Source organism: Lathyrus oleraceus, chromosome 2 (genome assembly GCF_024323335.1).
Source record: "Lathyrus oleraceus cultivar Zhongwan6 chromosome 2, CAAS_Psat_ZW6_1.0, whole genome shotgun sequence".
Taxonomy (NCBI): Eukaryota; Viridiplantae; Streptophyta; class Magnoliopsida; order Fabales; family Fabaceae; genus Lathyrus; species Lathyrus oleraceus.
Window position 1 is genome coordinate 557,454 of NC_066580.1, and position 72,089 is coordinate 629,542.

Consider the following 72,089-nt stretch of genomic DNA (forward strand, 5'->3'; position numbering starts at 1 on the left):
TAGGGGCAGCGCCCCGACGCAAAATTTTAATGAACAATTCATTTGAAATCGACGTCGTTTTTCGCATCAACACTTGATACTTTAAAGCACAACTCTTGCGCAGTCACAACCCTAATCGCATAACTCTTTGACAGCACAACCCTTGTGCCGTCATGAACCCTAATGCACCAATTTCAGACCGTCAAACACACCTCGATTGTTAATTCAGTATGATTGATCAACACGTCATTGCTTCACCATACTAATGTCGGATCAAGAAGCAAATGACCATTGATCGCTCAAAGGAAAACAACCATTAAATGTTTGAATGAACGAAATAGAAACAATATATCATATATACTGTATTTTGCATCAGGATTACTTATATCATATATATAACTTGATCGATCTCAATTGCGTAACCTATGGACGGTCGATGTATCGCTGCTTCACCATACTAATGTCGGATTCCGAAGCATAGTCAACATCAATCATCCAAATCGTACACACATGATGCCAAATTTAATTACTCGTTTATTCTTTGATTCATTATGTCTTTTAATCGTATTAATACAGAAAATACAGAAAGTAAATAGCTATCAGATGCATGGTTTTGTAAGTGACTCTGATATCACTGAAGGAGAAGAGCGATCCAAAACGCAGCGGAATTTAAAAAAATTATCCTTTAGTGATCCTTACGAATGTGCATGATCAGTGATAGAATTGTTACCTCTTGTGGCGATTGAAACCTTTGATGCAGATCTACGAAGCGATCACGAACGTTGAATGGTGACAATGCCTCTATTCAGTCCATGCGAACGAATTTCTTCAATCTCAGTGCTAGCTGCTATGAATGAAGGCTTTGTGTGTGTGTGTGTGTGTGTGTGTGTGAGAGAGAGAGAGAGAGAGAGAGAGAGAGAAACGAAATTGCAATTACACAAATGATTCTGCACAAGGGTTCTATTTATAAAACCACTTGTGTGGGCTGCAAGCTAAAAAACCCACTTAAGTGTATGTGGCCCATATCTTATGATATGCCAAAATCACTTAAGCGTGTGGTACCTTACCATATTTCGTATTCTACTTAAGTACATTGTACCTTACAGTGTTCTACAATTCACTTAAGTGCACCGTACCTTACGGTGTTCCTTAGTTACTCTATCTCTCATCAATCCGTCCTTTTGTGTGTGACCCTGTAGGTTTTCGCGACATTAACAATTATATTAAATCACTTATTTAACATAATAAACAGTGAGCGATATCTAGCAACATGTCACCGCTACCCAAGACACGAAAATGTCATGTGATCTGACAAATCCTTTTGTGATAATACTTATGTGTATAATTACCCTTTTGCCCTTATGTCTATATTGAACACAAGGCATAGACTGTGTCATCCTTGTCCAGTTCAATATTGGGCCCGTAGACATTTATCCTGCTACGCAGGATGGGCAAATTCCATCTAGGTCACTCATTTCCCTCAGCATGCTTCGTGGAGTACCCATCAACTGTCTTTATGGTCATCCAGTTACGGACAACGTTTGATCAGCAATAAGGCACTCGACTCTACATCTAGGATACATAGTGGTTTCAGGTCAAAGGGTGGTATACACCATTATCACCATGAGAATAACTTATGACAATTAGCATAACATTCTTTATAGTATTCTCATAGCGGGTCAATCCAATATAAATATTACTCTCAATATTCATACTTATGTTTAAGACTTGATAACTCCTTATCCATGATCCATGAGATGTGATCATCAGTCTATATACATAATAGTCTTAACGCTTTAATGTTATCCCACTTCACAACAAAGTTCGACTACGGATACTTTAAGAATATTGTCCTTATGTTTAATGAGATCTCATGATTAAGTCACACTTGATACATTAAACGGACTAGCTATTCTAGGAACTTTATTAAACAAACATAATAAAGAAAAAGCATTTTATTATTAATAAATAATTCGATACAAGTACCAAAAGTATTGGCCTCTAAGGCTTACACCAACACTTATAACTTGGCAAATAAAGTTGTGAGATCAACTGTTTTAAAATCATTCGCTTCTTTGATTGTGTTGACCTTGGATTATCATTCCCTATTAAGACACCACAAAATTTTATTAGTAGTAATAATATTGGAAATAGACTTACCTAGAGCATTCAACCAATTTATAAGATGTATGAACCTCTTTTGCATGTCGACAATGGTTTCACCATGCTTCATGTGAAATAGTTCAAATTGATTCAAGGTATTGATCCTAACTTGTTTGACTTCATAGTTCCCTCATGGACAACTTCTAATGTGTCTCACATAACTTTGGCGGTTTCACAATGGGAAACACGAAAATATTCATTAACACCAAGTGCAGATATGAGAATACTTTGTGTCTTCCAATCATGTGACCACAATTTCTTATCATTATCATTCCATTATGCTTCCGATTTTGGTACGACGACACATTCATCATTGGTAATTGTAATTTGATTAGGACCATTGGTGATAATGTCCTAAACACCCTTATCGACCGAGTTGATAAGCTTTCCAATAGCCATAATTTTCACCGGTAAAAATGGGCGCTCTATTGTACACCCTTTTAGGTTCGTTAGTCATTTTCTAATAAGTGAATATTGAAGCACAAAACTAACCGGGGCTCATGATACAACTTGTTAGACGATAGACAACGATATAGAGGGGGTGAATAGATCCCAAGTTAAAAACAAGAACAAAATTTGTTTTGAAAATTTTTGTGGTGCAACAAAAGTGATCTGGATCGAATCATCTAACCAAACCGCTATCAAAAAACTTGAATATGCGTAATTACAATTAAAGTATGATAGCGAACACAAATTTGATCAAACTACTTTCAACAACAACCAATTGAATTCTATGCTAAAAGTAGAGTCTATTCTCAATGATAAAATGCATAAAAATGTAATAGAGACAAATTATCGAACACCTTATGTGCAATCGATTTCGTTTAGAATTTTGTATGATTTTGTTGATCTTCAAATCCAACCACAATGTTATAGATTGTAATCAACTCAACAAAACCTTTTTCAAATGGTTTTCAAAAAGATTAACCAAATGTATTGATCGCACAATTGATGAATTCAATAATTTGTAAATGAAACGTTAAAGAGATAGATAGAGAGAGAACACGAGAATTTGTTTAGGAAGTTCCCCAATCGACCTCGCTATGGGTACACTTGCCCTCAATTCGCACTCGAATTGAGATAATGAAATTAATCTTACTTTGTAAAAGTAGAATACAAGAGAAATGTAGCAATTCAACCCTACAACCTAAATTTGATGTTGATTCTAACACTTTCTCTTTCCTTGATCTCAACTTAAGTCACCCAACAATGCCAATTTGATTCGCTGTCTCACGTTACTCCTTTGCAAAAACCTTCCGTTCTTCAAAGCCTTCACTTGATCGAATCCAAATTGCAAATTATTGTAACCCAATATTTACCAATATGATCCACCGTCTCACACTACTCCTTTGCAAGAAATCCTCATTCTTCAAAGTCTTCACTCGATCGAATCCAAATTGCGTAATCTTGTCCAAAACCTTTAAATCACTAATCGGTATTAAAGGAAAACCCCAACTTGATTTTCTTATCCCTCAAGATCTCAACCCAATTTACAACTCAACAATCTAAATTAGACGTTATCAACCGATTCTAAATGACACCCAAACAAAGAATGATTATGTTTAGTTTGTTTGTGTGTATGCATAGAATGAGGTTGAAGATGACGAGAACTCTTTAAAATCCTGATTTCATGTAGATTTACTCTAGAACCTTACTAAAAATGGTGCTTATATATATATATATATATATATATATATATATATATATATATATATATATATATATATATATATATATATATATATATATATATATATATATATATATATATATATATATATATATATATATATATATATATATATATATATATATATATATATATATATATATATCTTTTCATTTATAATACTGATAGTTACTCATCTTTTAAGAACAAAATTGGCAGAGCATTGTGATTTTTAGAGAATAAGTTATATCTTGATTTCAATGATTGAGCAAAAGATCAATTATCACTCCAAATCATGACCATATTTCAAAACCCTGACTTCACACATTACTAAAAAGATCAATCATCATTCCAAATCATGACATTTTACCAAGTTAATTGAAAAGCTATTGAACTAAAGAAAAAGGTGGAAAGTCTATTTGAGAAAATACAACTCCATGAAGGAAATTTACAAAAAGAATATATATATTAAAATTTACAATTTCATAGACTGTTAATCAATGTGAAATAATTGTGGCAAATGAAGTATGTTTTAAACTTTTTTCTACGCACAACCACAGAACTAAATGCATGGTTTCACTTGACGTGTTAAAGGCAGATAATCAAAATTTATCAAAAGAAAGAGTCTTCTTCCTCCTAACAATGTGGAATATCAGGTGAGGGACTGTCGTGTGGCCAAAACACTGCATTTAACAACAAAAAGCAATTAGGTAGAGACCCTCCATTCGTTCCCACATATATCTCCTTGACCGCTATGAAGTTAATCCTTTCAAAATAAGAAATAAATGCCAACTTAAATAAATATGTTTGGGGAAACATATATTTCCTAGATTACTAAACAAATTTTATCAATATGTGCAGCATATTCTCCACACCATGAAAAAGATGTAACAATACCTGTATGTTAGACTGATACTATCGGGGTCTAACAGGCCAACTGGATAAGTTCTTTCATTGATATTCCTCACAACTAGAATTTGATTGACTCCGTGTTCTTTCATAATCATTTGAGCGTCAAGAAGTTTCATATCTGGAGTAGCTGTACATGGTGCACTACATATTCCTCCATTTAAAACACATAGTTCAGAAACTAAAATCTCCTGTTAGAGGAAGAACCAAATAGTCAGATTTGTAAAGCCACTCAGCTATATATTGTTTTAGAAGTATATACTGATATAGAAATGGCCCCACTAAGCTATACCATGAGCCATTCTGTCTTAATTTTGAACTGAATCGAGCAAGCCAAACTATCATTTCATATAGAGACCATATAGGTACCCGTTTTCCCCTTGAAACTTACATATACATTTGGGTAATTGTAATGAGTGCTGGTTTCCAATCAATGTCAGGTTAAATATGCAGCGTCATCAGAACTTAGTTCCCCTATTATTCAATGTATCATCAAAATTGTTTATCAACCGCATTTGATGGTATAAATTTAGCTTACGGTTGTAAATAATCTAGGTTGCCACAAAGGTTGCAAAACTAAAATAATTTCTCATCAAATTGAGATTAAACTTTCTTGTACCTTTGAATTTTTGCTTCCAGCTTTTGCAGATTTTCCGTACTCTTGAATGTCTCTAAGTGTCAATAAACCAATCAAAGTATCATCAGTATCAACAATTACTGCACAAGACTGTTTCTCTGCGAGCATGAGATCTATTACTTTAGCAAGTGGTGTGCACATGGAAACTGTAACATATCTTGTCTTCATGGCTTCCGAAACTAATGTTCTCGTTTCATAATTCACTGTTTCATCATTATTATCCTCTACCCTACTTGAACTTTCCACTTGACATGAATTACTCAAATATGACACACCTTCAGCAGAGTTATTCCCAGTAGACGACTTAATTGAACTACGAGAAGATATTTCTGGAAGAGAAGAATTTGAGTTTTGTAACTTCAGTTTTTCTCTATCCCTTTCATCACCTTTCTTTGTCTGTACAGATGAAATCCATGAAGATAAGCCTACTGCTCCAAGTAGGGGTAGAACGATCCGATAGTCCTGTGTCAGTTCAAACAGAAGCAGAACTGCAGTAAGTGGCACTTGGCAAACTCCTGCAAGAGTGGCAGCCATTCCAACCTGCAAAAGGAACTTCGATATGATCATCCGTGCCACGCCAGCTTCTTTTCCTGAACATTTGCAAAAGACACAGGAAATAAAATACAGGAGTTTTCAGTCACTAACCCTTTCTGCGTCTTTTTCAAGCTGAAATCTATTCTTACAAGACTTATTTGACCCAACCAATCAAAGTGTAGCAGCATTCCAGCATTGACAACCATATACTATAACCTTAAAGACCAAAGGAATTTCCAAAATTTGTTTTGTACTCTAAACTGGACTGGGGAGGTACTTGGACCAAACAAAATCTAGTCTCACATTGATATGATTAAATTCTCTTCTTTTCCTGGTTAATGTTTAAATATATAAAATTTCCTAAAATATCTTGATATTATTTTATATATGACTTGAATGCATTTCCTATTTTGGATAGGATAAGCTTCTAGTATTAGGATATCTTAGATTAACTTCTATATTTCCTAACTATACTTATGATCTCTTTCCCTAAGGAGTCTTGTGTTAGTGCTTGTAAATCATATGATACCATAAAATTTTACAATTTTTTTTCTCTTCTCCATCTAACTCCAATGATTTCAACATGGTATTAGAGTAGTATTATTCTCTGTGATTTGTCCTACACTATCATGTTGCATGTTTCCAAAAGTTTGGGACTGCTAAGATAATTGTATTTAGAATCCTTTTGTCACAGAAATTATGTTGGAAAGATCAAATTGATCTCCCATCCCAAAGAGAAGAAGATAGGATGATTCCAATCCAAACAGAAAATACCTAAAAATTATAGAGCCAATTAGGAAAGAATAGTACATACCAGGCCATAAGCTTGTGGTGAGGCCACTTCCAAAACAGAGAGGTCAATCACAGAATTAGACTGAGCAACGGCCAAGGCAATTAATTTCCCGTAAGCCATCCCAGTTGCACCGCCAATAAAGAGAGACGGGGCATAATAGCCTCCCACTAATCCGGAAGCCCGACAGAGAGAAGTCGCAACTATCTTGACAGCGACTAGCTGAAGCAATAGGTCGATGGAGAGACCTTTGACAAATGGGCGAGATTCTAACAAAATATCAACATTCTCAAAACCCCAGTAGAGTATTTCAGGATATAACAATGCTATGAAGCCAACCGATAATCCTCCCAATATAGGGAAGGAAGCTTTTGGCATGCCAGTGGCCTTGTGAAGATTGTCAAATATAGTAAACATATAGGATGTAGAGCAAGATAGGGTCAATGATACCAAACCACATAAAACACCGAGCAATAAATACAGCGGGAGCTCTGAAATGAAGTTGAATAATGATATCAAGTATTGTTTTCTTGAAATTAAAAATAATATATCAACAACCAGTTTTCCTTGAAATTTAAAATAGTTAGTTACCAGCAGGAGAACGGAAGTCGTAATCTGGGACTTGAAAGGCTGGTTGAGAGCCAAGGCCAATCTGAGAAATGACAGAAGCTATGACAGCACTGAGAATGACAGTGGAAGTAGAATTGGTAAGCGATAAAGATGAATTAGAATCAGAGGGCCACAAGACAGACTCAACAGCAAAGAAACAACCAGCAACAGCAGCGTTGAAACCAGCAGCGAGGCCGGCGGCAGATCCGGCGGCGAGAAGGGGAAGGATTCTGGCGGAAGTGAAGAAAGGAGTAGAAGCAATCCATTTAGCAATGGAGTTGCCAATATCAACGCTGGGACCCTCAGGACCTAAGGAATTACCGGTGCCTAGAGTAACGGAAGCTGCAATAGCTTTGAAGAAAGGGCGGGAAATGAAATTGGAATTGGAATTGGAAAGGAGGTTGAGGAGAGAGACAAAAAGTCCTCCAAAAGCTGGAACAAGTATAACCCTTTTCCATGTATCCTGAATAGGGGCTTCTCTTAACCATGAAGCTCCTCGATCGGGAATCCCATCCCACGAAAAATCACGAATTTCATGAACCTGAAATTATGTCGTCATCGTCATCATCATCATCATCATAAGGTAAGGCAATAATAGGAATGAATGAATGAACTTACAGTGTTGTTGAAGAGAACAACTGCGACGCCGGTTAAGAGACCAACCAAGCATGAAGATATAATTCCTGAATTCCGAATCCATTCAAGTTGTTCTGAGGAAGAAGAAGAAGAAGAAGAAGGTGGTTCATCTTCGTGGACGTGTCTATTTTGGTTATTACTGTGAGCTAGTACATAAAACCTAGGGCTTGTTGGGGGATTTGAAAGAGTGAAGATGGAGGAGGAAGAGTGAGCGAAGCGTGTGAGTGGTTGGTGAGGAAGAAAGAGGGAATGTTGAAGTCTTACTCTCACTCCTAAACCAACCATTTCTCACAGATATTCCAACTTCCCCGCCATTCCCACTTTAGTATTTCACTTTTATTTTCCTTCATTCATTCATTATTCACTTCTCCATTTATTTTTTATATTTAAATATTTTAGGCCAGAACTCAATCATAATGTCAACATGTTTAACTGGATTCTTTACTTAACAACTTTGTCCAAAAGAAATTTCACATTTATAATAAATTGTTTCTCATTTTATTTTTATTTTTCAATTATATTCTTAATTAATATTTATAATACAATATCTTTTTATATTAATGATAATTATAATACACAAATAATTAATAAAAATAATTTAATTTTTTTAAAGAATAAATTAAGTCAAACTCTAATATATTATTAGAGTCCGTCGATCCAACTATCCACCATTTAAATTTCACGCGTTAAATCTAAGAAAAATATTTCACTCTAAATCATAAATAATAAATAATTAATTAATTGTTTAATATGAGTGGGGGATATGTCAAATATTTTGAAATTGAAGAATCATATTAAAAAAAATAGAGATTTCATTTAAATAGTTTTTCAAAAAAATATTACTTTAGATTTCATTATTTTATTTTACTAAATAATTTTCAGAAAATTTATTTTTAGATGTATTTTTAAAAATATTATGTAATTTAAATTATATTTTAATATTCAATAATTTATATTTATGTTAAAATTAGTCTGTTGATGAATAAAAAATAAGTTTACTTTTTTATTATTTTAAAAAAGTTTCATAAAAACCATTTTTAAAAAATAAAAAATAAAATATTTTTTTTAAAATTAAAACAAACGAGTTAACCTCATTGACATACTCTCGAATGACTATATTCCACAAGCATTTTATCAACACGAATGTGTATAAAGATCTTTTTTATAGAAACTATTAGAAAGTAAAGTGAGAAACTTTTCTATTGTATTTTCTTGAAATAAAAGGTTACATTAGAGTAGCAACTAAAAGATTTAAAATACCAACAAACTAACAAACTATAAGAAAAAAACAAAAATGGAAAAGTTCTAACAAACTTTCAACCTATCTTAGGTTATGATTAACCTTAATCAAACCTACTATCTAATCTCCTTTAAGTTGGAGAATTGGGATTGTGAACACTTAATTTGGACAAGAAATCATGAAATGTCTTAGCCCTTAATGATTTGGTGAACATGTCAATTTATTGTTGGTGAGTTGATACATAAACTCTAGTGATGGTCCCTGATTGAATAAGTCATCTAATGAAATGACAATCCATTTCAATGTGTTTGACTCTTTTATGAAAAACAAGATTTGTTGCTAAATGGGACATGTGCATGGAACTTGAAGAGTATCTAATGCGTTAAGTAGCCAAATAATTTCACTTGAATCATGTACCATTGCTTCATATTCTACCTCGCTAGAGGAACAAGAAATGATAACTTGTTTCTTTATTTTTCATGATATTTGAGCATTTTCAAGTTTCATCAAATAACTCAATGTAGATTTTCTTGTTATGGGACATGATGCCCAATCCGAATCACAGAAAGCAACTATTTGAAGATCATTTTTTTAGGTAGAATTATACCTTGTCCTGGTGAGGAATTAAGGTATCGAAGGACTCTCATGGTTGCGTCCCAATGATCTTGAAGGGATATTTGTATGAATTGGCTCAACACATGGACATAGTATGTTAGTTCTGGCCTTGTGATAATGAGATAAATGAGGCGGCAAATTAATCTTTTCTATTTTAATGGATCAGAATATGGAGGTTCATTTGCTAAATCAAGTTTGTGATTTTTCTCTATTGGAAACGAAAAAGATTTGGAACCAAGCATGCCACATTCATTTAGAATGTCGAATGTGTATTTTCTTTGAAAAAAAATAAACTTTCTCATCCTGGTGCTAGTTCAATACCGATAAAATATTTAAGTTTTCCAAGATCTTTCATATGAAAGCATTGACTCAAGTATTGTTTGAATTTGACACAAAATTCTTCATGATTTCCAACAATAATTAAGTCATCAACGTAAACTAAGATTGCTAAAAAGGTAGATGATTTGAATATGTGAAAAAATTGTGGTCGTCGTGGCTCTCTTTGAAACCATAGGCTATCAATGATTTTGATAACATGGAATACCAGTTATTGCTAGCGGATTACCACATGGTCATTGATGTAAAGTGTGCTGTGAGATTATGTCGATGATTAAAGAGTTTCTTACCAACACGGAATTTACACCAACTTGGTTTTCGACATGTGAAAATTCTTGAAATGGTTTAACTTCAAGTGAAATATACTCTTCTTTAGGTGGAGTATGATAGCTTTTAAAACTATGATTTTTGGTATAGACAATGTGAATATTTTTAATGACTATACTCTTCTTTAGGTGTATCTTTAAGTGACCATGCTTTTTATGATGGAGTATGATTGTCGGTGAAGACAATGAAAGTTAATGTATCATTTTCAATCAAGGTAGAGATTGTTGGGTTGCTTGAAAAAAAATACATGTTGAAAAAGTCTCACATTGCTTAATTTGTTCAAGAAGAGGGAATCTAAGGATATATATAGGATTCAAATTATTTGAAGTCCCACATTGCTTAGTTTTGTGAAGGATGAGGGAGTCCAAACCTAGATATAAGATTCAAGTTCTTAGTTACAACATGCACCAATCAAAAGCACTTTAAGCTTATATTTGATATTTTTTATTCTCTTATAGTCTTATGTTAGAGTGTTGGGAGATATAGTTAAATATTTAATTTGGAGAGTATAGGTGTATTGGGGGTCAGCGAGTGGTTGAGGGTATATTATGTGTTATAATAATTTTCACATAATGTTATTCTCTGGTTTTCATTTGACAACGGTCGTGGTTTTTTCTCTGACTTTAGAGTTTCCATTTTATGTTTGTATGTTATGATTGTGTTCTTTTATTTTCTCTTTACAGGTTTTTCCCAACAATCTTTTCACTAAATAGAGATTTCTGAGTGGAATTCTTACCTCTTTTATGTTCTCCTATTGCATTTTTGGTTTGACATGTATTGACAAACTCAATACACACTCAACGTAGACCATTCTGAATGATGCCCTATAGATTGATTTTTTTTTATTCCGGAGATGTATCTATGGGATATTTCAAGAAAATATTCATAATTGATCAGCTCAATGGAAATTCCGGAGATTCATCTTCAGAAGTTTGGGTGGATTTTTTATATGTTTTGTCACATTTATATGTCAGATATTTCCGGAGATGCATCTCCGAAATAATTTGATAAAACAGACAACCATGGTTGGTTTTCTTTAGAAACCCTCACCAAAAACCATTTCATTCTCAATCCACTTTTTCACTCCAAATCTCCAATCTTGTGGTTCATCACACCAAAGAGAGCAAAAGAAGTTAGAATTCCAGGTAAGGATCATTTATTTCAGCCTGCATTGTTCACATTAATCTTGTTTTTTGTATGAAAAACAAACGTCTTTTCCGAAAATGTATCTCTGAAACGTGTATGAACTTTTCCGAAAATGCATTCCCGATATTAGTATGTGTTCATTTTCCAACTCTATTTTCAGCTGTAGCGCTTATTTACTATTTTGTGATAATGATTTTCATTAGATATGGTGCCCCCTGATATTTTCCCTCAACAAGTTGTGTCACTGAATGTTCAAGGTGTTGTTGTGAAGACGGTAGATGTTGGAAACCAATTTAAAAATGAGCAAGAGTTTAAATCTTGTGATCAATTGCTTCAATGGGTTCACATAGAGGCCTCCAAACAGGGATTCATTGTGGTTATCAGAAGGTCCGATAATGGTTCGGATATAAGATGTGTTTTTGTGACAAAGATGTGGGAAAGAAGCGGGAAATATAGGCTCTCACTCAGGAATTTTAAAAGAGACGATGTCGGTTCAATACATGTAAGTGTCCCTTTAAGGTTGGCAAACAAAAACTGGATATTGAATGTCATTTGTGGTTTGCATAACCATGATTTGTGTGAAAAGTCAGTCATCCAATTGTGTGTTGGCTCATGCCGAAAGAGAAGGAATGCGTTGCTGACATGACATTGAATTTGGTTCAACCGAAAAATATACTTGCAATATTGAAACGAAAAAGACCCAGAAATATATCAAATATCAAGCAAGTGTATAATATTCGGTACCAAACTATCTAGGCGCTTTGGAGGGATATAACTTAAATGCAACCACTCTTGAAATTGTTGGATGATAACAATTATGTGTCTAGGTACCGAACGTGCGAGGATGAAGTTACTCTTAGAGATGTATTTTGGACTCATCCTGATTCCATAAAGTTGTTCAACATGTTTCCTATGGGGCTCATACTTGATTCAACGTATAAGACCAACAATATAGATCTCTATTGTTGGAAATGGTTGGTGTTACCTAAATTGAGAAGATATATTGTGTGGGGTTTATATTTCTAAAGAGCGAGAAAGAGAGGAATGTTACTTGGGTCTTAAAGGTGTGTCAGACAATGTTGAAGAAATAACTTGAGATGCCTAAAGTCATAGTTACCGACTGCAACACCACCTTGATGAATCTGATTGCAAATATATTTCCTGCTTCTTACACATTACCTTGTAGGTATCAAATAACAAAGAATGTGAGAAGTCGGGTTAAACCTACGGTTGGGACGAAACAGATAGATTCCGAAGATGGAAAAATGGTGAAGGCGGACATGGTTATGGAAAAAATAATAGATGCATGGAATCGTATAGTAAATTCTTTCACAAAAGAATTATATGTTGATTCCGTTATGCATTTCAGAAAAATTGTGAAAAATATCCTGATTTGTTGAAATATGTTGAAAACATAATTCTTGACTATGTGAAGGAGAAGATTGTTTGTGCTTAGACTGATAAGGTTAAACACCTTGGAAATACAATAACTAACTGAGTTGAGTCTGCCCATGCTACATTGAAGAATTGGTTGGAAAATAGTTTATGCGATTTGTGTAGAGATTGGGACTTCGTGAACCAAATGATTCAAAACCAGCATAATGAGATACAAACATCATTCTGTCAGAGCATCACAGTTTTGGAACACATGTTTAAAGACAACAATCTTTATTCTTAGTTGACCGATAACATATCTCGAGCGGGTTTGAATTCTATTTTTCATGAGGCTAAACGAGTTGATAATGTAGGCTCTGATAGCGCAAATTATGAATGCACAATTATGAAAACATATGGTCTCTCATGTGCTAGTGTTATTGCAAAAAAAGGTGAAACTTCGTTGCCCGATAAGATTGGATGAGGTTTGCACTCATTGGAAGAGGGAAGGGGCTTAGGTTTGTTAATGATGGTGACATGAAAGACGGTAAATCAAATATCTTTATTTTGACCGAATGGGAAGTGATACAAGGGAGATATTTGAAAATCAATGACAACATGAAAATCCACATTAAAGAACAATTGAGGAAGATTGCTTATCTGAAAACCACCGACTTGAAACCACCCTCTCAACCGGTAAAAACAAAAGGTGATCTGAAGAAGCTCAAGCCTACACCGAGTGACAACTCAACGGTGTGATCTCCTTCGTATTTTGAACATGTTAACAAGGTTTTTCTGGACTCACAAACTCCAAAACCTCTAAAAAGTGTTTCCAAAGGAGCTCGCATTGGCAAATCAGCATCGAAGACAAAATGGATGTGTTTCCTTGAAATTGATCACCTCATAACATGTGTGTATGATAAGATGTGTGTTAATCTTACACGATATGCTTTTTCGGAAACCTTTTTTCCATTGCTTACCGCCCTAACTCAAAATCCAAATGATCGTATTATATTTATTTTGTGGTTTTCAAAATCATGACATTTTGTTCAAGTTTATCTGAAACCGGAATGCCTTATATGAGTTACATCACCAGAGTGGACGACTCATTCAACAACACAGACGATACTTGGCCTGACCATTTTATGGAAATGATGCAAGAGTTCCAAAAATTTAGAAATATTGAAAGAGAACCAAATGCACAAAAGTCAAAGGAGGTACCGCCCATAGATTTACTCGGTGACAAATGTTTCAATTCGTTTTAATTTCATATTTAACCGGACAAATAAGTGTATGTAATTGTGTCTCAATATTAATAAAGTGTAATTTATCCAATTTGTCATATTGTGTCTTACTCCCCCCGTCCCACAATGACTGATCCATTTAGAATAAAAGAGTGTCCCAAAATGAATGACCTTTTTCAATTTCCAACATATTTTTTCCAATTTTACCCTCTAATTAATATTATTTTCATCATTTCCAATACATGATAAAAGTACTTTAGTAAAAATATCATTATCTCTCTTTCATTTATTTCATTTTCTTAATCTGTGTGAAATGATCAACTGGGTCACTCATTGTGGGACGAAGAGAGTAATATATTTTTTAACTTTCCCATAACAATATTTATCTATTTGTAAAAAAAATTATTTCAAAGGTTTAGTTTTTAAACCTATTCAGAAGATGCACCTTCGGAACAAGATAATAGGGTGCGGAACCGGAGATATATCTCCGGAATCAGCATGTCTGATTTTGAATGATCCACAATTACCTAGAGCTTTTATGAATTAAGGTGTCATTCTTTAAGATTTTACACAAACTGAAAATGTCCCAAATGTCACAAATAAAAATCAATTGGTATGTCGCAAATGTCTCCTTCTCCAACACAACTCCCGAAAGAAATTTTAAGCTCGTCGAGTACACATCTCTTGCAGATATTAAAGATGAAATTCGTCATCTCCTACCTTAAAGAGACAATCGAAAAATTGTGAAATTCGAGTACTGTTCACCGTCGATTGACAACATAGGGAAGATTGAGTTCAACAACTTTGAATTCAAGACAAATGCAGATGTAAGGGCTATGTGGAATACATTTTTCGTTTCGAAACAAAAGTTTTGCTCGAATTGAAAACGATGACTCAAAGATCGATCGAAGATATTCTTAAGATCTTGAAGCGTCCACCTGGATACTGAAGTTTAATGTTGCATTTTATGTTAAGATCATCTATGTAATGCTTATTTTATGTTATGAATGTTAATTTTATTTTGTCAAATTACATGTCATTGGTGTCTGCTTCTAGTACCGGTGCACAAACATTCCAGAAATATAATTACAAAAATATCTCGGAGATGCATCTCAACCCAAAAAAAACTCAACCTCGGACGTGTCGTTGGATACGTCCGGAGATGCATCTTCGAAAACTAATAGACATTTTAGAATTACATGTACCTAAGAAACATATAAGGGGTGGTAAGATTTCTAAGATAAGTTATCGATTTTGGATCTTCAAATGTCCAAAAAGAGCTTCAAAACTCCTTCAAAATTCTCTCACCATGCCTTTTGTTTTAGCCCAAACATCACCTCACTACATTTGAAACCAACGTAGGTTGAAACCTTCTAAGCATGGCATTCTTGAACAATGTAGGTTGAAACCTTCTAAGCATGACATTCTTGAATTCACACCAACTGGGTGTTGCAGTGCTTGCCTCCCACCATCGCCATCAATGCGAGGGCTACTCCCACCATCGCCATCAATGCAACGTCCATCTTGTCCTCCTCGGACAGTTTCCTAAATCAAAAATTTCAATCCAACCTGGTGCGACTTCTCCACTAAAATACGATAATTACACCTTGCAATGCCTTCTTTCTGATTCGCTATGTGTGGTTCTATCCATAGTTCCAAGTTCGCCATTGGCATCCCCATTATTGTTTCCCCCTCTGCTGTTACCAATTTTGGGGTTTGAAGTCGTCGTTGGGTCCCTCAGTTGTTGGTTCTCCATGATGAGCATTTTCATTGCTTCAAGACTTTGTCTTCATCGCATCCATTCACGAGCATTTTCATTGCTTCAAGAATCTGTCTTCATCGCACCCATTCTTGCTTCCACCTCCTGAAACCATCGTCCCACCTCTTCTAGTCGCAACTCCATTATGGTGGAGTTTGTGTTCTTGCGCACCATAAATCACTCCAAGATCGTGTTGCTCTAACATTAGTTGAAAGGCTCGACCAGTACAAGGAATAGAGTATGCAATAAACTGGCTGATTCAAGAAAGCCATTCTCCAATTACAATTGAGTTCCAAAAAATAACTCTCCCTTCCCCCCAACGTATAATTATGTTTTACTAACAATTAGTTATTCTTCTGTTACAAATATAACTACTGTATATAATTTTGTTTTACTAACATGAATACTAACTCATTTGTTATAACTGTAATAATTATAGTTACAACTTACAAGCTTAATTCTCACTTTTACCCTTTCCTAACGTATACATCCTGCTAACAGCAGGGTGGAGATTGTCCCTCCTTTCTTTTGTCTAAAGCACTCTCCTCCTAAACTTGCAATCAGATCCTAATAAAAAGATACTAAATATGGTTGCAATAATCACAGCAGTTGAGTTGTGGATACAAATATCGGATGGTGAAAATGTAATACACATACCCCTCGCCACAAAATCACATGATATATATACGGATTACACACTAGCATATTGCTTAAAACTTTTTAACAAAAAATATGGGAGGGGGGAGGAAGGTTATTTCATTTTAAGCTCTGATAGAAGAACTTACATATCACATTTCAAGAACCCGTTTCCATCTTTCTTGAGAAACACCCAAAATGGTTTTCAAAGTATACATTGTTTCAAAATAACATTTGAAATGAGGCTCATCAACAACAAATAAGAAATTTAAAATATCCTATTGGCCAGCCAGAAGTCATAGTCATCTTTGGATCTTCCCAGCAGAGTGCAGATATATTGAAACAGAGACAACACTGTAAACATATTTAACAAATTTTTATTCGAGACAAAAAGAGAGAGAGCAAAGGATATATAATTCCAGGCAAGATGCTATGTCCCCATGGCATGCACATGAAAATGAAGTGTTTCAAAATCTAACGCAAGTTATTATTAGGATTAAGAGCCAACAAAACTCTCAATAATTTTCAACGTGTCAATTTCAGATGATTTGATGTGACAAATTGATGTTCTCTGTTAATCCCTATTGGATGCATGTGAAATGATTGGCCATTGGAAGAAAAACACAACCATGTGACATGCAAGTCTGTTTGTGACATAATTAACAACTTACATTGTTCCAAGGAAGAATGCTAGTGAGAGATGGAAGCCAAAAAGAAATACAGAAACAACTGCTGTAAGAAGCATTGCCACTGAAGTAGAATACACCTGTGTAAATTGAAGCAATTTGGAAGTTAATCCTAAATTTGAATTCCATTTCAACAGACCTTTTTTGTGTTAATACAACTGATATGATGTTCAAATAAAGTATGTAAAACACTTATAAACGAGCATATAGAGTGCATTTGTTATGAAGCAAATGAGCCAAAGATAGATGTGGAAGCTTAAAACTCAAGTTGCGGCAAGTTTCATATAAGCAAAAGTCAAAAGAGAGAAAAATAATGGCCTCACTATACAACTCTATTCCAACACTATCTACGATTTCTATAGTCATTTGACTGTTTCGAAGATGAGCAAGCATGACGTTAAAATCTGGAGACATCCAATAAAAAGGTTATTCTGGATCTAGCATTTATGATATATGAACTATTCCAATTATAAGAAATGCCATAATCTTAATTGAACTATTCGATGTTACAAATTCCAGACACATGTAAATATTCAGTGTAGAAATATCATATTATACAGTCATAATCCCAGTCTTACCTTCACAATGTTGTCAGCATATTTCATTACCATGGATACAGCAATTCCACTGTAAAAAACAATTAGGAGGTCAGAAAACTCAGATAAAATAATACTTTTTTCTGTACAAAGGAGAGGCACAGACAAGAGAGAGCAGGTGAAAATTGAAATAACTGATGATCAAATTGAAATGAGGACTATGTCATATTGTTGGCACTTGGCCCTTTTGAGATTTGCATATTCACAGTTTCATCAACAATACCAAAACTTAATGTTGTATTATCTCTTTTGCTTCCCATACTTCACATCACAAGTAACCATCATTTCAGGAAGAAACAGAAGAAGCAGCCAAAAAAAAGAAGAAATAAATTACTAAATCACATTACAGCTTCTCCATCACATGTCAAATTTCCCTGCCTAATTAACCATTGTCAGCAGAGATTGGATCTCAATCAAACAACTAGATATTCAATTACGAATAGTAGTTAAGGAAAATCTCCCAGCATTCAAGAAATTTTCTAAAGTTTGTTAGTTGACATTTACCTGAGTGCATGGTTGATAATCATGAGAAAGGTAATGAACGAATATCCATGAAAGAATCCCCTGCATATACATTATAATATGGGAAATGAGGAACATATTATTGGCATGACATTTTAGGCCTTATAAACAATGGCAAAAAAATCTTTTCTATAGATAATACTTGGCCCTTAACTTTGTGTTATCCAAGTTTGATGAGAAGGACTAAATTTATACAAAATAATACATGACAAAATCAGAACTTAATAGTTGGAAAAGACCAAAATAAACTGCAAAAGTAAAATCTGATAGGAGTGGTTGAATTACTTGTTAACCACTGCATCAAAATCTTGAACCAATATTGCAATAGCATTGAAGCCCATGCCAAAGATATACAACCAGAAGTTTTGAACATTTATGTTCCGAGAAGGACGCTTTTTGATAATAGCCTGCCAATATTATTTAAAAAATATATGTAAAGTCATTATTGTTTGCTAAGAATCTTACTCAATGCTATAGTAAGAGAGTTCAAAAATGTTATTCTAAGCAAACCGGTATATTTATTGACTAATCAAATTTAACTCAAGTATTAATAAAATTTAGATAACAAATTAAATATTTTGAACTTGATACACAAGTGTTCGAATTTTAAACAATTTTTAGCACAATATTCCACCCAGTTTTAATATATTCCACGAGTTAAAAGAAGTCAACAGTACACAGTACAGATTTGGCAGTGAATTGAAGTAGGCAGTCATTCAAGAAACCTCAAGGGATTAATGTAACTTCTTTTAATTAAAATCACCTCAGTATACACCCCTGCAAAACCACTCAAGAGAGCCATGACCTGAAAAGAAAACCTCATCATGATCATTTCAACCATAAATTTAGTCATCACTACTTTATATTTCTAATGTGTGAGTACCACAAATGTAAGCAACTCACGATTGCCATCACCCAACCTTGAACGGGAGTTTGAAGAACATGATCGGAACTGAAAAACAAAGTCAAACAAATATTAAAAAAAATATCAATAAAACAACAAACTTCTACCATACTTTAAATTGTTTAAAGAAGTGCTTAAAGATGAAAGGGAAAAAGAAGAGGGGAAATAATAGATGCTTAGACTAATAGGATACTAAATTGATATGGTGTATCATGATGTGATACAAGGATGGCTATAAATCTCTTATTTAGACAGTGCATAATATTGAACTTGAAGGATGGCTATAAATCTCTTATTTAGACAGTGCATAATAGTGAAGGATGGCTATTAATCTCTTATTTAGACAGTGCATAATATTGAAGGATGGCTATTAATCTCTTTAGTACAAAAACACATTATATAGAGAACAATCTTCTGATCGGAAGCCAAAGAGCTACAGCCTACAGACATATAAACAGATTACTTATATTAATTTTATCTAGGCTCTGTTTGGATAAACAACTTATTTGCAACTTATAGCATATTTGTTTATCAGGATAGGTCATGATAAACGCTTATGCATATGCTATTTTTTAGCAAAAGATAAAATAAAGTTAGCTTATTTTCTTATAAGCTATAGACTGTTTAATAAACTATCTTGGAAACTGTTGAACAATATCATTAAAACGTTTTTATAAGTTTTTCCAAACAATCTTACAAAGTTTATGCCATATGATAACCTCAAGTTAGTCAATCCAAACAGTCTTTACAAAATTTATGCTATTAGATAAGCTCAAGTAAGTCAATCCAAACAGACCCTAGTACCATAGTCCACAAAAAAGCTTTCACCTTTCTGGGGGCGGTAACCATTAGGATATCAGGAATCTTAAATCCTTAGAAGCCTTATGCATCATAGTCTTAAACAAATGTGCTAAGGTTAAACTAGTTGTACTAGGTTGGTACTTGACCTAGAATATTAGCATAAAAAGAGTTAGAAAAGCATTTTGTACACATCACACCATCAGAGTCATTATATCATTCAGAAATCTTTTTCTCATTTTTGATAATTTCCACTTTTTCCATATAGTTTCACAAGTAATCTTCAAAGCACACTGGAATTGATAAAGGATAGCAGAGACTGGGGAATAGATTTGCAAGTATAAGCATTATTTATTTCTCTCTAGTGAAGTAAAAAAGCAAAAAAGATTTACAAATTCCACAGATCAAAAAGTGTTTACACCCTCTCGATCATTCAGATTTCTGAACTGCTCACTTGATAGAGGCAAGGGGGTATTAAAAGAACTAGTATAACATAACTTCTATTGTAGCTACTGTGCACTAGCTGCACACTTGCCTTGTACAACTGCTCCCAACTAATCCCTAAGATCTAGGAGCTAACTAACTGATTCACTTGGATGTGAGTCTATAAATAGATCACACCTATTGTAATTCACTTCAGGAAATATATAAAACAAAAAACAGAAGAATTCAACTCAGAATTTTCTCTACCAATCAATGGAAATATAGAATTCTAACGAGGAAATATCAGAGAGAGAGAGAAAAATGCCTCTACGCAACTGTCTCGTCTTCCCAAAACAAAATACAAGAACCAATAATCTTTCAGAAAAATCATGTAAACAAAAAGGCTAAAAGAATGCTTTGTCCTCAATATTAAGTATGGTGCGTTTAAGGAATGGTTAATTGAATATCACATAGTTTCTAGTAGTGATGACGCCTATTCCATTACAAATCTATTATGATTAATTTGTTTGTCACATCACTGCTTGCGTAAAAACATTTCATTAATATTAATAGATAACATGTATAGAACACCAACATGAACCTAGTAAGACTGATATGCAAATACAAAAGTGATGGCCACATGGCTTGCTTTGGGTTTGTCTTACTTTGAGTTCAACTGAGCTGTAGTGCACCCAGCAGTTAGTAGAACAAAAGCCGCCCATTGAATCTCACTCAACCTGAAATGTAATAAGAACACGACACTAAGCAGTCTCCCAAACCATGAATTTTGGTTATTCAGTCAACAATATAAATAATTGCTTAGTCTTTAGGATTACAAAGATTTCTGCAGAATAAAGAATATTAGCATTGAAACTTAGAATGCAGAGGATACGACATTTTCTTGGTCCATCGCCAGCAGTTACTACGATGACAGGAGAGTTGAAAACAACTTTTTATTATTTTAAGAAACAAAAAAAAAAAGAGTGGTACCTTCTCTTAAGTATAATTCTGTAGAGCACGCCTGTACTGATAATATTAAAGTTCTTTAATATCTGATAGCCTGGAGCATCTACATATGCAAATATGTAATACTGCCATAAAATTGAAAAGTACTTACAATCATATTTGAGAAAGCATTATAACATGTGTTGCGAAAAAAGTTGTAGAATAATCCCATTGTCATCCTAACAAACATAAACAATTTGTGACCAACCTGAAGCAAATTTTTGACAAGGTAAAGTGCTGCTGGGATAGGATACACACTAACTTCGTCAAATGTTGTAGTCAACCTAGTTTAAGGGCAAAATGAACATCAAATTACTTAAACTCACATTCCATATGCAATCAACAAAAGAATTAAAGTGACTCGACTCCAATTGGATTAAAGAAGTTAACAAGAATCTTTTCCCTTGTGATAATTAACCATCGAAGATTTAATTTAGTTATATAGAAAGTATGACCTGTTGTCGTCGGTGACGCCCTCTGTTCTCCATGTTCTTCCCAAGGCGATGAGGGATATAGCACATTTTAAAGTCTCTACCTATAATAATAATAAGCATAAGAGAAGAAAATAAAGGATAAAGGAAAGTCTGAAGGATTATGAAGCAGAAAGTTGAGAGAAGTAAAAGATATACCAAAAAATTAGCAGTAGTAACACTATACTCATATTTGCCAGCTCTTTTGGACCAAACAATTAGAATGGCTTGGGAGCTAGTAAGAATAGTCAATGCAAATGTAACAAGTGACCTATATAGAGTGAAAATAATTAAGAAATAAAACATAATTAGTGTTTGCTAATTAGAGATAGAAATGGGAAAATGATGATCATACTTGCGCTTCCACTGTGCTTTGGTCTTGTGAGTGTCAATTTTGGGTTCTCCAGAGGCGGAAGGAACTGCAAGTGTAGAGAATGAGTAGAGAATTATAAGAGAAAACAAGACAAGGAAGAAGAAGCATAGCACCGTACCTGAAAGCAAAAATGATTTTTCAACATCCTCAACCTCCACATCCCTATCTATATCTATATCCTAAACAATAACAATGCAAATATTGTATTATTTTATGAATATCAATCAATTCAAGAAATCGATGAATCAAACTACCCACCTCGTCTTTGATTTTCCTATACTCCATTTTACTGTTAGATATCACGAGGGAAGAAGATAAGAGATCTATGACTTGCACATTCACTTCAAACTTCACACTCTTCAAATTTGTTTTCCATTTTCGAAACAAACAGATCTCGTTCTCACTCTCATCAACTATTCCCTTTCTTTTTCGTGTTAAGTTTTTTCTTCGCCTACACAACTAATAACCGACTTTGGGCCTCCAACAACAACAAAATTTTGGGCCCTTTTACTTTTCATCTATCTTTACTTTTTGCACCCCCTAAACTCTTAATTACACTTTTTTAAATTACTTATTAATTTGTGTTATGGGCCAGCTATATCTCCCTTATCCGATCCGATCACCCTAAGTCAGATAACTCCGGGCCAAAATGTATCAATTGGCTGGTCAAATCACTTGTAGAGCCTTCTCCTAACCACTAGACTATCATATACCATACTGCATGAGATTCATGCATCAGGCATATCCAATCGTCTTCTCCATTCCACTCCTCAAAGATAACGAAGCAGTTATTTATCTCCATATATATATATATATATATATATATATATATATATATATATATATATATATATATATATATATATATATATATATATATATATATATATATATATATATATATATATATAATTGCGTCATTTCAGTTATCAAGTTTCAAACGATTACTCTCTACTCATTCACATACTGACTCAAGTGTCGGGGTGTTAATCTTATAGGTACACCCATGCTCCGTCGTACCAGAAGCTTTATTGCATCGCAACTTCCGCCACTCTTTATATTTATGGTTCTGGGACGGAACAGTAGTATCGTATGTGGAAAACTACTTTCGGTTTCCGTGTTCTTTGTTGAAAACAACTTGTTTTTTACTTTAAGAAAGACCTCTATCGTAACACAATTGAGCATAAGCGCTCAAGAAGATGATTGAAAAACCTGATTCTGCTTCAGATCTTGTCTTTCATTTATCATCGTTGATCAATGCATTCTAAAACGTCACTTCATCTAATGATTCTCCATTCTCCAGTTATTTCTGACTAGATATTGATTTAAGAACTCAATAAATTGATATACCGGAGTTAGGATTCCTAGATAGTGAAAAAGATCAATGAAATCACTAACTTTGAGCTACCTATAGTTATCGCAGTCGTCATCGTCAATCAAGCCTTGATTGAAATCTTAGTGGACGACGAAAGTTCTTGCAATGTCTTTTAAGAGAACGTATTAGAACTGCTAAGTATTAAACACACATATTTGGATCCGTTCTTCGAATAATATATGTTAGCCTTCAAGGATTATGTTACTCATCCTTGTGGATCGATAAACCTAACACTGTCAATTGGAGAATGAGCACATCAGAGAAAAAATACTCCCATGTTCCTTGTGTTGTAATGCAAGAGCTCTTTCAAAGGAATTCTAGGAAGATCCTTCTTGGTGAAGTTGGACGTGGTCGCTTCTGTCATTCATATAAAGCTAGGATATCATGACGAAGAATGAGCATCAGTCATGATAGGTGCAGATTTACAAGAGTAAAAAAGGATTAGGAAAATAACCCACAAGAAAGTGCTAACATCTAAATCAAGATACGATGACGGATTCTCTCAAAGATAAATTAGATCTACCCCGGACGGCAAGTTCGATTCCGTGGAACTAGGAGGAAATCCCTCCAAGTCAATGAAGATCGGGTTCGGGCAATCCCCCAAGGTGAAATTCATGTTGATCAAGTGCCTCCAAGAAAATGCCAACATATTTTTGATCTCTCCGCACGAAATGCCCATCATTGACCCCAAGTGGCTTGTCATTAGTTAAACCTAGATGCTGGTTCCAGGTACGTATCCCAAGGAAGAAGAAACACAATCCCCTAAAAAAAGCTCAGGCTACCAAAAGTATGGTTAGAGGCCTACTTGGCTCTGTAGCGGGGTTTTCGTTACCTTTAGGTTTATTGACTAAACCAAAAGTAAACATGCAATTCGAGTCGCCACCGCACTTTTATTTGTCCAAAGGAAAGGCTAAAAAGCGAACATAAGCCAAGGTAAGAAGTTTTTCAAATAAAAAACTAATAAAAATGTCAGAGATCTGGGTAAGGGGGTTGGTTATGAAATGGGAAGGTTTTACGCATCCAAAACATCCTTAGTACTCTAAGGGAACCCTTTTTACAAATATGTGTTGTATGTTGGTATTTGTGAAAAGATTTGTGCAAAAGATAGGAGAGACGAGAGAAAAATAGATTATATTTACAAATTTTGTTGTTTGAATGGATGAACCCATTGCCTACGTACCATCACAGAGGAGGATCAAAACCTCGTTGTTCGGGGTAAAAATCTCAAAGATTGGTGAATTGATTTGATCAAAAGCCTTAAGGTATTTTGTTATCAAAGGGAGAAAATTCAACCTAAATCAGCAATCCACCATGTGAGGAAGGCTTCAACATGCTAGTGAGGGATTAACCCTATAATAAGCATGGAAGACTTATAATCGAATCACTAAGGATGAGGTGAGATTTACATCAACCACTATGATAACTCAAACCTATGACTAATGTTTATGAAAAGTTTTAACAAGTGGCCATTGTGTCATACGGTGAACTGGACTTTAGGTATTTTGCTTTTTATCGCAATGTCGCGGATAGCAAGAGTCGCCACCGACTTTTCTTTTATCCCATAAGGAAAGGTGGAAAAGAACAGGAAAGACCTTAATTTTAAATTCTTAGGTTCGGGAGGTACTTTATACAAAGGGAAGGTGTTAGGCACCCTTTGTATCCATGGTTATCCATGGGCTCTTAATTGCTCAATCATTTATGTTTTCTTTGTTTGAAAAAAAGCGGTTGAGAAATGTATGAAAATGTTTAGAAAATGAGAATTTAACTTTGTAATGATTCTTGCATGAATGTATACAAAGTGGTTATCTCGTTTAATTTAGAAAATAGTTTAGAAAAATATAACTCGGCAATGATCCTAGTACGGATGTATGCTAAGTGGTGATTTTCCAGAAGAAGACGTTTGAAAGGTGCGAGGTGCGAAAAGTATATTTTTTTAGGTTATGACTGAGCAATTAAGGTTATACCTGTCCGAGGTCTTTCCGGGCATTTCCCATCCTTATGAGGGTAAAACTGTCCTTACTATTGAGAAGTAAGTGGTTTTATCCTGGGGATGTTGAAGGGTCATCGTAGGGTCATCGATAGGTCATTGAAGGCAACAGTTGTAAGGATACCTTAGCATTCGAAGGGGCGATCATCATTTAACCGTAGGCTACACCGAAGGGTCGTCGAGGGACAAAATCGTATTTTCGAAGGCAACATCCGAGGGACCACAATTTATTTTATGATGATTTAACCGAAGGGTCTTTGCTAAGGGTATCCCCATATTCGCGGGACATGACCACTATACCGTAATACCGTAAGGCAGCAGAGAGAGGTCCAAGATCATTTATTTAAAGGTCATATTTTAAAGTCAATTAAGTAATTAAGTCCATACTAAAATCAATGCATTAAAATTAATACATTAAAATTAATACATTAAAATTAAGACATTAAAATGAACACATTAAAATTAATTAGGCCACTTAGGATGAGTCTCCACAAGGGTATCCCACAAATAAAGTGGGAGACCTAAACAGCAATCTTTTCCCGGGACATATGAACCTTTGCAAAATTCAGCAAACGGGTTAGAATACCAAATCAGGGTGCAATCGAGAGTTGCACCAAAGTAATAGGTAAACAAAGCATGGTTATGATAAAACAGGTCAGATGGGCAAAGATCAAAATAGGACGAAGAACAGCGGCACCCATTACAACAATTCAAAGTATCCAGGCATACTTAAGTTACATGCAAAGCCTCAAATATATTTATGAATCTCAATTATGATATCACATGTGAATTAGGAACATAAGGCGATAATAGTAACGCAAACCTGTTTGCAATGGAGTCGCAACCTTGAATGGGCCGATCGGGTAGAATTGAGCGGAGGTGACCTTGCTGCCGCCGTAAGATTATATTCGGTAAAAAGGCACACAATAGTTTCCGTTGTAGAAACTACTGTGCGAAAAGAATTAACTAAATACCAAAAGGGAATCCGGAATTGCAAAAGAAATAGTGTAGCACTTGTAAAACACAATGCCTAAGCTGCTGGAAAAGAAGAAAAAAAAATGCAAAGGCGAAAACGGCAAAGGAAAAAAGAATCTCCCAAAAAGCCCCCCTTTTAGGTTTTCAAGGTGGCTATTTATATTGTTGTCATTAGGTCATGTATGCTGCCCAAAAAGTCTTCAACGTGCGCATGGATATAGTGGATGCAGGGCCCAACATTCCTCAACGGATCTTCAAATCTCCGAAGCGTTACCTGCGCCTACAAAGTAGGGGAATGGTGTGACGTTCGTCACACCATGTGTGACGCCCGTCCCAGGGGTGTGCTGCGTGACGCTCGTCACGCCTTCTGTGACGCCCGTCACAAGGCTGTGTTGCGTGACGCTCGTCACGCCCTCTGTGACGTCCGTCACAGGCACAACATTTGTGTCTTGCGCTTTGGGCTGGGCTTTGCTGTTTGGTTCGTTTTCTTTTCTTTTTGCACCCCTTTTTCTCCGCTTCCAAATAAACCACTTTCATATTATCACTGGGTGAGCGTGTAGGCCAGTTTGGGTCATTCGCGAGCTGGGCCTTTGTTCCTTTAAGTGTCATAAAATGAGTCGGAGTGCCCTGAAATGTCTTGAAATATTAATGGGCAAATTTTGGGGTATGACAGCTGCCCCTGTTCAATATTCTTGAACCGAGAGAGTAGAATGGTATGTGCCGTTCGTGGTCTGGAGGTGAAAGATTATTGAACACTAGAATGCCCCGAAATTTTGCACTTGCCAATTAGTCTTGGTGGAGATGGGCTTAAAGATACCATCCAAGAAACTTGCTGAGGAGATTTCCAGATTGTGTCACCATTATGCTGTTGACTTCGTCGGGGAGTCAGAGTATGCTATACTGCTGGGGATAAGGGATCAGAATGGATCATACATTAGACCGTGTCTGAAGACCAGAGTGGGCTATCCATTAGGCAGATGACTTTGCTGAGGATGAAAAATCAGAACGGATCGTACGCTAGATTGTATCTGAGTTGAAGATCCAAATGGGTCTTACGAGAGACTGTATTGGAGTTGCAGGATGAGCCGTCCATTAGGCTGAATCTGATGATAAAAGGGGGTAGTCGTACACTAGACTACACTTCAGAAATGTACCGTACACTAGGTAGCATCTGAGGAGACAAAGGTCTTAATTGGGTCGTACATTAGACCGTATCAGAGCAGAATGAGCCGTCCATTAGGCCGAATCTGATGATAAAAAGGGGGTAGTCGTACACTAGACTACACTTCAGAAATGTACCGTACACTAGGTAGCATCTGAGGAGACAAAGGTCTTAATTGGGTCGTACATTAGACCGTATCAGAGCAGAATGAGCCGTCCATTAGGCCGAATCTGATGATAAAAAGGGGGTAGTCGTACACTAGACTACACTTCAGAAATGTACCGTACACTAGGTAGCATCTGAGGAGACAAAGGTCTTAATTGGGTCGTACATTAGACCGTATCAGAGCAGAATGAGCCGTCCATTAGGCCGAATCTGATGATAAAAGGGGGTAGTCGTACACTAGACTACACTTCAGAAATGTACCGTACACTAGGTAGCATCTGAGGAGACAAAGGTCTTAATTGGGTCGTACATTAGACCGTCTTGAAATAGTTGAAGGAATCATATGTTGGGCTGAATCAGAATGAACCGTATGTTAGGCTGTATCTGATAATATCTGTACATGTTGTACTTGCAATAAATGTCTGGGATGAGCTTAAAGATGCCATCGTTAGGAAGATACTGAACTGTAGTCAGAATGCATGTCCCGGGAATTGTATCTGAGATACATATCTGGATCTTGTACATAATTGATAGAGGTGTCTGTCTGAATGAATGTTCCCGTGAATTGCATCTGGAATATGTATCTGAATCTTGTCTGTGATTGATAAAGGCGTCTGCCTGGATGAGCCTTTTACTTTGACTATATCAGGAGGATAATTAACCTGCAAAGAAAGGTTAGCTTTATGCCATGTCATGATGCATGAGATGTTCTATGCTTTCGAAAATAAATGCGAATGTTGTATGCATGCGTATGATGTGAAATGATGTAAGGAATGAGTTATGCGTATGAGAAGTTCTGCTTGGAGACCTACTGGGGAAAATAAATCCCCATCTACTGATTGGAGATACTTGTAATGATGACCCTTTCGCGGCAGGGGGTTGTTGATTTGGTCTGATGGCGGAAATATTCAACAGGGCCTGGCTGGGGATGGAAGAGAGGATCAATCTGTCTGATGGTGCCAACCTCTGTTGGGGGATAGCTGGCTGTGCCGGGGAATACTGCCCACTTCTTCTGGGGAAGACAGGCTTGCTGGGGGAAGAGAATTGGTAGTGGACTCATCGGGAGCATGATTAGACCTTATCCTCGATCCCAAAGTCTTGTAGTAACTGCTATTGCTATTCTACGTACGTATTTTTGATAAACATTGATCATATTCAAATGCACATATTAATTCAAATTAAATCAATGGACGTTTACGCAAACAAGACGGAAAAAGTAAAAACAAAAATATCTTTTTTTGCAAGAAGGTTGTATTGATTTTGAAAGGAGGCCTATAAACAGGCAATTTGTGTACAAGGAGACAGAAATCCTGGTAAGAGGAAATTGTCGAAACAAAGAGAAAACTATGCAGAAAAAGTCCTATTGATTTTAAGTCTACTACGGCCATTATGTCTTCAAGCATCTCATCCTCTGCTGTCGGATAGAAGTGATTGGCTTGGTCAGTCCCTTGAACTTGGATGAAAGTTGACTGAAAACGGGACATAGTCATACGCTTTAATCCCTAACTTTTGCCTGGACCGCCTTTTCAGGTTTTCAGTCCAACAGGATACCCTTTTTTGCCCAAGCCGCCTTTTCAGGTTTTCGACTTGCCGGGTGTACATCTTTTATATATATATCCCTAATTTTTACCCGAACCCTTTTGGTTCGCCGGGATGCCCTTACTTTTTCCTAGATACGTCGATCTAGCGGGTCTTTTTTTATGCGTAGTATTTTTTAACTATGTCCGCGTTCACGGGATGTGGGAAGTCTTCACCATCCATCGTAGCAAGTATCATGGCTCCACCAGAGAATACCTTCTTAACTACAAATGGCCCTTCGTATGTGGGAGTCCATTTGCCTCTGGGATCACCTTGGGGTAGAATGATACGCTTGATCACCAAGTCGCCAATTTGATACACCTGTCTCTTGACTCTTTTGTTAAATGCCTGGGTCATGCGCTTCTGATATATCTGTCCATGACAAACAGCCGCAAGTCTCTTCTCATCGATCAAGTTTATCTGATCGAGTCGTGTCTGAATCCATTCATCTTCATCTAAGCCCGCCTCTTTCATGATCCTTAGGGAGGGAATCTGAACTTCCACTGGTAAAACGGCTTCCATTCCATAGACTAAAGAGAAAGGAGTTGCCCCTGTCGAAGTGCGTACTGAAGTGCGATAACCGTGAAGGGCAAACGGTAACATCTCATGCCAGTCTTTGTATGTTACCGTCATCTTTTGTATGATCTTCTTGATACTCTTATTAGCAGCTTCTACGGCGCCATTCATCTTTGGCCGGTACGGAGAAGAGTTGTGATGCTTAATTTTGAACTGCGTGCAGAGTTCAGTAATCATCTTGTTGTTCAAATTAGTACCATTATCAGTGATAATTCTTTCAGGGATGCCATATCGACAAATAAGACTATTCTTGATGAACCGTGCCACCACATTCTTGGTGACAGAAGCGAATGAGGCCGCCTCTACCCACTTTGTGAAGTAATCAATAGCGACGAGAATGAAGCGATGTCCATTGGAAGCCGTAGGTTTAATCTCTCCGATCATATCGATGCCCCACATTGCAAATGGCCAAGGAGCTGTCAACACGTTCAATGGAGCAGGAGGCACATGTACTTTGTCCGCATAGATCTGACACTTGTGACAGGTTCTGGAGTGACGGTGGCAATCCGCTTCCATGGTAGACCAATAATACCCTGATCTCAGAATCTTCTTGGCCATTGTATGTCCATTAGAATGAGTCCCAAAAATACCGTCATGCATGTCTTCCATAATCCTTTCTGCTTCCTTTTTATCCACACAGCGAAGCAGAGTCGAATCATGATTACGTTTGTATAACACTCCGTTACTCAGAAAGAATTTAGCGGAGAACTTCCTCAGGAATTTTCTGTCCTTGATGGATGCCCCTTCAGGGTATTCCTGAGCTTCTAAATATCTTCTTACGTCGTGGAACCAAGGTTTCTCCTGTACCTTCTCAGTGTTAAGTCCATAACAGTAAGCTGGTTCATCTGACCGTCCGATGGTAATCATGGGAGCTTCGCTGCCCCATCTGACTCTGAACATAGATGACATGGTAGCTAATGCGTCTGCCAACTGGTTTTCCTCTCGTGGAATATGTTCAAATGTTACCTCTTCAAAGTATGGGATTAATGTCATCACCTGCTCTCGATAAGGGATGAGATTTGGATGTTTAGTATCCCATTCCCCGTTGATCTGACTGATTACCAAGGCCGAATCTCCGTACACACTCAAAAACTTGATTCGCCAATCTATAGCAGCTTTGAGTCCAAAAATACATGCTTCATACTCAGCCATATTATTGGTACAATGGAAACATAGTCTAGCCGTGAGAGGTGTATGGTAACCTCCGGGAGAAATGAGTACAACCCCAACACCATGGCCCAATGCATTAGAAGATCCATCAAAGACCATAGTCCATCGGGATCCCCATTCGGATCCCTCATCTGGTTTAGGTTTTTCGTAATCCGTAACAAGCATGACATCCTCATCTGGGAATTCAAAATTCATAGATTGGTAATCGTCCACCGCTTGATGAGCCAAATGATCAGCCAGCACGCTTCCTTTGATCGCTTTCTGGGTAGTGTACTGGATATCATACTCTGTTAAGATCATCTGCCATCTCGCTATTCTTCCGGAGAGGGCAGGCTTCTCGAACATGTATTTGATGGGATCCATCCTAGAAATCAACAAAGTGGTATGATTCAACATATACTGTCTTAGTCGGCGAGCAGCCCAGGCCAAAGCACAGCAAGTTCTCTCGAGCAGTGAGTATCTTGTTTCACAGTCGGTAAACTTTTTGCTCAGGTAGTATATGGCATGCTCTTTTCGACCAGACTCGTCATGTTGCCCCAATACGCACCCAATTGAATTTTCTAACACGGTCAAATACATGATTAGAGGTCTTCCTTCAACTGGTGGTATCAGAATCGGAGGTTCCTGGAGATATTTCTTGATTTTGTCAAAAGCTTCTTGACATTCCTCATTCCATATCATCTCTTGATTTTTCCTCAGTAGCTTGAAGATGGGTTTGCAGGTAGCGGTCAAGTGGGAGATAAATCGAGCAATGTAGTTCAAGCGTCCCAAGAAACCTCTGACCTCTTTCTCCGTACGGGGAACTGGCATTTCTTGAATAGCCCTCACTTTAGCCGGGTCAACCTCAATTCCTTTACCGCTGACAATAAAGCCTAAGAGTTTACCGGATCTCACTCCAAAAGTGCATTTGTTCGGATTCAATCTCAACTTGTACTTCTTCAACCTCTCGAACAGTTTGTATAAGTGATCGAGATGTTCCTCTTCAGTATGAGATCTAGCTATCATGTCATCCACATATACTTCTATCTCATGATGAATCATGTCATGGAACAAAACCACCATAGCACGCTGGTACGTTGCCCCGGCGTTCTTTAGACCGAATGGCATTACTTTATAACAGAACGTGCCCCATTGCGTCACAAACGTAGTTTTCTCCATGTCCTCAGGCGCCATCTTAATCTGGTTGTAACCCGAGAATCCATCCATGAATGAGAATACTTTGTGTTGAGCGGTGTGATCTACCAGAACATCAATGTGCGGGAGTGGAAAGTCATCTTTGGGACTTGCTTTATTCAGGTCTCGGTAATCTACGCACATTCGCACCTTACCATCCTTCTTTGGCACAGGCACCACATTAGCAACCCATTGAGGATAAGAAGTAACGGCTAGGAAACCGGCATTGAATTGTTTCATAACCTCGGCTTTGATTTTCTCAGACATTTCAGGACGCATACGGCGAACCTTTTGCTTGACAGGACGGCAGTCTTCCTTCGTAGGCAGCCGATGCATTACTATGTCAGTATCCAATCCGGGCATGTCTTCATAAGACCAGGCGAAAACCTCTACATAGTCATGTAACATCTGAATCAGTCTTTCTTTGACACTGTTTTCCAATCCTGCTCCTATTCTGACTTCCTTTCTTTCCACTTCAGTACCTAGATTTACGACTTCGAGTGACTCTTCATGCGGCTGTATAGTCCTTTCCTCTTGCAGTAACAGTCTGGCAAGCTCTCCAGGGACTTCACAATCTTCCTCACTTCCCTCTTCGGCTTGGTAGATCGGATTTTCAAAGTCATAATGAACAGTAGCGGAATTATTGTCAATAGGATCCAGAGTGGATACGGATCTGCGATTTATGACGTGAGTGTGTGTAAGAATGCATAGCTTGTTTGAAAGACGACGGGAAAAATAAAGAGCGCAACATTTGAATGCGAAAAAGTCCATTGATTTATTGAATATGAATATGCTTATGAAATGACAAAACCCTTAACAAATTAGCTATTGTGCCCCGGGTATAGACACAATGCTTTAAGAAGTTCAATTGAAAAAATAAAGATTTGCAAAACTAAATGGACAATAGCAATTACTCCTGACTAAAGGAGATCGGGATAGTGTCTTCAGCCTTCCAATTATTGAGTCCGTCGCCAATTGTTGGGTAGATCCAGCTATCTAGGTCACAATCATCGTCAGAATCCTCTACAGCATTGATTTGATCTTTGACCATTTTTTCAGAGTTGAATCCCAGACCAGCTTTGTCAGACTTGTACGGTACGTGGATCAGTTGACCCCAGCCAGTACAGCCACCACCTTCGACCACAGCTTGAGCATCTTTCAGAGAAATCATAACAGGAGGAGCACGAATAACCTTGGGCACACAGGGAGTTGGCTTAAGGACAGGATCGGGCGGAGAAACCACTTCAAATGACTGAGTTGGAGTCTCGAAGAATTCACCATCCATCTCAACGTATCTGAAGGTATGCACACTATTGACAATGTATTCTTCTTCCCCACACACAGTGACAATCTTACCCCCTATCGGATATCTCAACTTTTGATGGAGAGACGAAGCTACAGCACCTGCCCCATGAATCCAAGGGCGTCCCAGTAAGCAGGAATAGGCAGGACGAATGTTCATTACATGGAAGGTAGTATTGAAGACTTGAGGTCCTATCTTGATAGGGAGGACTACTTCGCCATGGACAACACTCTTCGCACCATCGTAAGCACGTACCACAATATCACTAGGCTTCAATTCAATGCCTTTACAGCCAAGTTTATCGAGCACGACTTGCGGTAGCACATTCAAGGAAGAGCCATTATCAATCAACACATGAGCCAAAGTGATTCCCTTACACTCAATAGAAATATGCAGGGCCTTGTTGTGGTCTTTTCCTGCTGGTGTCAGGTCAGCATTGGAAAAACCTAGGCCGTCGTCAACAGTCAGGTTAGCAACATAGTTTTCGAACTGATCGACGGAGGTCTCTTGAGGTACATGGGCAGTCTTCAGGAATTTTATCAAGGCATGGGCATGAGATTCAGAGGATAACAACAAGGACAACATCGAGATTTTGGAAGGAGTATGCCCCAACTGTTCTACCACATCGAAATCACTCTTGCGGATGATTTTCAGCATTTCTTCCATTTCTCGTTTGGCAACATCTTCAGTAGTAGCTTCGATCGGTGTCTCTGACTGAGAAGGGTTGACTGGTCCTTTTCCTCGGTTTTCGGGAACCGGAGGTGAGATCTCTGGAGAGAAGATCCTTCCGCTTCGAGTAACTTTACTAGTCCCAACAATGTCATTAGGATTAGCAGAATTGCCAACTTGCTTTACACCATGGATGTAAACATCACCTCCATAATTCCACGGAATAGCTTTGCTTGAGGAATACGGGATCGGGCCAGGTGCAGTAATGATCAGGGGAGCTACTCTGGGCTCAGCAATAATCTTTACAGGTATTCTGGGAGCAGTAATCTTCACTGGAATTTTGGACCTCGCAATCACAGATATCTCTTCAATAGGGTTTTCTGCCTTAGAAACCCTTTCAAAGAGGATTGTACGATCGTCCATCAGTCGTTGGATACCATTCTTCAACTTCAGACAGTCCTTGGGCCGGAGTATGCAGAGATTGCAATCTTCAGTACAACCTGGAAATAAACCAGCTTGCAATAAATTCCTCTTTATGATCGGGAGAGGAGATGTTAAGTCCGCTACAGTAGTGATGAGAGAACCGTCATCGAGAGCATTAACAACTTTGTCATGATTAGGCATAGGAGCAGTGATGACATTAGGAGTTTCCGGAGGCTCGAACTCAATTTCTCCAGCTTCGATCATATCCTGAATCTTATTCTTCAATGGCCAGCAATCGTTTGTATCGTGCCCGGGGCTATCGGAGTGATACGCACACCTGGCATTGGGATTATAACGAGAAGAGGAAGTGTTGGGATTTGTAGGAGGATCTCTGAGGGTGATCAAATTTGCCTTTAGCATTCCCTGCAGTGCCTGTGCCAAGGTCATATTGATCCTGGTGAACTGCCTTCTTGGTCTGTCTTGTCTTTGTTGGAAGTTCTGAGATGGCGGTGCTGCGATCGTCACTGCTCCAACGGCGTGGTCACCACTTTTCTTATTAGGATTCTTCTGACCATACACCGCATTCGATTCATTCTTCCCATGGTAGGACTTTTTGCTGCTTGTAGAAGTAGCTGCCTGTAACTTCCCACTCCGAATGCCGCTCTCCACCCGTTCGCCTGTCAGTATAAGTTCAGTGAAACCTGATGAAGAACTCCCCAGTAGGTGGCTGTAGAATGGGCCAGTCAGGGTACCCATGAACAGGTCTACTAATTCTCGGTCAGTCATAGGGGGCTTGACTCTGCCAGCCAAATCTCTCCATTTCTGAGCATACTCTTTGAAGCTTTCTTTAGATCCCATGGCCATGTTCTGCAACTGTAGCCGAGTAGGTGCTAATTCAGAATTGTACTGATACTGCTTATAGAAAGCCGTTGCCAAATCAGTCCAGGTGCGGATGTCAGAGCTCTCGAGCTGATAATACCATTCCAACTGAGTGCCAGACAAACTTTCTTGGAAGAAGTGGATCCACAGTTTCTTATCAGTGGTATGCGGCTGAATCTTTCTCACATAGGCCCTTAGATGCATCTGAGGACAAGACGCACCATCATACTTAGTGAAAGTGGGGATTTTGAATTTGCGGGGAATGGTCACATCGGAGACCAGACCCAGACTTTCGAAATCCAGACCAGGTGTCTTCTGACCCTCCATGGCTAGCATGCGTTCTTCCAGCAGTTTGTACTTATCATCTCTTGGAGAGTACTGTTCATTTTCATACTCTTCATCTTCATCCTCAGGGTTAGAGAAATCAGGATTCTCCTCCTCTGAATCAATTTCCGCCCCCTCTTCTGGACCATTCGGGATTCCAAATTTGATTCCCGTAGCCTGTCCTTTACGCCTTCTGCCCGGGTTAATGAAGCTCACAGCTTTCTTGTCCTTCTTCTTTTCGGCCAAAAGAGCCTTCAGTTCCTCCTGCCCCTTGGATAAGCTTAGCATCATCTCCTTGAACTGAGCATTCTGAGTCTGGAGATCTTTGACAGTTTGCTCGAGATCCATTTTTCTGTTTAAGAGGCAGACCGTGAGAATATGGTCCTTTAGAATACCTGTTATGCCATGTTATGTTATGTGATGCAATGCATGAAATGTTTTCAAGGACTTTTGGAATTTAACTTTGCATAAATCACCAACAAGAGAGAAATGTTTATTGCTACTTTTTTAATCAATGTTCATTACAAAAGGAATAATAGTACAATACAATGACATCTCAAATCTCCCAGGGGCGACTTCTTTTTGGGCGAAGATATGCATTGAGTCTTCGTTCCTCATTAAGCTGACTGGTGAGCTCTAATACTTTCTTCCTTTCTGCATTGAACTGAGCTTCGAAAGTATCTCTCTCCTCTCTCAACTGGGTCCAGGATCTTTTCAATTCCTCAGCATCAGTAGGCATATCTGGGTAAGAAATGATCTGGGAAGTACCTCCTTCGACCTCCGATTCAACAATCAATGGTCCGACTGCAAGATATGGCATGACAAGTTCACGAGCTCTGGCGCGGACCCATCTGAGATAAGGCTCCATAGGAATAGAATTTTTCTTGCCTAAATTGCTTCTTTTCACCATGCCCCAAGCTCGTACAAACTTTTGACGGAGATTTTGAGGGTCATTGTCATAGTCGAACACTGTACCTTGAATAATCATTCCATGTGGACCATCTCTTCGGGCATACCCAAACTGACGTAGGGCTAAGGCAGGATTATAAGTAATACCTCCTCTTATCCCCATGAGGGGTACATTAGGGAATTCTCCACAACGGTCGATGATGATAACATTTTCTCTGAGGTTAGAACACCACCGGATGTCTGAATGGGAGAGTGTCATTATCCTTTGAGACCATTTCAGATTTTGATCATTCTTCAAGACTGATTGAGGGAGGTGCGAAATAAACCACCTAGACAACAATGGTACGCAGCACATGAGAGTCCCTTGCTTCTTCATAGTACGAGTGTGAAGGGAATGCAAAACATCTCCAAGCAAGGTAGGCACAGGGTTATGAGTGAGGAATATCTTAATAGCATTCATGTCTATGAATTGGTCTGGATTAGGAAATAACACCAAACCATAGATTAACAATGCTAGAACATCTTCAAAAGCATGAACATTCATAACTTTTAGGAATTCTCGGGCCTCACTTATCAGAAATTTGGCGAGTAAACCTTTAATTCCACTTCTTGTTACCCAATTGGTCTCAATGTCAGATTTCGTCATGTGTAAAGCTGCGGCAACTTCTTCAGACTTTGGCATCTTTTCTAAACCGCTGAAGGGTATTTGATCCAGGATAGGTATCCCAAGCAGCTGGGAGAATTCTTCTAACGTGGGTACCAACTGATAATCTGGGAAAGTGAAGCAATGGTGCTTAGGATCGAAGAACTGGAATAGGACTCTCATCATATCTTCTTTGAAACCCGTGGTAACCAGATTGAGGAGATGACCATGTTTCTTGTTGAACTGAGCATGATCGGGGAGTTCTGACACCAAATCCTTGAGTTGAGGAGAGATTGCTACAAGATTGATCCGGATAGTCTTCCTGGAAGCCATAACCTGTTCAAAGAGCAAAGCTAAATTCCTAAGTCCTTGAAATGGTTAGTATGATGATGTTATGATGTCATGAGGTTATGATGTTATGATGTTATGAGGTTAAATAAATAACAAGCACAAGCAAGTCACACAACCATCATTCCTAGGTTTTAAGGCTTGCATGAGTTCCATAGGTAAGTACCCTCCCCACTGAAGTTTAGTTGGTTCAACCTGTCCTAGAATAGTAACCGGGTTCTAAAAGGATCTCCAATCATTGACCTTCCCTCAAGTCCACTTCAGTGCAACACCAAGTGGTTGACCGAAGCTTCCCTAAAGTCCAATCTCAAGGAGTGTAGTATCGAGTATCAACCAACCCCAGTCGGAACCGAAGTCAGTTATCTCACTACTTTCTAATGGCTAGGATGAGTCAATTAGGGTTCTAAAGGTCTGGTTAATGCTTTGACGACACCACGCGGAAGCCAAATTTTTCCTCAAATAACATGAGGACCATCAGGACAACCAAAGTGTCACATTAACCGTAGCTATCATTTTGACCATTCCAGTATACGCCGGATAGTCGCGATGATCTATTGCTACTTACCTAAGGTACACTAGATCCGGGTGTAGGATCTTTCACTCAAAGCCCCCTTAAAAGAAGGAATAATAAAACATAAATGATTTTTTTTTTTTTTTTTTTTTTTTTTTTTTTTAAGATGGACCTCTCTTTGTAATCCCCAGCAGAGTCGCCAGTTCTGTCATACGGTGAACTGGACTTTAGGTATTTTGCTTTTTATCGCAATGTCGCGGATAGCAAGAGTCGCCACCGACTTTTCTTTTATCCCATAAGGAAAGGTGGAAAAGAACAGGAAAGACCTTAATTTTAAATTCTTAGGTTCGGGAGGTACTTTATACAAAGGGAAGGTGTTAGGCACCCTTTGTATCCATGGTTATCCATGGGCTCTTAATTGCTCAATCATTTATGTTTTCTTTGTTTGAAAAAAAGCGGTTGAGAAATGTATGAAAATGTTTAGAAAATGAGAATTTAACTTTGTAATGATTCTTGCATGAATGTATACAAAGTGGTTATCTCGTTTAATTTAGAAAATAGTTTAGAAAAATATAACTCGGCAATGATCCTAGTACGGATGTATGCTAAGTGGTGATTTTCCAGAAGAAGACGTTTGAAAGGTGCGAGGTGCGAAAAGTATATTTTTTTAGGTTATGACTGAGCAATTAAGGTTATACCTGTCCGAGGTCTTTCCGGGCATTTCCCATCCTTATGAGGGTAAAACTGTCCTTACTATTGAGAAGTAAGTGGTTTTATCCTGGGGATGTTGAAGGGTCATCGTAGGGTCATCGATAGGTCATTGAAGGCAACAGTTGTAAGGATACCTTAGCATTCGAAGGGGCGATCATCATTTAACCGTAGGCTACACCGAAGGGTCGTCGAGGGACAAAATCGTATTTTCGAAGGCAACATCCGAGGGACCACAATTTATTTTATGATGATTTAACCGAAGGGTCTTTGCTAAGGGTATCCCCATATTCGCGGGACATGACCACTATACCGTAATACCGTAAGGCAGCAGAGAGAGGTCCAAGATCATTTATTTAAAGGTCATATTTTAAAGTCAATTAAGTAATTAAGTCCATACTAAAATCAATGCATTAAAATTAATACATTAAAATTAATACATTAAAATTAAGACATTAAAATGAACACATTAAAATTAATTAGGCCACTTAGGATGAGTCTCCACAAGGGTATCCCACAAATAAAGTGGGAGACCTAAACAGCAATCTTTTCCCGGGACATATGAACCTTTGCAAAATTCAGCAAACGGGTTAGAATACCAAATCAGGGTGCAATCGAGAGTTGCACCAAAGTAATAGGTAAACAAAGCATGGTTATGATAAAACAGGTCAGATGGGCAAAGATCAAAATAGGACGAAGAACAGCGGCACCCATTACAACAATTCAAAGTATCCAGGCATACTTAAGTTACATGCAAAGCCTCAAATATATTTATGAATCTCAATTATGATATCACATGTGAATTAGGAACATAAGGCGATAATAGTAACGCAAACCTGTTTGCAATGGAGTCGCAACCTTGAATGGGCCGATCGGGTAGAATTGAGCGGAGGTGACCTTGCTGCCGCCGTAAGATTATATTCGGTAAAAAGGCACACAATAGTTTCCGTTGTAGAAACTACTGTGCGAAAAGAATTAACTAAATACCAAAAGGGAATCCGGAATTGCAAAAGAAATAGTGTAGCACTTGTAAAACACAATGCCTAAGCTGCTGGAAAAGAAGAAAAAAAATGCAAAGGCGAAAACGGCAAAGGAAAAAAGAATCTCCCAAAAAGCCCCCTTTTAGGTTTTCAAGGTGGCTATTTATATTGTTGTCATTAGGTCATGTATGCTGCCCAAAAAGTCTTCAACGTGCGCATGGATATAGTGGATGCAGGGCCCAACATTCCTCAACGGATCTTCAAATCTCCGAAGCGTTACCTGCGCCTACAAAGTAGGGGAATGGTGTGACGTTCGTCACACCATGTGTGACGCCCGTCCCAGGGGTGTGCTGCGTGACGCTCGTCACGCCTTCTGTGACGCCCGTCACAAGGCTGTGTTGCGTGACGCTCGTCACGCCCTCTGTGACGTCCGTCACAGGCACAACATTTGTGTCTTGCGCTTTGGGCTGGGCTTTGCTGTTTGGTTCGTTTTCTTTTCTTTTTGCACCCCTTTTTCTCCGCTTCCAAATAAACCACTTTCATATTATCACTGGGTGAGCGTGTAGGCCAGTTTGGGTCATTCGCGAGCTGGGCCTTTGTTCCTTTAAGTGTCATAAAATGAGTCGGAGTGCCCTGAAATGTCTTGAAATATTAATGGGCAAATTTTGGGGTATGACACATTGGAACCACAAAAACAACTTGAAATGAGTTATATTTACAAGTTAGATTTATTTACAAAATGAAGTCAAAGTTGGATTAAGATTTATTCACAATGAGTATTTAGGAAAATGGTTTTGAAAAGTCAAAGGCTTAAGGCCTAGGTTTCTAATTTAAAACAAAGTCAAAGTTTTGAAAATGATTTTTGGCTTGGTTAGAGTGAGGAGAAGAAGAGAAGGGCTAGTCCTAAAGCATACAAAGATAAGAGGGGAAAGATAAACCCTTGGAGTTCCTTTTCTTGAAGTTATAGAGATGACTTAAGATGCTCTTTTCCTTTGGACATAGCAAATAAACAAGCAATCACACAATTGAATTCAAGCTCCTAGGATCTCCATTTGGATTGTCTTCTTAAATTGGCTACTCATGACAATGGTCCTCTTTTCACAATCTCAAGGTGGGATCCCTATCACACAAAAGCAAACATCAAAAAGTTCACAACACAATAAGGGAAATGGACAAAAAATAAGTTTAGATGAGAAGTCCTTTGAAGTCAACTTTGAAGTTTAGCATTCTAAAGGCATGAGGCCTAGTTTCTCTTCAATAAATTTAGCATTCTAAAGGCATGAGGCCTAGTTGCTCTTGAACTCCTTTAAGCATATGTAAGTCCTAATTCTAAGTCATTTCTCCCTTTTGCAATTGGTTCACACAAAATAAACACAAAGCAAACATAATATGACAATATATTTATATACAATAATGGGCTCAAATGAGCAAAAGAAAAATGACATAAACATAAAATATGTGCTCAAGTGAGCAAAGGGAAAATCAATATGAATAAATGAGCAAGAAATAAATGACATCAAAAGTAAATGACAAGAAATTAAATGCTCAAATTAAAGTTGGTAATTAGTGAAGTTAAGTTAGCTTGTCATAAGACAATGTAGCGCTATGTTAAGCAATCGTAAGTGGACTAATGTAGTAGTCACACCTATCTGAGGTCGATCAATAAAAATATAGGCAAAGAACACAAGTTAGAGATCATGACTAGTAAGTTAAGCTCCACAAACTTGCCATGCCAAAACAAAAGGGGAAGGGCCTTGTATGGACTTTAGGTTATTCGCTTGACCAAGAAGCAACCTATCTTGGACACAAAACAACTCACTTGATCATGGATCAAGTTGAGTTTGATTTGGATCAAAAAAGGTTAAACCTCTCATTTGTCAAGACCAACCATAAGGCATTAACTCATTGGCCAATGATGAAAAGAGTGGGATGAAGAAGAAAGGGAATGGAAAAGAAGACAAGTATCAAGTCCAATTGATCAAATGTGAATCAAATCATCATCAATCAATACCAAACAGAAAACAAATGAAGATTACAAGTCAACAAGTCAATGATATTTTTTTGGTATTTTTTGAATTAAAATAAAATGCAAATAAAAAATAATCAAATAAGGTCAAACCTCAAATTCAATTCAAATCAACTTCAACAAGTCCAATTAAATTCTCATAGGTCTAACATGGTTAAACAAACTTTGACTAATTTTCTCAACAATTTTTGAAATCAGCCAACAATTAAAAACAATTAAAAATAGCACAAAATGGATTAAAATCTCAAATAAATCTCAAATCAAATAAGAAATTGATGAGATTATTTTTCATTGACTTATCATAATCCATAAATGCTAGGAAAATATTTTTGGATTTTTCAAATATCAGAAAGTATTTTAAAATGAATTAAAACTATTAAAAAACAAATAATTCACAAAAAATACTAAATGAAGTCACAAAAATAATTAAAAATCAAAATATGAAACTAGATTTTTCAAGAAGTTTTTTGGAATTGGTCTCATATTTTTATGACTTCAAATAAATTTTTTATGAATTTTTAAAGATCAATTGAGTTAACTGAAAATAAAAGAAAATAGAAATAAAGGAAAAATGTGCAGCCACATGATGGACTTCATTAATTGACGTGGCAAGGAGAAACGGTCCAGATGTGAGGGCGCAGCGTGCAGCCAAGTCAAACGCGTGGCATAATGAATTAAATGAAGTACACATAATGGATGCACACGATTAAAACGTGAGAACCAAATCCAAAGGCTGGGAATGTGTACACGTGGTGATGGTGGTGGAAACCACCATCTTCTCCAGTGGAACAACAACCTCCGGCCACCAGTTGCAGAGAATTTTTTTTTAACAAAAATGGAAAATGAGGATATGAAATTGAAGCTTGTGTGATGGAGATCACCACTGTATCCATGGATCTTCCTCACTCTTCCTATATTGAGAGAAATGTGAGGTGGAAGATCATGGTGTATCAACTGTAAATGCACGAAATGGGAAATTGGAACCACCATTGGCTTGCCTCAAGTGTGAGGACTTCAGAAAACCACACAAACAAGAGAAAGCTACATTGGATTGCAAGTTCTAGATCCAAAAAGTTTGAAGGTATACCTCTGAATTGAAGCTCTTCAGGCCACGATTTCTTCAAGATCTTGGCTCCTCTTTTCTCTAGGGATGCAGTGGAGATGAAAGGTTAATGAATTGAGCTTTGAAGATCAACTAATGATGTTGAATTTCAAGCTCGAAAGTGAGAAAAATTTCTGAAAAATTCCTTTGGTATGACTATGGTTTCAATGCTGCAGCGTTTCAGATCTCCAAAAGGTTTATGAATGAATGAGAAGGAGTGTTTATTTATATATGAAATTGGTTGTGCATCATGCTTCCCTCGTGTGCATGACATTTGAAATTGGATATGCATGGGCCTGTACAGGCGCATGTGAGGCCCAATGATGGTTGCAAAATCATGATGAGTTCATTTGAAGAGTAATTGGACGTGTGCATGAAGTGGAATTAGCTTGCATATCAAGTTTCATCATAAAAATGCCAAATTGTACATAAATGAAAAGTTCTTCGAAAATCTCAAATGGTAAGTCCAAAAAAGTAATGTGAGTAATGGTTGGAAAGCCCTTGAAATAAGGAACAAAAGTCATGTTGGGCAAAAATTCATTTGGCATTTGGAGATTGATGAAAACTGGATGTGAAAATTCAGGTACAAAACATGTTTAAGTCACCTTTGAATTTTTTTACCAAAAGTAAGCCTAATCAAGCCCTTCTGTTTTCATGATGCAAACTTCAAATGGAAAAACCTCCAACATCAAAGTTGTATATCTTTATAAGATGATCAATTTAAACTCAAATTTTGCATCATATCGATTTTTTATGACAAAGTTATGGGCATTTGAAGTTGGATACTTTTTCAAATTCAATGACTTGGGTCCAATGTGACCTATAATGTTTTGTATTATCACATGTATTTATTTTAGGATTATGAAATTTTTTCCAACATAACATTTGAAGTAGACATCTCAATATTTCCAATTCATTTTGTCTCACCTCAAAACCATAAAAATTGAGGAAGTTATGTCCTTGGTAATTTGACCCAAAATTAGGGTTTTAATCAAAATGACCTATAATGTTTTGAAATGAATGATCACCTTACAAGTTTCAAATGTATTGTTTATGAATATCAAAGTTGTTCATATGGTTCTTAAGAACATTTTATCTCTTGGGGTCATCTTCATTTTACAAACACATCAAAAGTTACATCTCAGTGGTGCTCAGCTTAGTCAGATGACTTGACTGGTCAACTTTTCAAGGCCAAACTTCCAATCTTGATGAATAAATGATTTAGGATCTTCAAATAGGCTCATATATGCAAAAAATTATGAATTAAAGAACTTACCTTGATTAAATTTGATCATAGGTTGGGGTTGCTTCATGGGCAAGGCACAGTCAAAGCATAGTTGAATTAGGGTTTCCTTGGGAAACAATCCTCAATCCCTTTGGGTTATCTTGATCAAATTAGCAAATTGAGATACTTGGAAGACATATATGATGATTAGGATCTTTGTGGACCATTGTCATGCTTTTTCTCATCTTCATCTAGCCATATCATTGGGCTTAGGAGCCTCCTAGGAGCATTGGAGCACATGATCACTTGAGCTTCAAAACAAAAAGAGTTAGTGACATATTTTTGTGCTTTTGGTTAGTAATCAAAATAATAAAAGAAATAACATACAATACAAGCATGCTTGGTGGTCTCAAACCACTCACACAAGTCCCCACCCTAGGGTTAAGGAGCCAAACATGCTATGATCCTTGAGGCAATGCACTTGTGCAATAACATGATGACATGAGGGATCTTAGGGTCAAAATTAGGGTCTTACAGATGCCCCTATTTAAGGTCATTCTAGCCGGAGATATGAAGGTTAAAATCTTCATCTCGACGAGATAGAATGGGCTTAAATAATAACAAAGAGATGAATTTTGGTCCCTAAGAGACCTCATGTTGCAAATGTATGCATGCGAAATAAAATCTTCATGGTGAATTATTGCCACGAAGGAAAGAAATCAGGAGAAATTGAAGGTCCATAGGAGTAACACACTCACTAGGGAGACAAAGACTCTGGGGGGAAATAAGGTGAAAATGCGTGAGCAGGTCACGACTTGAAAACTTGCTGGGAGACACGAAGGGATTCCACGAAAAGAAAGACTCGAGCTGACGCAAAGATGCATGTATTGGGGAATACGCCAATACATAATAATAATAATAATAATAATAATAATAATAATAATAATAATATCGTAATAATGCTAACAAACATATAAAAAGGAAAAACTGAAAGAAATAATAATAATAAATAAAATAAAATATAATATAATAAAAAAATAAAATCCTAATGTGCTAATGATTTAACAAATAGGAAAAGAAATAAAAAAAATTAAAAATATATTAGGATAATATAGAAAGTCAAAAAGGTCCTCCTTTAATTTTTAGATCATAAGATCTAGATGAAATAGAATTTGGCGAAGGACTAAGGTGAAGGTGGCCTACTGAAGTATGGTATACACTTAAAAAAATTCAGTTAGATGGGACAAAATATGATCAAAACTTGGAGTATGACAATTGCCCTTATTTAATTACCTTCAACATGATAGTATGAATGACTACAATTTTCATGACAAGAAATTAAATGCTCAAATTAAAGTTGGTAATTAGTGAAGTTAAGTTAGCTTGTCATAAGACAATGTAGCGCTATGTTAAACAATCGTAAGTGGACTAATGTAGTAGTCACACCTATCTGAGGTCGATCAATAAAAATATAGGCAAAGAACACAAGTTAGAGATCATGACTAGTAAGTCAAGCTCCACAAACTTGCCATGCCAAAACAAAAGGGGAAGGGCCTTGTATGGACTTTAGGTTATTCGCTTGACCAAGAAGCAACCTATCTTGGACACAAAACAACTCACTTGATCATGGATCAAGTTGAGTTTGATTTGGATCAAAAAAGGTTAAACCTCTCATTTGTCAAGACCAACCATAAGGCATTAGCTCATTGGCCAATGATGAAAAGAGTGGGATGAAGAAGAAAGGGAATGGAAAAGAAGACAAGTATCAAGTCCAATTGATCAATTGATCAAATGTGATACTTCAAATAAATTTTTTATGAATTTTTAAAGATCAATTGAGTTAACTGAAAATAAAAGAAAATAGAAATAAAGGAAAAATGTGCAGCCACAGGATGGACTTCATTAATTGACGTGGCAAGGAGAAACGATCCAGATGTGAGGGCGCAACGTGCAACCAAGTCAAACGCGTGGCATAATGATCCTTGAGGCAATGCACTTGTGCAATAACATGATGCCATGAGGGATCTTAGGGTCAAAATTAGGGTCTTACAGATGCCCCTATTTAAGGTCATTCTAGCCGGAGATATGAAGGTTAAAATCTTCATCTCGACGAGATAGAATGAGCTTAAATAATAACAAAGAGACGAATTTTGGTCCCTAAGAGACCTCATGTTGCAAATGTATGCATGCGAAATAAAATCTTCATGGTGAATTATTGCCACGAAGGAAAGAAATCAGGAGAAATTGAAGGTCCATAGGAGTAACACACTCACTAGGGAGACAAAGACTCTGGGGGGAAATAAGGTGAAAATGCGTGAGCAGGTCACGACTTGAAAACTTGCTGGGAGACACGAAGGGATTCCACGAAAAGAAAGACTCGAGCTGACGCAAAGATGCATGTATTGGGGAATACGCCAATACATAATAATAATAATAATAATAATAATAATAATAATAATAATAATATCGTAATAATGCTAACAAACATATAAAAAGGAAAAACTGAAAGAAATAATAATAATAAAAAAAATAAAATATAATATAATAAAAAAATAAAATCCTAATGTGCTAATGATTTAACAAATAGGAAAAGAAATAAAAAAAATTAAAAATATATTAGGATAATATAGAAAGTCAAAAAGGTCCTCCTTTAATTTTTAGATCATAAGATCTAGATGAAATAGAATTTGGCGAAGGACTAAGGTGAAGGTGGCCTACTGAAGTATGGTATACACTTAAAAAAATTCAGTTAGATGGGAAAAAATATGATCAAAACTTGGAGTATGACAATTGCCCTTATTTAATTACCTTCAGCATGATAGTATGAATGACTACAATTTTCATGTAATTGTGGTGGAAGATGATTAAATACGAGAGAACCCGAAATCGTGGTGGAAAAAATAAATTATATCACAACGGTTTTTAACCTAATCGTTGTTATAAGTAGAGCGTGCTATCCAAAATAATAAAAGACAAGAATGACGAGGTTGAGATTTGAACCAAGAACCTATAAATTATTTGTCATTATAAGTAGCATGTTATCTAACTTATAACCGCGATCTCTTGTCTGTTGTGGAAACCACCATACGTACAACCATACATAACAACGAACGTGCAACCATTATTATACGTGTTTCACATCCATTATATGTGTTTTCCGTAATAGTGATATTCCATTCAAATTTAATCTATGAACTAAGCATTTTTTTTCTTATTTAAATTGAGTAATGTTATTCCTACACCTCATTTCTTACACCAATATTTACACCAAAACACTGTTCACCGTATTTATACGACGCACAATGTTTTTTTTAAATAAAATAATATTTATAAAAGTAATTATTTTTTAAAATAAATTTATAATAAAAATATAATATTTATCATTAATCAATTTTATTATTGCATTAATCACAAAAATATATGTTATTTATCACATATTTTTCTTTTGATAAATTATTAACCGATTTTACTATTTTATTAATAAATAAAAAGTATAATATTAACCGACTTCTGACGTAAATTTATAATTAAATTATAAATTAATGTTAGAACTTGGTTAATAATTTTATTGATTAAGAAAGTAATAAAGTTGATTAATAAGATATAAAAAAATGTGATTAATAACATGTACGTGGTTAATGTAATAATATAATTGATTAATCTATATTTTTATTATTAAATAATTTATTAAAAAAACACTATAGTAAACCGTGTTTGATATAAGTATTGAGGTAAGAATACCATTATTCATTTAAATTATACGGTCTTTCAAGATTCTATTGTAGACACTAGGTCATTCAATAAAATAGGATCATAAATAATTCAGATTAATACTTTTGCATGTGAATGAAATTATTGTATACTAGTTGTTATATAAGAGAGAAAAGAGAATAAAGCATTAAGTGCCATAATATAAAAGGATTACTATTGTTGTTAATAATTAGACAAATGCAGAGTAGCATTTATTACACTTGGACTTGATATGGGTCTAGGTAGGTACACCGACAAAACCTCCATCTAACCAATGAATTTGGCGGCAACTTATACAAAATAAATCCTTCTTTTATTTCTTTTCATTTTTAAATTTTGTCTAACTCTACAAGTTTACACATTTATTCTATCAAATGATTTTATTTTTTTAAAATTAATTTATAAAATATCGTTTTATAAATATTTATTTAACATAATTGAATTGAATTTGAGATCCTAAGTATTTGTTTGTGTGATTAAAGTGAATAAAATAAACATAATAAATAATTAAGAATATTATAGATAAAAAAAATTATTTAAAAATTTATTAAATATATAAAAAGTTAAAAACTAGCAATAGAAAAAATAAAATGGAATAAAAGGACTAGATGTTGTTGGCATAAAATAGGGTGAAGAAGTAGAGCCCACAAATGGAATAAACAGGGTGTGATAGAGGTGGGAAGGATACATTTCACCATAATATTATCTCCACAAACAAAGCTACCAATGTTTTAGTAACCAACACGCACAGATTAACACACACAAACACAAACAGAGAGAGAGAGAGAAAGGAGACATTATTATACACCATCATGAGCAGAAGCTTCTTTCCCAATAGAAGTGGAAATGCCCTCCCTGTATCCACCACCGACGATGATGCAGCCGCAGCAGGAGGCATTCGCAGACGTCTATCAAGTTCCTCCCTCAACAACATCCCTGCAGCTGCTGCTAATTGGTCATTTCCCAGATCCAAGTCCCTCCCCTCCTCATTCTCATCCGTAGGTGATTCTATAAAAAACTGCTGGCTCTGGATATTCGCCTGGATCCTCTCCCGGAAACCTATCTTTGCAACAGATCTTGAAATGAACGAGCAGGAAACAAAGCACCTGGAATCCGCCGACAGAGGAAGTTGGAAGCATGTTTTCTACCGGATGCGTTCTGAGATCAGAAGAATCACCAATTCCGATCACTCTCATCTTCCTCAAACCTACACACCAAAGCCACAAACAATGATATAAAATTCATCACCATTCACCACCGAGTGCGAACCACTCTATAATACCCGCCACTGTTAATTATTTTTTTGAATGCATCTTCCAATAAATTAGTCTTAAGATCAGTTCATGCATCATTTCTTCGAATTCATAGCTTTTCTCCATAAAATTCCTTCTGTAATTGTGTAATATTCATTGTTGCCTTGTCCGTCATAAACGTGACAAAAAAAGGTTGTACGTAATTACTTTACGTATTATTGTTGTTATTCTATCTGTATAATAATAATAATAATAATATAACTAGGTTGTTTTGTGGATTGCAATATCATCAAATCAAATTAGTATGTATTTACCAGCTGTTTGGTGTCGGTGCTATAGCTGGCTTCGTTCAAAAAAACAAAACTTTAATTTTTGGTGGGGTTTGAATTTCATTGTGAAACAAGTTAAGTTAGACGGAAGAAACAAAGACAAAAAGAGGTAAACGAAGGCTGTCTTTGGACGGTTCCACCGCATAGTATAGCATAACACAGCACACTACTGTTATGATACTACATCACATGTTTCTGTCGGTGCATTACTTTCTTTTTTCTTTTCTTCCAGTTGTTATTAATATTAACATATTTAGATGTGCATGTTTTTGCATGTGCATTTACCAATTAAAACATACATTTATTCACAATGTTATTAAAGTGTACAAATAAACTTGACCAACAAAATAAGAGTACAAAAAAAGTATTAGAAGCTAAAAGTCAGTCCTATTTTGGACAGGTGTTTCAGTACTATGGAGGATGCAGGAGTACATAATACAACTTTCTAAGGAAAAATAAAATTCTAAAATATGTCTAAAAATTTTAAGACTAGGTTAGATTGAATATTATTATTAGAAATTAAATTTTAAATCATTTCTATATTTATTTAATAAATTAATTTGACATATACTAGTATTTTCAAATATACTCTAGATAAGGTTTTGTTCGAATTATTTTCCTCCCTTCGTTTATGTGGAATGATAAATTTGTCCATTCAATTATAAAATATTCAAACTATAAGATAAAATCTTTATTTTATCATATGAAATGAATTAAATTTCATTTCTTTTTTAAAGTTGGATATAAAAGGTTGTCAATATATTTAATATTTTTATATTATAATTTTTTTTAAGAATTTAATCGATATACACTGACAGTGTAAATATTTTTTACACGGTCAGTTAATCACAATCATTGATTTATTTAACATGTTTGACTTTTATTTTAACCATTTAAAAAATAATACAAATGGATGATTGTGATGTATTGACAGTGTAAAACTTTTTACACTGACAGTATATAACAATTAATCTCTTTTTTCAAATATATTTTTGAAATCATATTATTAACTATAAAATCGTATTTAATTACATTCGGTTGATGCCTAATAAATTACAACAATTTTCTATTAATTTATAATATAATCAACCGTATACCTTAAATGTATTAACCATTGAAGTTGTTTTGAAAAAGAAAATGGTGAAACTTATATAGAAATGATATTATTTGGGGTACTTATTATGATGCCTAAATAATAATAAAAAAATGATTATCATCCTTTTCATGGGTAGTTGACAGAGAGAGACATACAATCATGTGCGAAAAAGAATGAATGGCAGTGCCATCACCGACAGTTGTGCATTTATATTTTTGTTGTTTGAGAAAATATAGAAAGAATGTCTAAAATTCTTTTGTTGTTGAAATTTATACATCATTCAGTCAGAACTATTTTGACATACTAGCAGGGATATCATAAGTTAGACCTCTATGTGTTATATGATATCACCTAATTAACAACATAACATATAATGTTAAAAGTGACTAACAAAAATAGTGGTACGTTGAAAATATTAAATAAAAGTCTCCCGAATGTTTTCATGCCATTTTTTTATATAAATAAAATGCTACTATATTTGATTGACTTGTACTAATTAGATTATTTGAATAAACAACATTACATCACTCAAATTTTTTTAATGGGGAGTTATAAAATAAAAGTTGTGTTAGGCATCACACTCAATAAAAAATTTATTGAATTTCTATGATATTAGTCAGCTACGAAAATCACTACGCCAAAAAGGTTTTTTAACAGCGCATCTTAGACAGCGCTTTTAAAAATAAAAATAAAACACGGAAAATGTTCTAAAAAAATAATGAAAGCGCTGTCTAAGGGGGGGTCTTAGACAGCGCTTTTAGAAAGCGCTGTCTAAGACCCCCCTTAGACAGCGCTTTTAGAAAGCGCTTTTAAATATAGACCTTAGTCAGCGCTTTTGAGAAAGCGCTGTTTAAAGTCTTTCAATTAAAAAGAAAAGGATAATTTACCTAAGTCCAGTGTTACCCCATTCAAACCAAAACCTGCTTCAAGGCTCACCGTACTCCCTCTGTCTCCTTCGCGCCGGAATCGCCTCTGGCAGCGGCGGAGGGCATATCATCACTTTCGTTACACCATTAAGACCGTCTCTTCGTCCTCTATCACAAATCAACCTCAATGCCTCTCAATTTTCAGTCAAACATCCAAACCAAACCAAAATCAAATGAACCCTAACTCACTAAATCTTGAATTAAACGCGAGCAAAGGGAGATTCGGAGACCAAACCATAAGGGATTGGCTCCATGGACTACAAAATACACCATAGTAAGGAGAATCGATCGAGAAAAATGGAATTTCACCAACCTGTAAGACGGCGGAGTGGCCCGGTGAAAATTGAATTCAGAGCGAACGAACATGAAGATGAAGGCGCCTTCAGGTAATCTTCAGAATCCCCTCCTTCTTCCCTTTGATTCTTCTATTTTGTGCGATGCTTCTTCCTTCTTCTCCTCTTCGCGTGTGCTTCTGTGATTGTTGTGTATGATGAAAGATTCATTGAAACTCTGTTACGTGAATTCTTGTGTGCGTCGCGTGTGAACAAATGCTCTGTGTGAATCGTTGTGTGGAGACGAATCCTAGATCAAGCATAATTGCAGCTTCGATGTGAAGCTCCAATGGCTTCCTAATGGACCTTTGTGCAAGGTTAGAAGGGAGAGAAAAATGGTGAATAGAGGTTATGATAGTGATGAGTGAGCTTTGAGAATTGTTCCTTTTTGATTGAAGAGTGATGTATGTTTATATAGTTTGGAAGCCGTAATCGAGTCGGGTAGCTCGGGTAGAATGGTTAAGGCAGGTTAAATTTCAGTTAGATTTGAAGAGTATGGTTGTTGGGAATGATTTTAACACTGTTAATTTCTGTTAAATAGTTTGTTAAGGATCTATTCATTTTTTGACAGAGCAATTGCACTTGGGGTTGGTTACGGGATGCGATTAAGTTTGTGAATCAGAAGGAAAATAGATTGGTTATGTTGATTTGGACTAAAACAGGTTATTGAAAAGAAACTGATTATAGTTCTGAAACCTGGATTGTGAGTTGGGTTAATTTCTAAAATCGTTTTCTCTTACTGTGACTTTCAGGTTTTAGTTGCCTAGTTATTCGCAGCTTTGGATTTTTCTGCTATGCATATGCTGCTGTTGGGCATTGCCTTGCTTGAATATTTGAAATCGATTTCTGGAACTGCTGTTGGATTATTGATGCAAGATTATGGATGTTGGCTTTCGATGAAGTTAGTTTTAGTTGAGTTATCAGTTAAATTTGGTTGATCTATTTTTACTTCTGTTAGCAGGTTTGGATATGTTATGACTTTCATGTGCTGTGGAGCTTTTGGAGGTGTCCTGTTAATAGAGAAAAGGTTAGAGTGAAATTGCTAAGTTGTTGGTTAGACTCACTTGTTAGAATTTGAAAACAATTACAGTTTGGATGTGATTAAAGGAAAAAGTTAGAAATTATTTGCAAGCTTGGTCTGGACTTAGCAATTATTTGGAAGTTATGTGTTAGTTAACAGTTAGCAAATCAAGAGAAAGTTAGTGGAGAGTTTTAACAGTATTAAAATTTGTTGGAGGTTGTTAGTGAACTGAATTTAGAATTGAATTAAAGCTGAATTTGCCATTATAATTTCAGTTGTTTTGATTATAAGTTATATGTGATAATGCATGATTTAATTATATTTTTGTTTTCAATTGCTTTGATTATAAGTTATATCTGATAATGCATGATTTCTTTATTTTTTTGTTTTCAATTGCTTTGATTATAAGTTATATCTGATAATGCATGATTTCGTTATATTTTTGTTTTCAATTGCTTTGATTATAAGTTATATCTGATAATGCATGATTTCTTTATTTTTTTGTTTTCAATTGCTTTGATTATAAGTTATATTTGATATTTGATGGTTTCCTTGGTTTATTACAGGTTAGACATGGCTGATGACCAACATGAGGAAGTTAGTAAAAAAGTATCCGCGGAAGAAGAAATTCGAAGAGGCATCACAGTAATGAGAAGGGTGGTCCAAGGAAGATCTCGAGGCATCATACTAGATGTCTAATGAGCAACCCGATGATACTAAGGGCATACTTAGTCGGGCATTAGATGTCCCTGAGTATTCTGGTCGGGTGAGGGGTAAGGGATTTGGAGTCACTCCGACCTCCCTGAGTATTAAAAAGGAAAGGCTCCTAGTAATCGGGAGCTTCATGCAAGATTGGAAGCCATGCAAGCTGAGCTTGATGCATTGAGGAGAGAAAGAGAGGCTAGCGCCTCAACAGTATACAGAGATGCTTCGGACAAAGACAGTATCAACTGTACCTTTCAGCCGAAAATTCCAGAGGTAATTACATATAATTGTCTTAAATTGAACTATTTGCTTAAATTATGTATTTGACATATATACACATTAACGATTTCTTGTTATTATTGGTTTTAGGGCATTTCCCATTGTCAGCTGTATTTGTCGTCACCATACTATCGGATGGTTGGCAAGGGAAAAGTGCATAACGTTAGCGGAGTATTACTCCACACTAGAGAGCTCCCTGCTGGATGTTTGAAGGTATCAGTTGATATTGCAGTTGAGCCGAATGCAGCATTACCATATCCTAGCGATGATTCGGATGCAACAACGGTGCACGAAGCAGTAGGTTCGTTTGTTGCATGGCCGACAAACCTCATATGCGTAGGATATGAGGTATGCTTAAAACTTATGTTAACTTTAATGTGTATATTCAAAGTTTAAAATTTATGATTAAAATTTTACTTACATATTTTCCTTGGTTATGTTAAATAGACTCCCACAAAATCCAAATCAAAAGATAATGCGATTCCACGGCATACCGAGTCCACGGTTTCAAGAAAAGAGGTAATATACAATTATATGACATATATTCATGGAAGTTGTTACATTCTTAATTTGATCTAACTATTTATATGACATGTAGCTTCAAGAAAATGAGGTTAGCAATGCCTCCGCACAACAAAAAAAGGAGGTTAGCAACGCCTCCGCACGGGTAAAAAGTTCTGGTGCTAAGAAGACCGTAGCTAGGAAAAAACCTACCACCAAGTATAGGTCGTGCCTCAGGACATTTCTAGAGATGACCGATATACCGACCGGAGGTGTTCGGACTGTACATATGGAGGTAGGGATTTTCGGCTTTGATTACGACCAAATGATTGGTAATGAAGACTTCATGCAAATTTTTAGTCATGAAGAAATCGGCGTCACCGTTGTCAATACATATATTAGGAAATGATCTTGACTCGTTAGGAAATGATTGGACAACATACCCGGATATGAAGGTCCTAATTGACACGTAAGTGAGAATGTTCAAAAATTTTCTTAGTTTATGTGAATTGTTCTAATTGCTTCATTTTTATTTTATTAGCGTCCTACAAGCTTTTCGGGCCCAACGAGATATCCAAACCTCAAGGAGGGGCGCCAACTCCATTACATGGATTAAAGTGGCGGTATATTTTTAATTACCACATTTTTTATTATATTAGTGATGACACTTGATAAAACTTAGGATTTATAATCCATATTTTTTTTTCATATGTAGTGTCCTCAACAACGTAATCAAATAGATTGCGGGTATTTCATGTTGAGGTTTATGCGAGATACTCTTGCTTTGGGCCGATTAAAGATTCCCACCGATGTATGTATTTCTAACTTATGAGTTATTTTTATATTTACACATATCTCATATAATTAAATAGTTGAAATTAATTCAAAATATGTTATATTATTATGTAGTACTTTGATGAATTCAAGTGTGCATTTTATACAAAGGATCAAGTGGACGAAATCAAAGAGGAGTGGTGTCAATTCATGATAAAGCTCAATGTTTGTTCATAAATTTGTGTAATTAATGTGTACATTTGTAGTATATGTTATGACTTGTAAATGTGTACATAAATTTGTATATATTTTGATACATTTAAGGCAAAATTGGTTTGAATTGGTATATATATATATTTGTTAGCCAAAAATTGGTAGAAAAAAGGCCAAAATGGCATATATAAAATGTGATAATTGTCTGTCAAAATCTGGTTGAAAACAGGTAGAAATTCTGGTTTATAAACCTGGAAAAAATGTGGTTTAAAACAAAAGCTTCAAAAAATTTCGTATACCTTAGACAGCGCTTTTGTAAAAAGCGCTGTCTAAGGGGGGGATTAGAAAGCGCTTTAGGCAAAAGCGCTGTCTAACGGGGGGGCTTAGACAGCGCTTTTTGAAAAGCGCTGTCTAAGGTATACCTAAAAAAATTAAAATAGGAGGGTCTTAGAAAACGCTTTTGGCCAAAACTGTTAGATTCGACAAGATCAATAGTTAATAGTTATCAAGGAATTAATATATTTTATAAGTCTGAGTAAGTTAAAGAATGTTTCGACAAACCCTATTGAGACTTAGTCAGATATGTTTGAAGGTAGTTGAGAAGCTCGAAACACGTTAAAAGACAATTATCAGCACGACGTCTTGTTTCTTGACAGTTACATCTTCAAAAACACGTGGAAACAAGTCAGAACGCAGAGGTTCGAGTAATGGAATACATGTCTCGTCCTTTGGAAAATAACCATTGTCGACGGTTATCCTTAGAATAGTATAAGTAGCAGGCTCATACATTAAAGTAAAAGGTCGCAAAATTCATATATTTCTCTATAGAATTGAATTATCTAATTTGTGAGAAATATATACTAGTATATGTCCTTTTTTTTATTTGTCTTGATATTTTTTTAATGTCATTTACTTCATGTCCTTCTTTCCATGTTATTTTGAGTCATACCTTGTACTCTCTCTTTCCATGCTACTATAGTGTTAGTTTTATCTTACATACATTAGTGATAGTTTTACTATTTTGTTTTAATAAAATAGAATTATTGCTAAATTTAGAAATGTATCTTCAAACATATCAAAATTATTTTCAATTTTTCAAATTTTTAGAGATGCAACATGCATTTCAAAGGATGGAAAGAGTTCAAATTCTCTTTTCTGCATCACTAGTTCTTCCGTGGTAACTTCACTCTCTTTTACATCTTTTCATCTTCAAAATAAATAAACAAAATGAGAGAAAAAATTTAAATTTAATTATTTCATAAATAATAAGTTGTGAGACATACTTTTTAATAAATAAATTAAATTCCACTATTTTGTCGAAACACTAAATTTAACAAATAAAACAAGTCAAATACTTTATCCAAACAATCAAAAAATTTAGAATGAAGAAAATTTAAATGAATTGTGAGTTGAGGCGCTGAAAAAATGCACACACTTGAAGATTGTGACATGCATTTGGCATTTTTATGTTAGTTATTATTATATTAATTATAATTTAGTTAGAAAATGTTAGTATCATGAAAAAGGATGAATATAATAGCAAAAAAACTATAACATGTTTCCATTGTCACTTGATGTGCTCCTACAGAAACCAAATACGCTTCTCAGTTGAGGCAATACATAATGTTTTTGTGTGTGAAACTTTACATGCGAAAAATCAAAATCCTTCTACTATAAACAGAATGCCCCTATATAAAAAGCAGAGATAAATAACAGACCAACTCAAAATAGCTGCAAGAATTAGTTTACACAGATACAGACACAATACAACACAATTATCACACTTGATGAGTGCTCGCTCATGCAGGAGCATCCACAATCCCCAGTTTTTTTTATGCTTCCTCTTTCTGGCTTTTCTGTATACAACCTGCCAAAATACAAGACAGGCCATGTAAACATCCAAAGAGTAACACACAAATTACCCACAGTATCCATAAAGGGCACTGAATAGTCTTACACTCTATTTTGGGTGCATGGAACCATTAATGACTCATCCTTTTAATAGGTTTCATGGACCTTAATCAGAAGTAAATACAGGGCAAAGTTCTGTTTTTTCCAAAGCCAAAGAATTACCTGCACATAATGAGCACAACTAAAAGCTACTAGGTGCATCCCTCATGCTCAAATTCAAACTGTTGCGCATAGTCCTCCTACCAACCCCAACATTGCCTTTTTGCATCATGGCAGAAAATTCACCATAATCAATCCTTCCATCCTAAAACAAAAGATATAACCAGAACCATGAAGCATATCAGCACAAGGGGATGAAGGGACTCAACTCAATTAAATATTGGAATGCAAGAATTAAACATACTAGTCAGTCAGATCATTAGAATTTAGGCATTTGATAAGTAGTGGAGAGTGGAGACAATACTATTAACATACTTTTTCCACAAATCATTCAAGTTAGGTTCAAAATTAAAACCAATGCAAAGTTCATAAAGTAGAGAAATTGTGAAACTAAAAGCTCAGTCTTTCCAGGAGGATAAATATATAAACTGTAAGGTCTTCTAATAGCCTATAGGGATTTCCCATGTCAATGTATAGCACAAGTGTAAATGACTTACGTTATCTTGATCAACTTCCTTGATAATATCTTCAAGAAAAACATCAGTCATGTTATGTTCTGCACAAGCTTGTTGAAGTTCATCAACTGTAATATAACCACTTCCATCCTTGTCAAAATATCGGAATGCTGCAACAAGATGCTCCTCACGCTCCAGTTTGTTGAGATGAACTGTTGCAGCAATAAACTCCCCATAATCTATAGTTCCACTGTTGTCCACGTCAGCCTGAAACAGCTCAAACATTTCAGCTCAACAGAAGATAATCAGAATTGATTTAACATGAATATAAGTCCCTGGTTTTCTATATCACATTTAGACACTTTTCACTAATGTCCAATGTCAACTCCAATGTCAAAATGACAAGTTACCAGCAAACCCGTCTGATCAATTCAAGCAAAGTATAGCCTAGCGCATCTTTACCAAAGATAGGTGATGTGGTAATAAAGAAAAAGAGGTATTTATAAGAGAATGACTCATAAGAATCCAGATTCAAGAGTCTTGAATGGACACTTGTTCAAAAGTGAATAGACTCAAGTAAAAGAAGATGGTGCAGAAATCCATATAGCTCTTCATGACTCAAGTTTCTGTTATGGTGAAGATCCCACTTATTTCCAATAATAAAAACTAAAAGCCATGGTACAAATATCCATATACCACTCCCATGTGTCACCCACAAGCATTCTTTTTCTAGCATAATAAATAATCAATGAATGATAAAAGATATTTAATCCCAGTATATGAACAGAGAAAGCATCCCTATGTTAGTACATAAAATAAAGAAGAAGAAGAAGAAGAAGAAGAAAGACATATGACATATTAAAGAGAAGTATAACAGAGTGAGTAAAACATTGTGTGATATCTACTTATTTCAAAACCATGGATGTTTTTAACAGAGTGAAAGACGAAGAATACAATAGAAACTCACAAAGAGTAAATATATAACAAAATTAAAATATGATTTCCAAAAAGAATGGGAGCACATAAGAAATTACAGAAAAATTATATTTTTAACAGAACTAAGTCAGTAACCCCTTACCGCTTCCATAAGATCACGTATTTCTGTATCCTTAAGGGTAGACCCATATCTTCTTAGACCAGCTTTGAGTTCATCAAAAGTGATTGCACCACTGCTATCAGTATCCATAGCCTGAAACATTTCTCTCAAACCAGCAATTTCCTCCTCCGATAGACTTTCAGCAATCACCTAAGAAAATACCATAACAGCAACCATGTCAAACAACTATAACTAAAGTTACTTAGTTTGTTTCATACCAAAAATAATGGCACTTCATGTATTATTAATTTGGAAATAGTTTGAATACAATTGAATGTATACAACAAGGTTACTTAATTTGACAATCAAGAAGTGCATGATAGTATATTGCCACAAAGGCAACAGCGGCACTTCGTATATTATATATGAAGATGCATTATCTTTATTTGTAAAAAATGCATGATCCTCATTCATACATAAATTAATTTTCATGCAATTGTTAGCTTTACTTACCCGCAAAGCCATCTTCTTTAGCTTATTCATTGCAGAAAACTGTTTGAGACGAGAAAGAACAGCAGGATCCAATGCTCTGTCAGGGGCAACGCCATTTTCACATATCCAAGGATGACCTGAACAAGCACAACAAGTAATGTCCCTTGATCTACAAAATAGATGCCATTACATATAATAATGCAGACAATCACACTGTACGAAACTTTGGAAGTTTGAACAGTTCAAGAAGAGCCACACTCTAGCGCTCAGAGTCACTATTATTCATACATATAATAACATCCACTGAATAGTCATAGTGACTAATCTAAAAAAGGATTAAAACGCATCTATTCTATTCATGTAGGGATTATCCTTGTTTATATAGCTAGTGCAATAGAAAAAAGAACGAACATACATAAAACTTCATGGGCAGTCAAGCGATCTGCAGGCCGAGAACACAGCATCTTTCTAATAAGATCTTTCCCACTATTCGATATTAAAGGCCACGGATCCGATTCAAAATCTATCTGTCCCTTCAAGACTGCGTCAAATATACCTTGCTGGGTCTCTGAGCTCCAAAACAACAAAACTCTGAGTACATGCCACACATGCATCGCAAATAATCAAAAGAGCGTTCGTAGTGAGACACATACCTGCCCAAAACGGTGGCACACCACTGAGCAATATATAAAGTATGACACCGGCGGTCCACACATCTGCTTCGGGCCCATAATGCTTGAGGAGAACCTCAGGAGCCACATAGTATGGGCTGCCAACTACATCCGTGAAAACTTGACCTGAGGCAATAAGGATTAAATGAAGATAGAAAGCAAACAGAATGTTCTCTAATTAATATAGTAACTAGTAAGAATCTAGCAAATTTGGAAGCAAACATACATGATATAATAAAAATAAAAGTAAAGTTATTGTGTTTAAAAAAAAGGTAAAAAAAGAAGAAAGAGGTAGTAGTAGTAGTAAGAACCTGGTTTGAAGAAAACGGAGAGGCCAAAGTCAATGGCTTTAAGAGAGAAATCATCGTCTTTATTGACCAAGAGAAAGTTTTCAGGTTTGAGATCTCTATGCATAACCCCAAGAGAATGACAAGCTTCGACAACGCCAACGATAATTTTGGTCAACTCAGCGGCCTTCCTCTCGGTATAATGACCTCTCTGGATAATCCGATCAAACAGCTCACCTCCGGAACAAAGCTCCATAACAATATGGACATAAAGCGAATCCTCGTAAGCACCCTTGATGGTAACAATATTCTTATGACCGGCCAAATGATGCATAATCTGAATCTCCCTCCTGACATCCTCGACATCCTCTTTGGAAATAAGTTTCCTCTTGGAAATAGATTTGCAAGCATACTCAATAGAGGTGGAATTGTCAAGAGCCAGAAAAGTAGTACCGAATTGACCTTGACCGAGCTTTCGGCCAAGAGTATATATATCACGTATGTTGGGAGTCTTATGGCCCAAGACATAATAAGTCTGGTTATCGGCGGTTCGACGCATGGCGGTGGAGGTGAAGTTGAAGGGTGGTGGTGGACGATTGACTCTGGGTGAATCACGTTTGGAATTGGAATTGGAATTGTCTGATTCGGGCTGTGGGAAGCCCTCGATATATTTTCCTTTCAAAGATCCACGGCATGTATTGCCCATCAAACAATTATTATTATCTTTATATATAAAAAGAATAATAATAAATATCTATCATCCCCTTTCTCTCTTTATCTCTTCTTCGTCATAAACTGACCAAAACAAAAACAAAACAAATCAAACATTCAATACAAACACATGTTGCTATGCTAGAAACGAAGATCAAATCACGTTCATTAATGAATGAATAATAAAAATCCATAGGCTTGTGCGTACCGGAAGGAGGGAAGGAAAATTGGTTTCTTCTCCGGTGAGTCCGATAGATCTCCACAAAGTTAGTTTGGGAGGAAAATAATTATAATAATTGATTAGTTGTTAATTATAGTTTCTATATTTTTAATGGTTTCTACCGAGAAACATCGAAAGTCAGTGGTGACCAGCTTGTACCATTTTCTCAAATCAATAACGCGCCTTTGCATTTCATCTTCTATTTTTGGCTTTTTCTTATTGGGCTGGGCCCTATTCTAAATGCTACTCTCGACAAAATATATCTTATATACCCCCTTCCATTTAACAATAATAATAATAGGTCAAATGCTTCGTTTCACTCTAAATGCATTCACACGTCCTCAGGATCATTTCAACTTGTTAGGTCACTATCTTTGGTGTTGTTCTTCCACGTAATGGATACATGGCATTCATCGAGTATTCAACAATGCTAAATTTTAACTATTCAATTTGTCGAATTACTAGTATTTTATTTATGAAGTGTTGAAAACCATGACAATTTTTGACCCAAATTCTTTTTTTAAAAACCGTTAGATAAAAAAAAAAGAGATTTAGGAGAGTTTGTGTGGATAGGAGTAACAAGTGGAAGGAAGGAAGATTCCTCCAATATGGATCCAACCTTTATTTCGTTTTGCTGCCTTCATGCTATTTTTTATTTATTTGACTACACCTTTGACTTTGACATATGCAAACTTTTCTTTTCTTTTGTCTGCATACATTTCTCATTTTCTAGTGTTTCGCCACTTTACTCTTGTTCATACCTCTTACTTAACTAACCCGCCTACCAAACGCACCACAAAGGACAAGTCCCACGCTTTGGAAACCATTTACACAACAACTTTTCACTGATTAACATATTTCACAAGGAAGTTTAATAATGTCGATAGCATTCTTGATTAAATATTTTTCAAATTAGGATGCTTCTAACTGCATACTATCTATTGTTACTTCATTAATCATGACTAATTGTTTAGAAATTAGTTATATTGTACTTAAGCACTCATTGTTAGCTGAGACATTTTTAGTGAGAAAAGAAAAAAATAAAATGAATAATAAGGATTATTGTTATTGAATGTGTTGTATTAAAACTGAATTACAATTATCTATTTATATACAATTAAATGACTTGATTAGCGAGTAATAAATTTTAACCCTAACTAACTTACACTTGGATCACATCTTGGATTATATCACAACATACACCATTTATAATCCAAGTTGTCAAACACAAATCAATCATAATAAATCTGAACTATTCCTAATTTCTTTCTCAACGTTAAAAATCTGTCGATCTTCAATCATTTGGTGAAAATGTCAGTCAGATATGCTTCACTTGAGCAATGTCTCACTTCAAGTTCATCCTGAATTACCATTTTCCTTAGGAAATGAAACATAGTCTCAATGTGTTCACTCCTTCCATGCAGAACTAAATTCTTTGCAAGATTAATGACTGACTTGTTGTCGATCTACAACACCAGAGGTTTCTTCACTTCGACCTCATCTCTTCCAGCACATATTTGATCCAAATTGCTTAACACGCAACATAGGATCATATTATATATTCAACCTCACATGATGATAATGTCACCACAATATTGGTTTCTCGAGCACCATTAGATTGAAGAACCAAATACTTGAAAGAAATAACCAATTGTGCTTCTTTGATCTTCCTTATCTCCACACTAATCAGCATTTGAATAGCAAGTAACCATAACTTCTTTGCTTTCAGAGTCTCGTCGAAATAGAATTACATAGTTTATTAGTCATTTTAAGTATCTCAGGATTCTTCTTGCAAACTTCATGTCTGATGATGCTTGTCGTGGCTATATATAAAATATACTGTCGGGTACTTGACTGCAAGTGCACAGTCTAGTCGCTTTAGTTTTAAAAGATATCGATCCCACAGGGACCTATGGTCAAATTAGTGCTACTAACGTCACTATGTTTAGCTAAGGGAATTGATTGGTAGAGGTTCGGGGGTAATATAGTAAATCTAAGGGGAATTTTCGATTTTAAGAAAGAATTAATGGAAGGAATCAGTATGCAGCGCATTAATCGTCAGGGATTCGATAAGTCATCGGTGAATAGTTTAAATGCCAAATATCTCTCAGTAGAAAATGTTTATTTAAAAGACTTTATCTCACACTCTCGTGGTTGTTGATTTGGCCTATAACTTTAAGTCAGAATGTACGCTCTCGCTGTCCCATTTGAAGTCAAAATTACTTTTTGAAAATAAATAAGTTCTAATTGTTTTTAAAGTGCTCTCGCTGTTTTTAAACTCAATGCCTATTTTTTACTATCCAGCTTGAGCCTCACGCTCTCGCGATTGTTGGTTCTCACCTTAGTTAATTTTCCACTCTCGTGGCAAAATTGTATTAAATAGCTTTTCACGCTTTTGTGATAAAGTTAATTAAATTTAGATTAAAAACTTCAGCCTAAAAGGTTATTTGAGAAAAAGGGTTTTCACCGGTTATTATTAAATCCCATCAAATTAAGTTGCTACATACCGATACCGGTAGTTTAGTCGGACATATTAAATAAAACAAACGCAAGGCATAAACAGATCAACATTGCGGAAAACATGCTTATAACAATAAATGGGCAGTAACAATAATAATTCAATAAAAACCTGGAGATCGAAGTACAGAGTATAACGATTCTTGGAGCACTTGAGCAGTATTCCACAAGTCGGTAGGCTTTGCTTCTTCAATACAGATTACTACTAAAATTAAATAAAGTGTAATAGTTCCCTAGTGTAGGAAACTACTACTATGGCTAACTGGAAAACTAACTGGAAAAAGGGAAACTATAAAAAGAATGGCGAATACAATAAGGCAACGGAAACAAGGTTGCTGGAAAGAAAGAAAAATTGCTGAAAGCTAGAAAGCTGAAAATTAAATTGCAGAGCGTAAATATCAAAGTAGGCGTCCCCACAATTTTTCCCATTTGAGTCCTTTATATAGTGTCCATTAGGTCTTGGTAGTTGAGAAAATCAAGGAAGATTTGGTCTTGAGAGAGGAATCCGTGGGAAAAGTTTGTTGAAGGAGATTTAGGCACGTTTGGGTGCCTGTTGCTGACTGTTTCAAAGCGCACTTTGTGGCCGCGTGACGCTCGTCATGGGCCTGTGACGGTCGTCACAGTCTGGGTCGTGACGAGCGTCATGAATGTGTGGCGATCGTCACATCAGCAAAATCTGCATAATCTGTTTTTCTGGTTTTTCTGTGCTTTTTCACTTGTTTCTTATTCTTTTTCTTCCTTTTCTTCATTTTGCTCTTTAGTGCATGGAGATTCAAATATCTGCAAAAACAACACGAATACTTGCGCAATAATCGGGATATTAATCGAAATGATATGATCTTTGGGTGTAAATTAAGGCAATTATCTGATGTGTTTTCGTGTTATCAAACTCCCCTAAACTTGAATCTTTGCTTGTCCTCAAGCAAACACAATTTGAAAAATAAAGTAAATGCGAATACATTACCCGTTCATACGTGGTTGTCAGGTGGATTGTTGGGATGTCCGATATTGAGTAAAACACCAAAGATACTGTGATGACAAGAGCTTTCAGCTTTGGCATAGATCTCTCCTTTACACAAGCCAGTTCAAATCATGCTATTATAGCTCGACCTAGTGTCTCTGATTCTATTTCACCCGGTTTCGTTCTGGCGTAATCCATTAAGCCATTTGCCTCCGCACGCACTTAGTGAAGTAGTCGGTTAGTGACTTTGATCCTTTTCTTAGCACGGGGGTCTGGTACACTTAGTGTGGTACCCCTTTTTATATCCCCTTTTTGAAGGTTGTGGGGGATCGAACCGTAATTCGCCCTACCAAGTCCAGTACCAGGTACCTCTGGACCAACCAACTGGGTTTTCTATTCCTTCTTTTTGCATAACTTTGCAACCTTTTGTATGGTTCTTTTATCAATTTCTTGATAGAAATTGTATGAAGGAGTTTCTTGATTTGTAGGCATCAAACACTTATATTCATCGGCTCTCCACGTGGTTTGCGCTTGAGACGGTGCTGACTGCTAGTACAAACTACTAGGGGTTAATCTAGAATGGAGACTTAAGGTGTCGGTATAATTGTTATTCAAACTGATCTCGTAGAAATAAAGGATCTAGGGTGTCGGGACAGTATCAATCTTGTTAGATCTTTCTCAGTTTTCCTGACAAAGCCTCTGTGGGACAACCTATGTACTTGTAGGGTATGCATTTAATCTTTAGGAAAAAAATTTGTTATGCCAAAATATGTGTAAATGATTGAAAAAGACAAGCAAAATTTTTTGTATTGGCTGAAAATATTAGCAATAGAAACAAATAGAGGAGTGATAAGGATTTCCTCCCATATTTAAACAATGCATTGTCCTCAATGCGACAGTATACATAAGTAAAAAGGAAAGAAACAAAAATCACTGCTCATCATTTCGCGGCTGGCTTCTTCGTGCTCTGGCTCTTGCTCTTGCGCACTCACCTCGTTCTCGCTGGGTAGAATCCAATCCTACGTGCTGAGTGTACTCCTGGATGGCATCTACGCGATAAGTCAGGGCACTCATCTGGTCTAAAAGTTTCGCCATCCCCTGATCATGCCAGTGAGCATAATCGTGCTGATCCCGCTACATTTGTTGGATCGCTTGCATCATTTCTGTTTGACAGTCTTCCATTATTTGGTTGTGTCTCAACATCTCGGCGTAGATGTTTTCCATGGAGGTAGGTCTTCGTTCGCTTCTTCGTTGTCCTCGGGAGGAGGTCTCTGTAGCGTGCTCTTAAGGTGGTTGACGCATGCTTCTGTCAAGCTCCTCTTCGACTTCATCTGTACCATTACAGGATTTCCATCATTTGGCTCGGGGGCCTCCAGATCAAAAGTCCAATTTGTCATTTCTCTTGGATCTGTGTGGTTCCCGTTGGGCATGATGATGCTTCGTACTGTCTTGTTTCTGACAACAGGATGATACTTCCCATCATCTCTTACTTTGATTAGGTGTGAGGCACGACAGTAGTCGATGTCGAGGAGTTCTGCTTCCAGGGCTGGCAAGTTGGCTAGCCTATCTCCCAGGTTCAAGCCTAATGCTATGGAGGTGATAATTCCCCCACAACAAAACGCATGGCTGCCTCTCATGCAAGCAACCTGGATGTTGGCTAGTAGGAAAGGAGTAACATTGAACGCAATTTGGGAAAACACACAGTGGAGAAGGAAAAGTTCCTTGGAGTTTACCTTGTGGTTGTTGACTCTTCCAAACACTGTGTGCCCCAGGACTCGGTGAAAGTATCTAATGGCTGGGTTGTGGATATATGTTGCGTTAAGCGTATCCCAGCTCGTTGCATTCATGTTGGTGAGGTTGTGCCAAACTTAGAATGCTATCTCTGACCATCCTTCTGGGATGCAGCAATGGATTCCTTCTCCATGTCGGAAACCAAGCATTCTCGCTATCAGGGTTTGATTAAGGGAATACTCGGTGCCGAACATTCTAAATGTGGCTACACCTGTGAGATATTGGGTAGCGCCAGGTGGAGTGATGTATGAGTAGGAACTTAGAAATTCCAGGGTCAGCGCTTCGTAGGTTGGCTACGGTGTGGTACAAAGTTGTGTCAAGCTGGAGGCAACGAGCATCCATTCCACACCCTCCAAAAGTCCTAACTCCCTTAGGCATTCATGATCCACATACCTCGTGGCTTGAACAAAGCGTTGGTAGAACTTGAGGTAGTTGCTTCTTTGGCGTTCGCCGGCTTCTCCATCACGGAATGTGACGGTTGATAGGTCGGGAGTGCCTCTTTCTTGACGGGCCATTGATGAGTTGTATGAAGCTTTTGGTGTTGGTTGGTGAGGTGGAATATTTGTGAGTTACACGCTTGAAGAAAATTGTGAAGAATTTAATAGATGATGATCAGAATATAAAAGAGTGATAATTGGTGAGGAAAAAGGGAGAAAGAGCGCCTGCATTTATAGGCGAGCTCTCTGGAATTCGTGACGGTCGTCACAGGGGTGTGACGGTCGTCACGCGCAACGGATGCGTAACGGTCGTCTGCGACGGTCATATGCTCGTAACAGTCACTTTCATGTGTGTGATGATCGTTCCAGATTCATGACGGTCGTCACGTCTGTGAGACGGACGTCACCCTATAGTGACGGTCGTCACACACTGAATTCAAAATTTTCCTCTAACACAGGTTTCAGCAGAATTTGATAACTAAGCAATTGAATTTTAAAGCATAGATGCAATAAATAAATAAATAAATGAATAAGCAGAAATAAATGAATAACAATTGAATTAATAAATTGAAATTAAATGTAACATAGGAAAAAAATAGTAACGATAACATAGCAAACAAAAGTAATAAAGTAATTAAACAAAACTGATGGAGGAACCGGTTCATCAATGTTATAGTAGTTAGGAGGTGTTTCAGGGTCAGATTCTTCCATATGGATAGGGTCATTGATATACTCATATTTGGGCGGTGTCTCGGGAAGTGAAGGTGGATCAATAGGGTGTTCATCTAAGTCATAAAGCCAGTTATTTCGGTTGTGAACACTCGTTCTCTCATGGTTATGCAAGGTGAATAGTCGAACCACTTCGTTACTGATTAGATAATCAAAGGTATTTGTTCCAATGTTTCCTATGATTTTGCGGTTAAAGCAAAATTCGATATCCATTGGTCGGATGTTTCCAAAAGGTACAAGCTCATAAAGTGGGCGTACAAGTCCGATGGCGTCTGCTATCATGGTTACTAGGCCACCTATGATTATTGGGGTACGGTTATTCTTAGCAAGGTGGACAAATATTTCCATCATGAATGTCACTATATTGACGTGTCGACCTTGATCGACACATAGCAAGATGAAGAGTTCATCGCGGGACACTAAGGTGTTATTCTCTTCCTTACCAAATAAGGTGTGGGCTAGTATTTTATGAAAGTATCGGATAACAGGGGTTATGGATCTTTTGTGAGTGCATCTCATTCGGGTATGGGTTGGATTCTCCGGATATGCTACCCCAAAAGTCATCAAGATCAATGTCATCGATAAGGTCCTCCTGGCGGGTAGTAAAAACGAAAGGGCCACTAGGAAATCCTAGGAGGTCAGCAAGGTCTCGACGGGTGTAGGTGAAGTCCATGCTAAATAGCCTAAAGGATATCAACCCTTTGTTAAGTCCGTAACCATGCTCAGGGATGTATACAAGGGAACTCAGGAATTCTAAGGTTAGTTCACGGTACGTGACAAACCGTCTCTTAATGGTTGCGTTCTCCCACCCAAGCTGGTTAAACATATATAGGATGCTATCTCGGATGCCTAATTTATCCATGGTCAGTCCATCATAATATATGGTCAATGCCATATCCTTCCGGCTAGATAATCATACCGCCTTCTTTGAACTCTGCCTCTGAAAACTGTCTCTACTTGTTGCATGATGAAAGTAAGTAACTCGATGAATTCCAGTAGATACTAGCATTAAGTCAGTAATGGTTATTAAAGAAAAATATGGATTAAGAAAAAATGGATAGAGAGAAAAATTGACATTAATAAAACAGGAAATATTCGCTATGTTTTACGTCGAAAGCGCGGCGACTCAAGAGTGTAAGTACTCATGGTGGTTCTTTTGAGGATGAATCCTCGGTCAAACTTTTAATTATCCTTGATTTCCATGGCCACTTATCAATCCATCTCTCATATCCGTCGCCTTTTCTTCTTTTTCTTCTGCGAGGTAGTTTATCCTTCTGGACTTGTGGTGGTGGTTCTGGCTCTATCATGAGAGCTAGCTTTTCAGGTTTAGGTTCAATTTTTGAAAACACCACCTCAAAGTCTGGTTTTCCCCTTTTTATACTAATTAGTTCCCTAATTTCATGGGCTTCTAATTTTCTCTTCTTGTTCAGGGTCTCAAATAAAGGTGCATTGATGTGGATATTTTCTGATAGCTCCTCATTTCTTTCGGATTTGGGGTCTACCTTAACTTTCACAGACCTTCGCGGGAAAAGAATTGGTGATTTATAGGGAGGAGGAACAACACATAGCTCTTCCTTCTCTACCTCTTTGACAACCTCCCTTTCGGGTGGTGTTTGTGGGACTTTCTCAATCTCTACTTTTTTCTCACCTGAACCCTCCTCATTATCACTCTCCTTAGGATTTTCGGTAAATCTTTCACTGGTGATTGTTACCATATCCGCATGTTTCTCAGGGAAAGGTCCTAGAGGTGACTGTGCAAGTAGGAAGGTTTGAGTCTCCAATGCCTCGTTGTGAGTGACGAGGGACTCGGCCACAGTGCTCAGTTGCGTAAGGGATTCATTGGTATAGAGACTTTGTTTTCTAAATTCTTCATTCTGAAGAGTTTGTGTAGCCACAAAGCGTTCCATCATAGATTCTAACCTAGAGTGAGTTTGCGTCTCAATGAACTCCTCCATTAATATTTTCAGGTTGGATTTATAGGAATCTTGCGATTCCTCGAAATACTAGGAGTGATAATCGTAGAGAAAGTTGGGGTGATACATAGTAATAGAGAAAAGAATGCCTTAGTCTATACTGGGTACCGAAAGAATCACACTATTCGACTAAAACAGGTCCCCGACAACGGTGCCAAAAACTTGATGCTTGTCGTGGCTATATATAAAATATAGTTTGTCGGGTACTTGACTGCAAGTGCACAGTCTAGTCGCTTTAGTTTTAAAAGATATCGATCCCACAGGGACCTATGGTCAAACTAGTGCTACTAACGTCAGTATGTTTAGCTAAGGGAATTGATTAGTAGAGGTTCGGGGGTAATATAGTAAATCTAAGGGGAATTTTCGTTTTTAAGAAAGAATTAATGGAAGGAATCAGTATGCAGCGCATTAATCGTCAGGGATTCGATAAGTCACCGGTGAATAGTTTAAATGCCAAATATCTCTCAGTAGAAAATGTTTATTTAAAAGACTTTATCTCACACTCTCGTGGTTGTTGATTTGGCCTATAAGTTTAAGTCAGAATGTACGCTCTCGTTGTCCCATTTGAAGTCAAAATTACATTTTGAAAATAAATAAGTTCTAATTGTTTTTAAAGTGCTCTCGCTATTTTTAAACTCAATGCCTAATTTTTACTATCCAGCTCAAGCCTCACGCTCTCGCGATTGTTAGTTCTCACCTTAGTTAATTTCCCACTCTCGTGGCAAAATCGTATTAAATAGCTTTTCACGCTTTTGTGATAAAGTTAATTAAATTTAGATTAAAAACTTCAGCCTAAAAGGTTATTTGAGAAAAAGGGTTTTCACCGGTTATTATTAAATCCCATCAAATTAAGTTGCTACATACCGATACCGGTAGTTTAGCCGGACATATTAAATAAAACAAACACAAGGCATAAACAGATCAACATTGCGGCAAACATGCTTATAACAATAAATGGGAAGTAACAATAATAATTCAATAAAAACCTGGAGATCGAAGTACAGAGTATAACGATTCTTGGAGCACTTGAGCAGTCCTCCACAAGTTGGTAGGCTTTGCTTCTTCAATACAGATTACTACTAAAATTAAATAAAGTGTAATAGTTCCCCAGTGTAGGAAACTACTACTATGGCTAACTGGAAAACTAACTGGAAAAAGGGAAACTATAAAAAGAATGGCGAATACAATAAGGCAACGGAAACAAGGTTGCTGGAAAGAAAGAAAAATTGTTGAAAGCTAGAAAGCTGAAAATTAAATTGCAGAGCGTAAATATCAAAGTAGGCGTTCCCACAATTTTTCCCATTTGAGTCCTTTATATAGTGTCCATTAGGTCTTTGTAGTTGAGAAAACCAAGGAAGATTTGGTCTTGAGAGAGGAATCTGTGGGAAAAGTTTGTTGGAGGAGATTTAGGCACGTTTGGGTGCCTGTTGCTGACTGTTTCAAAGCGCACTTTATGGCCGCGTGACACTCGTCATGGGCCTGTGACGGTCATCACATTCTGGGTCGTGACGAGCGTCATGAATGTGTGGCGATCGTCACATCAGTAAAATCTGCATAATCTGTTTTTATGGTTTTTTCTGTGCTTTTTCACTTGTTTCTTCTTCTTTTTCTTCCTTTTCTTCATTTTGCTCTTTAGTGCATGAAGATTCAAATATCTGCAAAAACAACACGAATACTTGCACAATAATCAGGATATTAATCGAAATGGTATGATCTTTGGGTGTAAATTAAGGCAATTATCTGATGTGTTTTCGCGTTATCATGTGACACCATTGGTCCACTCATGTATTTGCTCACTAATCCGACTAAGAAACCTATATCAGGTCGATTGTTGCACATATATCTCAGAGATCCAACAATTTGTTTGAACAAAGTTGCATCGACTTTGTCTTCCTCTCCATGCCTTCCAATTTCAAATTTGGTTCGACATGCGAAGATACATGAGTCGAATCATCCATCATGAATCTCT

The 72,089-nt window shown here is 36.5% G+C and overlaps 4 protein-coding genes and 1 long non-coding RNA gene across 6 annotated transcripts; 2 read left to right on the forward strand and 3 right to left on the reverse strand.

Moving 5' to 3' along the window:
• Positions 1-4,231: 4,231 nt before the first annotated feature.
• Positions 4,232-8,274, reverse strand: LOC127117441 (chloride channel protein CLC-e). Of its 2 annotated transcripts, none has more exons than XM_051047455.1 (6): positions 7,909-8,274; positions 7,273-7,831; positions 6,706-7,172; positions 5,340-5,897; positions 4,709-4,911; positions 4,232-4,577 (listed from the first exon to the last, which is right to left on the reverse strand). In XM_051047455.1, the coding sequence occupies exons 1-6, from the start codon at positions 8,209-8,211 to the stop codon at positions 4,448-4,450; spliced, it is 2,220 nt and encodes a 739-aa protein (XP_050903412.1). In that variant the 5' UTR covers positions 8,212-8,274; the 3' UTR covers positions 4,232-4,447. The 2 variants fall into 2 exon arrangements, with proteins under 2 accessions (XP_050903412.1, XP_050903413.1); XM_051047456.1 differs by having other exon boundaries at positions 4,232-4,494; positions 7,909-8,273.
• Positions 8,275-16,627: 8,353 nt separating this feature from the next.
• LOC127117442 (CMP-sialic acid transporter 2) lies at positions 16,628-22,835 on the reverse strand. Its single transcript, XM_051047457.1, has 15 exons — positions 22,639-22,835; positions 22,499-22,559; positions 22,363-22,426; positions 22,167-22,278; positions 21,993-22,072; positions 21,746-21,821; positions 21,523-21,623; positions 21,198-21,269; positions 19,311-19,359; positions 19,171-19,212; positions 18,693-18,814; positions 18,390-18,449; positions 17,868-17,916; positions 17,275-17,369; positions 16,628-16,957 (listed from the first exon to the last, which is right to left on the reverse strand). Exons 1-15 carry the CDS (start codon positions 22,663-22,665, stop codon positions 16,906-16,908), a joined length of 1,062 nt encoding a protein of 353 aa, XP_050903414.1. The 5' UTR covers positions 22,666-22,835; the 3' UTR covers positions 16,628-16,905.
• A 26,125-nt stretch (positions 22,836-48,960) lies between these two features.
• LOC127117443 (uncharacterized) lies at positions 48,961-49,878 on the forward strand. Its single transcript, XM_051047458.1, has one exon. The coding sequence runs from the start codon at positions 49,154-49,156 to the stop codon at positions 49,577-49,579; it is 426 nt and encodes a 141-aa protein (XP_050903415.1). The 5' UTR covers positions 48,961-49,153; the 3' UTR covers positions 49,580-49,878.
• A 2,526-nt stretch (positions 49,879-52,404) lies between these two features.
• On the forward strand, positions 52,405-53,168 carry LOC127121048 (uncharacterized). Its single transcript, XR_007803292.1, has 3 exons — positions 52,405-52,745; positions 52,849-52,939; positions 53,030-53,168. It is a non-coding gene; the product is annotated as an uncharacterized LOC127121048 (long non-coding RNA).
• A 4,136-nt stretch (positions 53,169-57,304) lies between these two features.
• On the reverse strand, positions 57,305-61,869 carry LOC127117444 (calcium-dependent protein kinase 26). The gene is made up of 9 exons (XM_051047460.1): positions 61,701-61,869; positions 60,806-61,576; positions 60,477-60,620; positions 60,239-60,391; positions 59,845-59,960; positions 59,374-59,541; positions 58,338-58,562; positions 57,844-57,985; positions 57,305-57,637 (listed from the first exon to the last, which is right to left on the reverse strand). Exons 2-8 carry the CDS (start codon positions 61,485-61,487, stop codon positions 57,863-57,865), a joined length of 1,611 nt encoding a protein of 536 aa, XP_050903417.1. The 5' UTR covers positions 61,488-61,576; positions 61,701-61,869; the 3' UTR covers positions 57,305-57,637; positions 57,844-57,862.
• Between the last annotated feature and the right edge of the window lie 10,220 nt (positions 61,870-72,089).

Coding starts and splice junctions, on each gene's coding strand:
- LOC127117442 (XM_051047457.1), bottom strand. CDS start 22,665: ATGGAGTATAGGAAAATCAAAGACGAG. Junction 22,427..22,498: donor AAAATCATTTTTGCTTTCAG/GTACGGTGCTAT, acceptor CTACACTTGCAG/TTCCTTCCGCCTCTGGAGAA. Junction 22,073..22,166: donor TTACTACTGCTAATTTTTTG/GTATATCTTTTA, acceptor TTATTATTATAG/GTAGAGACTTTAAAATGTGC.
- LOC127117441 (XM_051047455.1), bottom strand. CDS start 8,211: ATGGTTGGTTTAGGAGTGAGAGTAAGACTTCAACATTCCCTCTTTCTT. Junction 7,173..7,272: donor CGACTTCCGTTCTCCTGCTG/GTAACTAACTAT, acceptor ACTTCATTTCAG/AGCTCCCGCTGTATTTATTG. Junction 4,912..5,339: donor CTGGAAGCAAAAATTCAAAG/GTACAAGAAAGT, acceptor TTCCTCTAACAG/GAGATTTTAGTTTCTGAACT.
- LOC127117444 (XM_051047460.1), bottom strand. CDS start 61,487: ATGGGCAATACATGCCGTGGATCTTTGAAAGGAAAATATATCGAGGGC. Junction 60,621..60,805: donor CTCCGTTTTCTTCAAACCAG/GTTCTTACTACT, acceptor TTATTGCCTCAG/GTCAAGTTTTCACGGATGTA. Junction 59,542..59,844: donor TAAAGAAGATGGCTTTGCGG/GTAAGTAAAGCT, acceptor GTATTTTCTTAG/GTGATTGCTGAAAGTCTATC.
- LOC127117443 (XM_051047458.1), top strand. CDS start 49,154: ATGAGCAGAAGCTTCTTTCCCAATAGAAGTGGAAATGCCCTCCCTGTA.